Source organism: Vigna angularis, chromosome 2, assembly GCF_016808095.1.
Source record: "Vigna angularis cultivar LongXiaoDou No.4 chromosome 2, ASM1680809v1, whole genome shotgun sequence".
NCBI classification, from domain to species: domain Eukaryota; kingdom Viridiplantae; phylum Streptophyta; class Magnoliopsida; order Fabales; family Fabaceae; genus Vigna; species Vigna angularis.
This window is the reverse complement of record NC_068971.1, coordinates 46,121,915-46,194,003: the sequence shown is the minus strand read 5'-3', so window position 1 is coordinate 46,194,003 and position 72,089 is coordinate 46,121,915. Positions and strand designations below refer to the sequence as shown.

Genomic DNA, 72,089 nt, shown 5'->3' with positions numbered 1-72,089 from the left:
CAAACTTTTTTTAATTTACAAACCAGTTTCTGCTTTTGCATTTTCTTTTTTGTGGCGAATAAAATCTCCTATTGTGTTCCTCTAAAAAATATACCAGAGTATCATAGTCAATGAAAATTACACTAACTTTTTTTCAGATTTCATTTAATTTTATTGACATGTGTCACTCGTAAAATTAACTCAAATTAATAAAAACAAAACAACTTTACATAAATCTATAGTCTATTTATTTATAACATATACAAATTTATATTTATATTTATAATTTATAATTTATACAGATAAGGGAATACAAAAGATAATATTTATCAAGTGTCATTAACATAATTAACCCAAAAAAAAAACTTTGCAAAAAGAGGGAAAAAGAAATCAACCCCCATGAATGTATCAATGCTCGGGCAAGTGTTATGTATTTATGTGAGTTCCATTATCATTTTAATTTTAATTTCTTTGTCAAAATCGAACTTTACCTATCTAAATTTTGCAATATTTTTTTACACTGCATAACTTGTTTTACATTAATATTTATTTGTTTCTTTACCATGTTAGTTTTCGGCAATTATCGTCCATTCACCGTGTTAATGTTTTGACTTTTGATGATTGCAGTCTCAAATTTTCTTTATCTTTGTTTATGTTTCATATTACAAATGTTTTTGCTAAAAATAAAACTTTTATCGGTCTACAATTTATAATATTTGTTTATATTGCTTAAGCTATATTGTTGTTGGGTAAAAGTTAATTTTTTATGTGTTTTTATGGTGTTTATATTAAAGTTTGTTCGTATTTATTTTTGTTAACTAATTCCTTTTATTGGGATAAAATTTTCGTTTTTATGTTTAGGATTTGAAATCTTCTTCAACTTTATTTATGTTCCATATTACGGTTTTCTTTACAGAATAAACTTTTACTTTTTGCGGTTTGTAATATTTCTTTATACACTAACAGTATATATCAATGCCAAAATCTATTCCTATTCATCAATAATACATTTCATATTTTACTTTAAATTTATATTTTTACTACCATAATTTTGTTGTTATACTCATTCAGAAATATATATTTTTTTTCTCAGAACTTGTCTCCATGAGAAAAAACAAACAGCATCTCTTTATCTATTTATCTACTATCTATTTATTTATCTATCTAAATAAATCACATGTAATTATAAAATTGAATGTTTACACAAAAATGTGATAAATGAATAATATTATAGGTTTACTATAATAAAAATAAATATTATAGCGAATATTTGTCAGTATTCACAATATGAATATAAAATATTTTTAGACAGCCAATTAATAAATATATTATTGTTAGAATAACAACTATAAAAGATAAATAAAATTACAATCGAGAATAAGCCTTTATCTATCAACAATTTCAATGTACGTATTGTTTGGTCTATTATAACTATTTAATAAAATTATATAATAACTTACGTCTTTAATTTGCAGCTAAATGTGAATTGATGAAATCATTACCTAGCTATATGTATGGAATAATTGGGTTTGGAGCTTCTTCAACTCCACGTTGAAAAGAGACAACGACAGGAAATTTAAAAACAAAACGAAAAGTTTTGGCGGCAAATGAAAAAAACCGTCCATAACGCTGCCACAAAGTAAGAAAGAACCACAAATGCAGTCCAAGATCACCGCTTTCTTCAGATCCACCCCAGCTTCCTCTTCTTCCAACAATGAAAATGATTTGTCAGTCTGGGAGAATCAGCGACACCACATCATCAACACCTACACCCGAAGGCGCCCAAACCCTAGCGCCGGTACTTCGGATCCCAAACCCGTAACACTCGTCAAAAACAAGAAGAGAAGCTACGCTCAGTTTCACCTTGATTTTGGCCAATCCGATTTCCTCTTACGCGCATGTCCTACGTGCGGTGTGAAGTTCACTCCCGGCGATCCACAAGACGAGAAATCCCACAACGAATTTCACAAATCATACACGCAGGGAGTCCCGTTCAGAGTTAGCTCTCCGCCTACACTCTCTTCTTTTGCTGATTCTTATCCCCAATTTTATCTTATTTTCTTATTCTGCAGGGTTGGACCAAAGAAAATGTTATTTCTCTACCCAGTTTGGATTCGGGTCGGGTCATTTTGTTATCGGAGACCGACCCGTTTTATCACAGGAAGAAAATTGAAGAGGTGGTGAGGATGATGGAAATTGAGATTGGAAGTGGGTGGATACTTCATGAGCGCTGTAAGGTGTATCTGTTTGTTTCTCTTAATAGGGTTGCTGGGTGTCTCGTTGCTGAACCAATTGAAAAGGCATTCAAAGTTGTGTCTAGCTCTGGTGCTGGACCCGTTCATAGCGCGAAGAAAAGGGGAGTGACGGCGCGTTCTACAACTCTTCAGTTTGGGAATGCTATTTTTCAAAGGGAGCTCCAAAGAAAAGTTGTTAATGTGAGTGATATCGAAAAGATGGAAGGGGCAATCTTCTGTGACAGCGAACCGACTGCTGCTGCTTGTGGCGTTAGGGCCATTTGGATTACTCCCTCCAACAGAAGAAAAGGCATTGCGACCCAGTTGCTAGAGGCAGTGAGGTAACTTCAATTAAATTTGGCTTTAATTGACCCTCTGGCAAGTGCATCCCAATTCACCATTAGTTACATTATGGAATCTTCAAATAAATTCATAGGTAATGGAAGACCTCTAAAGAATATTATTTGTTTTTACGTCCTAATACTAACTACATGGAATTAGTGCTAAGTGGTTGGGAAAATGTGTTTGATTTTACAAAAAGGAAGTATCATAACTGATTTTATATAATACATGGCTTGCTATTTTCTAATTTGATAAGAAGTGATAAATAGTTCTGCTTTGTATTGAAAAGGATATATGGAAAGTCTTGTATCAAATTTACTTTTAGAATAAAGACATTAAAACAAATAATTTTATCTCGAAATTATTTTTCTAAACACTCATCTAAACGTACATTTAATTATTCTTCAACCATTTGCTTGCCTAGTGATTTGAACTTCCCATGTTAAATTGGTTGCAGGAAGAGTTTCTGCCCCGGTCTTGAGCTTGGACGTTCTCAGTTAGCATTCTCCCAGCCTACCTCTGCTGGAAAGGCATTAGCAACTAGTTATACTGGCACTGGGTCATTCTTGGCCTATTAAAGCCAACAAAACAGTTTATTAGTGATTCACTATCTTGACTGTTAATAGGTACAAAAGTAAGCTATTATTCTTGTAAAGTGTAACCTTTTTTAGCTCATATAAGCTATGAATCTGTGATTTCATTGTTTTTCTGTTGGTGCAAGGCTTTGTCATTTTGAGTTGATTTTACCATTTAGTTGTTGAGAGCCCTTGGCTGCAGGAAGTCTCTAATATTGGAACTCATTGGTGGCTGGAGTTTATTAGGGCCAGCAAAATGCTTTTAGGCAGCCCCAACAGGCCTGGAAGAACGACAATCAAGGATAACAGCAGCAGTATAGTTCTGGGGGGAGAGATATACCTAATATGAGATATGTGCCACCACCACATCTGCAAACACAGTTGTTTGTCCAGCAGCCCCATAATCAAATGCAACAGATCAATCAACAGGCTCAACAGTTCAAGCAGAATGTAGGATCCAATCCTGGACAGTTCCAGCAGTTTGGACAATCAGGTTTTGCACCACAACAGCAAGCCAAAGTTCAACAGTAGAAGCTACATTTGAAGATTTAAAAACTCAAATTGGACAACTTGCTACTGCTGTGAATGAACTTGTTCAACAGAAGTGAAGTGCAATTCCTTCTCAAACAGTGGTCAACCCAAAAGCAAGTCTAGAGTAGTGATAGATCTGTGTGGATGTTTCAGTTTCATTCTTCTTTGTAATTCTCATTTAGTTGGAACATTTTCATTTGATTTTTTGCTTTTTCCAAGAACCATTTTTAATTCTCTATTAACAAGTTGTGAATAATTCTCCCCCGCACCGTATAAATGTAAATTCAAAGTTTGCAGGCGCTTTCTCTGCTGTTTTAGTTTGCTTTTACTGGTATGCTGTTACTTTTGCATTTCTTCTCTTTTTTAGTTAGCTAGGATTAGATACTAGGCCTGTTCTTAGTTTTGATTTCATATTTCGTTATCTTTTAGTTAGATTCACTGTTTAGTAATTGTTTTCTTATTTTCGTAGATGTTCAAGCATTTTGCTGTTTTGGGGAACAGTACTTTCTTTCTGATGTTATTTTAAATTCTAATTAAGTCTTCATTTGTTGTGTCTAGTTTTCTTTATATTTTAGATGGTCATAAGTAGTTTTAAATCTGTTTTACTGAAGTAGTTTAAATAGTTTTTAACCTTTGTAATTGGTAGGTTTAGATTTTAGTAATTTCTATTAAATGGTTTTATTTAGATGTTTCTTGTAGTAGTTTGATCTGTGTGATTACTTTTTGCTATAAGTAGGAGTTAGTTTAGTTTATTTTAGTTTTGAATTTTATTTTACAAATTAGTGTTATTAACCAAGCTTTTCTCTGGCAATACTAACAGTTTCAGTTGTACTAATTTTCTGTGACTAACATTTTTTTTTTCTGCCTTAGTTATCTAACTTTACTAACCTTTTTTGCTGAGCTATCTCAGTTCACTAACATCTCTTTTGTTGTTTCTAACGTTCTTTTTACTGGTGTTACTTTTGTAGGTTCTACTACTCAGTTTTTGTACCAGTTCACACAGTTTCACTTTGTTTTTGCTGCAGCTGTCCAACAGTTGTAGTTTCTATCTTTTATTAATTTGTTATTTAAAATTGTACTTTAATTTAAATTTAAATGTTACTTGATTGTAGACTTTCTTTGTTTCAGGACATTGTAGCAAAGTTATTTTCATTTTCACAGCAGAGGCCAAGGGCTTTGTGCAGCTTAACTGGAACTGGGACTGTTTCTTCTGTTACACTGCGCCAGCCAGCTTCTACTAGCATCAGTGTTTCTTATGAGGTTAAAGAACTGATCACTGCATTCCTGGACTACTAGAAATTTTAAATCATAAATATCATACATCTCTAAGTGTGATAGGTTTCTTGGAAGAGAAACCCAACTCCACGCACACTCACCCACACTAATCACCAGAAACGAATAGGAAAAGAATAGTTCTGTATTGAATTATCTCCAAGAATCCAGTACAACAGTCACTATAGAGCCTAATCTCCCTCCCAGGACAATGTGTCCTGCAAATAACAAAAGAATATACTCAACAACCCTCTACAACACCACAACTCTACCTTATATACACAGTTACACTTCCCGCCCTACCTAACTGCTAAAGAGTTAGGTAATTAATGTTTTCTTTCTCCTTTCATACACTTTCCACTCTCTAACATTACCCGCTGCTGGTTGAGCAACCTTGTCCCCAAGGTTGAAATCCGGATATTGATCTTGGATCATTGAAACATCTTCCCATGTTGCACCATCTCTTCCCTCTTCTTGCCACTCCACCAATATCTGTTGCACCACCTCCTCCCCTGCTGTGTTTGCCTTTTGTCTAAAATCTGAAGGGGCCAAAAGGTTGGACCGTCTGCTTGCAGATCTGGTGGTAGCTCCTTTTCAACATTCTGGGTACCCACTGCTTTTTTTAACTGTGACACATGAAATACCGGATGAATCTGGGCTGTTTCAGGTAATTGAAGTTTGAACGCAACCTCCCCCACCTGTTGTAACACTTTAAAGGGTCCAAAATACCTTAGCAGGCATAGAATTCTGCCTGTGTGGTCTTATTTTTAAGTAAACTCAATCATCAATCTTAATATCTCCAAGTCTTCTTTTTCTGTTGGCGTACTTTGCCATCATATGTTGAGCTCGGTTTAAATGGAACTTAAGCTGGTTCAATGCTTCATCACGCGTTTGCAACTCCTGTGCTACTGCTTCTACCGTTGTTTCCCCCGGTATAAACCTATTCAAGGAAGGGGGAGCTCTCCCATACACCGTTTCAAAAGGAGTACACTTCGCTGCACTTTGATAGCTAGTATTGTACCAATACTCAGCCCAAGGAATTACTATACTCCAGTTTTTTGGTTGCTTAGAACAGAAACATCTCAAGTAGCCTTCTAGTATCCTATTCAATACTTCCGTCTGCCTATCCGATTCAGGATGATAGGTAGTGCTCATCTTCAACTGCGTGCCTTGCATTCTAGAGGTCTCCCTCCAAAACACACTCAAGAACATAGCGTCACAGTCATTGACAATGGATATTGGCACCCCATGTAGCCTTATCACCTCCTTAACAAAAACTTCCGCAACAGTACGCGCCGAGTAAGGATGTTTCAGTGGCAGAAAATGCCCATACTTACTAAGGCGGTCCACCACAACCAACACTGCATCATATCCTGTGATTTCAACAATTTTACAATGAAATTCATACTCACCTCCTCCTAGACAGCGTGAGGTATGGGTAAGGACTGCAACAATCCTTGGGGAGAGGATGCCAAATATTTGTGTTGTTGGCATGTCAAACACCTTGCTACAAAATCAGTCACCGTCTGCTTCATCCCTATCCAAAAGAGCAACTGGGCAACTCGACGAATGTCCCCCTGTGCTAGTCGAATGAAACTCAGCTAGGATCTTAGGTATCCAAGCTGACTCTGCAGACAGAACTAGCCTTCCCTTATGATGCAGTCGATCATGTTCAAGCGTATAGGCGGGGTCGGCATCAAGTTCCTTTCTGATTTCTTCCCTGATCTTCACCAAAGCTTCATCTTCCTCTACTTCTCGCAGAACTTCTTCAAAGTCTTGCCAATAAGGCTGCGTCACCACCCTTAATTATTTTTCCCCCTCCTCCTTGTCTTCCCTTCTCCTGGATAAAGCATCAACAACTCGTTTGTGGCCCGGATTTATACTAGATCTCGAAATCGTAACCCAACAACTTCGCAATCCAGTTTTGTTGATTTTGGGTGGTTATCCTTTGTTCAAGTAAGTATTTGAGATTTCCCTTATCAGTGTGAATGAAGAATTTCTACCCCAACAGGTAGGGTCTCCAATATTGTATTGTCATGACCAAAGCCATGAGTTTCTCCTCATATATGGACTTATTTAGTGATCCCTCTGACAGAGCTCTACTGAAAAACGCAATGGGTTTTTTTCCTTGCATTAATACTCCTACTCCTCCTCCAGATGCATCGCACTCTATATGGAAGGGTTGTTCAAAATCTGGAAGAGTAAGCACTGGTGTAGTGGTGATCAACTCCTTCCATCTGTCCATCGCCTCCTTGGCCCCATCCGACCACTTAAATTGTCTTTTCTTTAACAGTTCTGTCAAGGGTTTTGCTACTTTCCTATAGTCTCTCACAAAACGTCGGTAATAACCCATAAGACCTAAGAATCCTCTCAGCGTCTTGGGTTCCTCCTACTCCATCACTTCCTGATTTTCTCTGGGTCCATCTCCACACCCCTTGCAGATATCAAGTGACCCAAATATCTTATCTCCCTTTTGCCAAACTTGCATTTCTTCGTATTGGCTACCCATTCGTTCTTCCTCAACCTACTCAGAATTTGTCCCACATACTGTACACGGTCTTCCCAATTCCAGTGGTAGATGAGGATGTCATAAAAACATACCAAAACAAACCTCCTCATGAAAGACTGCAGTAAGCTGTTCATGGCACTTTGGAACGGTGCTGGGGCATTGGTGAGGCCAAAAGGCATCACCAAGAACTCATAGTGACCTTGGTGAGTTCGGAAAGTTGTCTTGTGTATATCCTCATTTCCCATCCTAATTTGATGCTACCCGCCTTTAAATCTACCTTCGAAAAATACCTTGTCCCTCTCAATTCATCTAATAATTTCTCTATGACCGGAATAGGAAATTTATCCGGAATAGTAGCCCTGTTCAACGCCCGGTAGTCTACACAGAACCTCTAGCTTCCATCCTTTTTCTTCACCAGAATCACGGGGCTTGAATAAGGACTAGTACTCGGCCTAATGATCGCTTCTTCAACATCGCGCGCAATCCTTATGGCCATCATCAAATCTTGAGGATCGTGGGGTCTAATTTGATACTGCAACTCTTCCCTTAGGCCTGCCAAAAAATACCCCAACAACTGGTCGTCAGAAAACGCCTTAGTTTGTCCTACCAGCACCTCGAAAGCTTGCACGTATTCCTCCACCATGCTTGTTTGCTTTATCGCCACCATCCTCTCAAAAATTCCGCCCCGATTTCGACATTCGAATCTGATAACCAGAGCTTCCTTTAGACCCTCCCAAGATCGGTCTCTCACTTTTTCTTTCCAGAATTTGAACCAGTAATCGGCGCTTCCCTCCATGCTAATATACGCCAGTTCAACCTGCCTCTGTCACCTTCTGAATTTCGGAAAACTTCTCTACCCTATCCAGTTCAATGGATCTTGTCCTTCGGAAACAGGTAACTCCACCCTTCTCTGCCAAGTGGGTGGCCCTTCAGGGCGTTCCCCATCCTTCTCTCCATCCTGATCATCCCGGCGGTCCTCTCGATTGCCATTGACCGACCCCTGACTCCCGTCAGAGTTCCCCTCGGTATGTTTGGTTTGCGCTCCCATAATCCTCATCAATTCTTGGATATCTTTGTGCATCGCCATAGAATCTTGACAATTCGTCGCCGATTCTGCCTTCAAACCATCCACAACGATCTCAATATGTTCCAGCCACGTTCACTCGCCCCTCCATTTGATCTCCACGCCCGATTGGAATCCAGTAGGTCGGACCAACGGATAGGTTTCTTGGAAGAGAAACCCAACTCCACGCACACTCACCTACACTAATCACCATAAACGAATAGGAAAAGAATAGTTCTGTATTGAATTATCTCCAAGAAATCCAGTACAAACAGTCACTAGAGAGCCTAATCTCCCTCCCAGGACAATGTGTCCTGCAACTAACAAAAGAATATATTCAACAACCCTCTACAACACCACAACTCTACCTTATATACATAGTTACACTTCCTGCCCTACCTAACTGCATACACTTTCCACTCTCTAACAAAGTGTCTCTTTTTAATTTATATGACGTGATTTTCATTGTCATCCGTTCATCACATTCTATTCCCCTTTAATAAAACAGAATTGGTATATTTAACATGTAGGTGAATGTCTCATCAGGAACTTCATCAACATCCATGCCTCATTTCTCAATAGAGCCCCTCCAAACCAAAGCAATACTAATGACAGTAGTGTGCCTGTGAGACCAACTGATAAGGTATGTGCAATTTGTGCTCTTAAAGTAATTTATATGAATATTTCATACATATATATATATATATATATATATATATATATATATATATATATATATATATATATATATATGTTATCGACGAGATGCTGGAAAAGCTTTGTCTAAGTGGGTTATTGAATGTGGTACCTTACAAAAGCTTTTCACTACATATTTCACATAACCCAACCGTGTTAATAATAATAATTACTAAGTACAGTCATCGCCAGCATTCACGAACCATTTGTGCTCGCATCTATCTGTTTTACCGGACCACTTTGGTTTTGAACCTCTCTATGCATATCTATCTATAAATTACTTTGGTTTTAAATTAGCACAAATTTTAAAAAACAAACAACAACGAACGGGTCTCAGACTAATTTTAATATAAAAAAAATATGAAATATAACGATTTGGGTGGTTGGTGTAGCGTCCTTAACACGGGATGCGAGAAGGTTTAAAATAGTCAAGGTGCTGTTGTAAGATGTAGAAGACGTTTTAACTATGTTCACTTTCTCTACATTTCAGTGTAAAACGTATTTTTAAACATTCATTTAATATTCATAATTTATATCGTATTGCTGTTAAAGATTTAGGAACTTATTACTCAAAAGGTTGATAATCGATTAATTTAGAATGAACAAACTAAATTAATCAGTAAATTATTAAATAATTAGATTTAAGAAGGTTTTTGTATCTGTTCTTTATTTTTTTTTTAAATATTATTTTTAGGGGTTTGCTAACGCGTGTACGCCTGTTTTTCAGTTTGTACATTTTAGCAATGTGTACCGGATTTTAGTAGACAAAATACCTTTATATATCATGGATTCTAAGTTTTAAGGTTAAGGGTATTTTAATAATTTTCATTCTCAAAACTTAAAAAAAAAAAAAAATAGTCCAAATTGAAAAAATCAGAAACACTTGCCTTTAAACAATTTGTCTTTGTAAAGAGTTGAGTCATTGACATATTCACCTTCAGCAAAGGTTCATTCAAGATCTCTTCAATTTCACCATATTCATTAACCTCTCTAATTTCATCATCTGCCATATGTTGAATCATCATCTCTAAAAAAACCCTCCAAGCCAATTACCAATTCTTTCGGATGTCATTATGCTTGTGAAAATTAGATAAAATTATATACGACAAAAATTATAAAATGAAAATTCATTATAAAGTCATTTTTTGTAAGAAATTGTTTAACAACGAGTGTTTCTGATTTTTTCCAGGCTAATTGCCAATTCCTTTGATGTCATTATGCTTGTGAAAATTAGATAAGACAAAAATTATAAAATAAAAAATCATTATAAAATCATTTTTTGTAAGAAATTGTTTAATTGTGAGTATTTCTGATTTTTTCCAGATCAATTACCAATTCCTTTATGCTTGTGAAAATTGGATAAAATTAGATAAGACAAAAATTATAAGATGAAAACTCATTATAAAATCATTTTTTTGTAAGATTGTTTAACGGCAATTGTGTCTGATTTTTTGAGTAAGGGTTTGGGGGGTTTCTTTTTTTTTTTTTTAGTTTTGAGAATGAAAGTTATTAAAATACCCTTAACTTTAAAACTTAGAATTCATGATATATAAGGATATTTTTATCTACTAAAACACGGTACATATTGCTAAAATGTACCAACTGAAAAACAGACGTACGCGCGTTAGCAAACCCCTTGTTTTTATATCAACAAATAGTAATATATTTTCATTATGTTGGAATGTTTATATTAGATAAAGTTTTAAACATATATTTTAAAAATACTCTTTTTTGTGTAACGAAATACCTAATAAATACTCCTTTCCTTTTAAGGTCCCAATGAATGGTCTTAAATTTAAAATTAATTAGTACAAATTAAATTCAATATCCAAAAGATTAGCAAAACATGTAAGCCACCGAACAATTTCCAAAATCATTAGTAAAACATGGAAAATAAAAACTTGACCATTAACTGATTATGAGATTTTACAATAATGTCATATACACCTGAAACAAATCACCACAGGCAAAAACAAACACTTACCAAATTCAATCATTGCAATTAATATATCTACTAGCCCCAACAAGCTCTTGCACCAAAATTAACCCTTTTCGGAAATATTTTAGTTGTAACATATTGTTAACTTTAACTCATTAGGATTTAACATCTGTTCCTTTCAACAAACCTTAATATATATATATATATATATATATATATATATATATCTAATAGCGACATATCCAGTTTTTATCAAGTCAAATATCATCATCATCATCAACATTCCTCCCTACTTTTCACCAATCTAAATCTAAATTTCTCAAAACCTAATAATGTCCGTTTCAACATCTCCAGTTGAATCAAGGATCCAATTCTCTCCTCTGCCTCAAGACATTCAGGAACACCATCTTGAGATCAATGATCGTCACATAATGATTGAGTCATGCGAAGAAGAAAATTTCGATTGGGATGCTCTGGTGAATTTGCTACGCTTGACTCTGATTGCAATGTTGTTCGTGGGACTTACCCTTCACCAAAGGCAAAGGCAATCATACCAACCAACGTTTGATCCCATCCCACCCAAGTTCTTCCTCGACTCGTTTCACGTTCCTCATCTCGAAGTTTCCGAGGGCGAGGTGTCATCCACATGGGACGCGACCGTAACCATTTGCAACGTCATGAACTACTCCAACATCAACATCCTGAACCTGGAAGCGAAAATGAATTACCGGGAAAGTGAAACGCTGGCTGTGATCACTCCCATTATGCCCCAATACATGTTACCGGATGCAGTTTTATTTTTGGAAAATGAGGCGACAAAAAAGTTCCATTTGAAGTTGAGTACGACTGGGTGGGAAGAGAACCAACCAATTGTGGATGACACAGTGGTTCAGGCCATTGCTGAAGATATTCAACGAGGAAGCACGAGGTTTAGTTTACATATGATTATCATAGCAGAGGTTTGGTTGGGCGATGGGTGGGTCCAAACTTTTATGATGTATCCTAAATGCACTAATTTGGTGGTAAAGGTTGTAGCGGGTGAGCTTCTGGCTAACACCACAACAATCGTTGTCCACAAGCCTAAAGAATGTGTAGGAGTCGTTCAATGGGGGTCTGTAAAAAGCACATACTGATGTATTATTCTTTGACTAATTCGACATGATTCTCTTCGCACCATCACACAATTTCAATAGTTGATGAAAATTCATTTAAAATTAGTAAATAAGCATATTTAAGAATAATTTATGGTCATTAATCGATAAAAATACATAAAGAAAGGGTTTCCAAATATATAGATAAATTAAAATAAGGTTACATTAATTTGGTTAAGTCCTCACGGATTTATTTTTGGTATCATTATAAAATATCTTTTATCAATTAAAGTATCTTATGTGTATATAAATTCATATTCATATCTTATTTTACTTGACGTGAAATTTTTGTTTGTATTCTAACAAATTTGACTATGTTGGCCACGATTGAAATTTGGTAAAATTTGATTGAGTCAACTAGATTGAAATTCATCTAAATTTGACTCAATTGTCCCTAAAGGAAAATTCACCGAATTTGGTCTATTCGACTGAATTTAACCATTTGATGTTATTTTTTTTATTTTTTTAAAATTCAACACAATTCAAAATTATTGTTGATAATTTTAAAATTGATGTAATTCGATTATAAAATACTCTAATTTGAAAACATGTTGTGATACATAATAATTTAGTTAAGTTCATAATGTAGTTTATTACAATTTATTGTAGTATAGTTTGATAAAAAAAATAATTTAGTTAGTATGAACTAATTTTAAATTTAATTTTGTTCAAACAAACTATTATTTGGTTTCTAACAATGGTTAATGATTTAATTCAATAGAATTCATTTTTCTCACTCTTAGTAGTTAGGAGTTTTGACTTTACTTAGTCATGTGCATAAAATATTTATCGTTATTGATAATTTTATCTATCTATAAATCTCTAGGCATAGTTCAATCCTACTTAGAATAGAGTGTGTAAGACCTTATAAAATAAAAAGTTTTTTATTTTATTAATCTATTTTATGGTATTAAATATTTATTTACATATTGGGATGATAATAAATGAGAACCCAACAAAATTGCAATTCAAAGGGTTATAATATTTAAAAACGAAAGGGGGAATGAGTAAAATAGATACAAATGGGAATTGAAAAACCGATTTTATTAAGCGAAAAAAAAATTGGGGTGAAAAAGATATAAAAGAAAAGGAAAAAGTCCATTAAATTGCAGCCCACAATATTTTAATGTCAAAAATTGAATGTGAGAATGAGTAAAATGAAAAAAAGAAAAAGAAAAGACAAGGGAAGTGTAATATTAGTCAATAAATGTGATTTTATATGAGAATTGAATTAACGATTTTATCTTCGTGTTGCGCGATAGAGGACAAAAAGAGAAAGACACGCAAAATATATATTTAATTGATTTTTAATTTTAATCCAACAATTCTATTCATCTTCTTTTAAATTAAAGAGTTGTTATCTTTTAATTCATTTCTACCGTTTCATTTATGATATTATTACTATTATTTTATTTCCAATATTTTCTTTCTTCTCCCATTTAACTACTTGATATTAAACATACTATAAATAAATAAATGATTGACTCCTTTTACCCACTGTACTTTTCTAACAATAGATTTCATAAATATAGTAAAAATGGAAGTATTTCTTTTTCTCACCTTAATTTCTTCCTGTAAACAACTCTAGAAACAAATATCTACATTTGATATAAGAAGAAAATTGAAGACATTAATTAGGTGAAGGAAATCGAACACCCTCTTTCCCATGGAAAGATGGCCAACGAATTTTGGGTTCGTTTGAGCGTTTTCCACAATCTGCAACAACATATAATCCTCTGACCCTTTCTTTTCTCTCCGTCCATTTCGTTCTCTCCACACCTCGCCCATCTTCATTTGTAGATCCCAAGCTACACCCATGATGGCCTCCTCGACAACTAACGTACAACCTCAAAACGAGCGAGGCCACGTTTATAGATTCTCCCCTGTGCCCCGATCGGAAACTGATAGTGAAAACCATGAACACCAACCCGTATCAGTTTCCGTCCAATCCACGGCCACAATGTCAGGTTCAGCCATGTCCGACAATTATTACACGGAAGAAATATTCAGCATCAGCTCACGCGCCTGCGAAATGATTCAAGACATCCTTGGCCTCACGCTGTTGATGATGCTGATATTGCTGCCATTATACAAGCGGTTGTGGACGCCAAATGAAAACCCCGTTCCCCCGATTTTCGTTCTGAATTCGATGTACCTTTCGAACTTCACCACAGGCAGTGGAGGAGTCTCTGCGACGTGGGATGCGAAGTTAACGGTGACAAACCCGAACGTGTCGTGCATCTACTTCCGCGTGATTCACTTCACGATATTCTATAAACGGAATCCAGAAGATGCGGTTTCTGTGGCGTCTTCGTACCCTTTTTACCTGGACAAAGGGGAGTATTTGAAGCTGCATTTGAAGTTCGTAACTGGGGAGATTGGGTCAGAGAATAGTGAACCCTTTGTGGAGAAAGGGTTAGTGGAGGAGATGGGAAAAGATAAGGAGAAAGATGGGTCGTTGAGCTTCGGAATGCAAGTGAAGGTGGAGGCGATTTACTATGGAGAAACATGGGTGGCAGATGTGCTTATGAATCCTCATTGTGAAGACTTAAAGGTTCAGTTTCTGCAATTTAAGAATTCAGGAAGGTTGGTTAACCCTAATAGGAGATTCATCATCCCCATACATTGGAAGCCATTCTCTTTCTTTTGATTATATTTTATTAACATTAATTAATTAATTTCTGCGATTGATCTACTAGCTAATTAAGTACGTAGGTTGGCTCTGAAGCTTGAGAGTTTTGTATTCCTTCAGCTCGTGTACCAATTTTTTTTAGCTGATTCATTTGGCTAAATGCTAGTAAATCACTTATGCAGGTTCCATTTTTACAATCTTTGTTTACTGTGTCTTTTTTTTTTTTTTGTTTGCAAAGAAGATTTGCTATAGAAAGAAAGAACAAATAATAAATATTGTAATTGGTTTGATCAAATAAATAAATATCTCCACATGCAAAAGTTTTAAATGGAAATATAAAGAATTATAACTAATAGGATTAACTATATTATCAATTTAGTTTCTAATTAATTTTTTGTTGAATTTTATTTTACTTTATGTTTACTTCATTCCAATGTAGGTCTGTGATAGAAAATATATGGATTATTGTTATGAAAATTTAGAGATAAAAAATTTTAAAAATATTTTAGTTTTACTTAAAAGAATTATCGTGAAATTAAATATAAGTATATGTAAGATTTTTTTGTTCCGCGAAGATATATAATAATGGAACATAATAAAATGGCTGTACTAATAAAATACTTATAACAGATTGGGCTAGTTAAAAAAAATAAAATTGTACTTTATTTTAGATCGAGCTAATTTTGTAAAATGGACTAAATTGGACGCGCAATCCAAAAAGTAAATGCTATATTACAATAAATTTAAGGAAAAATAAAAAGATCTTAAAAGTATTTTAGTTAATATAGTACACAAGATTTGAATTAATTTATCCTTACAATTGAAGCTAAAAAGCTATAACTCTATCATATTTTCAACTAAAAAAACTCATTTTTTTTTTTGTTTTATTTCTATCATATTTACAATACATGCAACAACTTTTTTTTACTGAGAGTTAAGTATTTTTTTTTTAATTGGCCTATATGTAGACATGTTTGATCAGTCCAAATAATATAATTTTTTTAAGTTTCTGTCTTAAAAATATGTCACGTTTGATAGTTACTCTTAATAAAATAATTTATTTTTTATTTCTCATTTATGAAATTAAAATTACAAAATGGAAAAAAAATTTCTACTATCTAAACATAAACATGATACAGAACATTAAAATGGTATATAACTTAAAACAGTATAATTTTAGATACTCGTCTCTTTTAGATGGAGACATTAACATACCACAGCTTTCATTTTTTTTATCGTAACTGAGAAACTGAAAAAAAAATATGGAAGGGAAAATTATGTTTTAACATTTCTCAATTGTAATGACAACAATAATAAAAATTAAAACATATCTTACTTATACATAAAGTATACAGTTGTTAAATAATTAATATTCAAAATAAAGGTCGTAAAAATGTTATTCCTAGTTCCAAATCAAATCAAAGCATTACTATCGTTATTCCCCGATCACCATACTTTCTTCGGACAAAAAAGTGATTTTTATGAAATTAGAACGTAAAGCATTAATCTTGTCAATTACACCCTAAATTAAATTCAATATATCTGCATAATAACTCACGTAACCAATTAAGAGAAACAAACACCTCACACCATCATCAAGCTTTCTATTTTATTTTTTCAATCTAAATATATATTCTTTGTTTTTCTTATGTATTAAAAAAAAACAGCACCACATTGGTGGTTCTCTCGATTCTCCCTCTCGAAATCAGAATTGAGAGAGGGGGAGAATCGGAGAAAGTATCACGATGGATCCATCCCATGGTTACAGAGAACATCATCCAAAAGGATCTTTCTCCTATGAGCCCTCTTCCCACATGCACGGTGATGGTCCACAATCACCAACCATGGCGGCACCACCAAACAGGATGTATTATTCACCAGGAATGGGATACGAGCCACCACCCATGCCTCTCCAAGGTTATCCTCCAAGATATGACCCATACCCTAATGACTTCCATCCACAACCTCAAGTATACCATTACCCCGCAGGCCCATACTTCAGCGATCCACCCACCCATCACGACACTGGTAAAAACAAAGCCTTCGTTCGTGGTTTCCTAATATGTTGCTGTGTAATATTAACCGGCCTCTTCGTTGCCACCCTTGTCATGGCGCTAATGATGCACCCCAAACTACCCGCTTACACCGTTAATTCCCTCTCCGTCGCCAACTTCAACGCCTCTACTACGCTAACCGCGGATTGGAACACCACCTTCTCCATTCAAAACGTCAACGACAAGCTTAACGGATTCTTATCCGGCTTCAAGGTGGATCTGTTGCACAAAAACGACGTTTTAGCGATGAGTTACGTACCCGATTTCGAGTTGGACAAGAAGGAGGTTAAGCGAATCAATGCCAAGATGTCGTCGATTGGGTTTTCGTTTTTGACGCCGGACATGCATGAGATGGCGAAGGAACAAGCCAGTGGCTCCGTTTCGCTCATTTTGAGGATTGCTTCCATGGTGGAGTTCAAGTCTAGCACATTTAACACGAGAATGTCGTTGGTACTAGCGATTTGTGACGGCTTGAAGGTTGTCTTTCAGAACAACACCGGCAACGGCGCGTTGGACAATGGAGGAAAGCCCATTAGTTGCCAACTTTATATGTGAAAAATGCAGTGCCTCATGCTTGGGTGTTATACTCATAATCGTGGTATTTTTTTTTTAGGGTAATAGGAAGAAAATTAAGTTTCCTTTCATCGCTATATATTTTTCTGCTAATTTTGTCAGAATAACCTTTTTGCGTAGTTTATCTCGTAAGCAACAAATTCGATTGAAATTTATCAATCGTAATTCGTTTATTTATTCTATATGAGAAGTTAGCATTTAACACTGGTCAAAGATCGTGCATGCTACAACTTTTCAATCCCTCTCTCTATATATTTATTGGCGAATATCCAAAAGTTACGTACAGTAATTATAGCCATGTGTGACAACCAATAAATTAAGAACATCTTCTTAAACCCTTGCGCTATTGAGTACGTCAAGTAGAGTTTTATCATTGGTTGGCCTTGCAACCTCTGTATTATCAAAATTTGTTGTACATATGATTTCAGCGTTTCAATTCCTTAGCCTTCATCTTAAAGATGAGGTCCAAAATGATGATATTACTCCAGAAAATTCAATTCCTTAACTACGTTCTATAGCAATGGAGGGATCGATGTGGCCACCTTTAATGTTTTGACCAAATAGGAACCAACGTGCTTTGTGTTTGCGTTACACATAATAAGAATTTCCCATAATACAATGCTAATGGAGAACACATCAACCTTTTCTGAGACCTTATTGCTGCGGCCATTCAGAAGCTGGTGCCATTCAAGGTAGTGTGTCCCACGCACACCAGTAACCAAAGTATTTCTCTTAATTTTTGATAAGCCAAAATCACCAACCTTGCGTATTGGACGTAAAGGATCTTTCAAGTTTACAAGCAAATTGTCACATTTTAAGTCAAAATGCACAATGTTTTTCGAGTGCAAATATTCCATTCCAAAAGCAGCATCCATTGCAATTATCAGCCTCTTCCGACGATCAAGATATACATGCCTATGAGAACCATCCACCATATATTCTGCCACAGTGGCCATTGAACCACCTGGTCCATGCTGTACCACACCATAAAATGCAACCACATTTGGATGATGAAGCTTGGAAAGAATGTCAGCTTCCCGCCAAAACTCCACAGTCAATCTCTCTTGTTCAGATGACCGACCCGTGAAGCAGCTCTTCTTTATTCTTTTAATAAAAACATTTATTCCTCTCCATTTTCCATTTCATCTTCAATCTTTGCCTTAACCCGACATTTTCCATCTTCTTCCTCATCAGGCCATTCCGTTCGCCTCTTCATTGGACCTTATATCTTGTCCAATCATTATGTTCATCCTCTCAAGCACACAATTTCATCACACAATATTTCCATCTTCACCAACACCTCTTCTTCATCCACTCCAATGTTCAACATCACAAACCTAATTCTCAATCCAACATCTTCAATCATCTCTCACACATACCAAACACAAGCAACATAAAAAACAGCAAACCCCATTTTCATCCGGTACCCACAACCAGAAAACACATTTAATCATCACATTTTCATCTAGTACCCACAACGTAAAAGAGTAGGAAGAAGGTTAAAAAGCAATCGAGGAGGAAGATTGGTGGTAACATCGGTGGTGCTTTTGGCTAACAACACAGCATGGCAGAGGTGTAGTAACGTTGGCGATAACGTTCGACTCTGACACGAAGGAAAAGGTGAGGTTGCAGCGCCATGGCTTCACGACTTGGGAAGGGAGATCCATGGTGGCTTGTGAAACCCTAGGGATTGGGGAAGAGGATGCGTTGAGGAGGAAAAGGGAAGCAGCACCAACGACTTTAACAACGACCCTGACATTGGCAGCGAATTGCAGTATTTTCTTGAAGAATCCTTCTCCCTCGTGTTGGAGCTTCCTTAGTTCCTTTTGATCTGCGAGTAGCACCACCAGCCATGCCGTCATCTGCGTCCGAGGACATTATCTAATCTAGAAGTTATTTAAACCGGAATTTGCAATCTAGTTAATATTTTCCAAGGTGTAGTTACCGAACTGCACAATCCGATATAAATTCTAGATTCGAGAAAAGTTAAACATATTTATCAATCTGGTGAGCATTTCCCCGGAGATATTCAGATAGTCCAATCTGATAAGTTTCGGATTAGGTAATCTGATTCTCACTCTCCGATCTGGAACTTCATATCATAGTGCACAATTCCTTTACCCGAATTATGTAATTCGATTCTTCTAACCAGATCCGAAGATGAAAGGGGCAAAATGGGAAGTAAGAAAAAAAAATTAGAGGTGCAGAAAAAAAAAACAACGGGGTAAAAGAAGAAGGCCCATATCCTCTATTTAAAATATAAAAATTAATGTATTGTGAAGACATAAAAAAAATGGTAACAAAAATCTAGCAAAAGAAAATCTAAATTGTTCTATGCAACGTGCATGTTTTGTTTGTGAAGAAATGGTTTGCCACTTTGCTTAGGGAAAAATTTTGCACATGCGTGACCATTTTTTTAGCCGAAGGTTTGAGTATCTCGAGTTCGTGATTGCCAAATAAATCTTGCATCACTTTTTTGGCATTTAATCAAACTCAATATTTCTAGCAACACATCAGATGCCTGCATCCAAATTTATCTATTTTTATTATATAACATAAATATAATAAATATGTGTGTTGAATTATATTATATAAATTTCAATAATATTTCCTATATAATCAATGTACTCGTACATTAATCGATTATATATTAATTTGTGTGTAAATCTTTTAAGATTTTGCGTGGAAAGTTTAATCTACACGTTTCTATTTTAATATTTTTGTTCTCGTTTTTATTCTTCATGTATTTCCTATGTCTATATTTTACTTAGTTGGAAGCAAACATATTCCAATGTTGTGAAACTGTAACAGAAGATATAGTTTAGAAGAGATTAACACAATCCTCAAAAGCAATACACTTGCTATCATGATTGATGACGCAATATTAAAAAAAAACATAGCTGACGAAAATAATATAAAGTATTAATGAATTTAATATAAAAAAGTTGTATATAGCGTTGTCCTGATGTAAAATTAGTTGATAGTTTTGCTTCGTTTTTCAATTGGTCTTCGTGTTAAGACAGTGAGTGGAGAGAGACAAAGAGACCGAAAACAATAAAAAATGGACCAATCACAAGTTATCACATTTAAAAGAATAATTTTCAAGAAAAAATTATTAAAAAAATATTTTTCAAAATAAAATTCTATATAATAACAGCTTATTTTGGGTAAATGTGTTTTAATTTATCTTACAAAAATTTAGATTAATGAATGCATTTATCTGATCGAGTTCTTTTTGTCTGCCTTTAGTAGGTAAAGATGCTGTCACTGGATTGCTTACTCGTCATAATTTGTCTAAATATAAATAATTCAACTTAGAAGAGTTATTTTTTAATGAAGATTCTTCAACGTCTCTACTTCAAGGCTCTGGGATAAAGGGAAAGACACGAAAATTTGGTTTTAGTTTTTGTATTTGATTTCTATATATTTTTATTATTTTACAAAATTAATCATCACTTTTTTAAATTTTTATAAATTGCATTGTAGTTCTATTTTCAGTAAAATATATCTTTTTAATTCTGCTTTAAATATTTCAAATCACCATTGTATTTTTGAGTATTTATTGTAAGACAAAAATAATGAGATTAAGACGTTTTTTTAAGGTAACATGCGTAAAATTATATCACAATACGTGTCAATGATCATTTAGCGCATATATCTTACAAAAATCTAAACCAAAATTCACTTATTATACATTATTATAATATGATAGTATCTATAAAGAATTCGTGAATTTTTTTCATATATATTACTTAAACTGTTATTAATACGATACTCAAGTTTATATTTAAATTTTTTAAACTTTGTTCACATATGCCGACCAAACTAACAAGTTTAAAGAAAAGAAATAAAAAGATGTCTACAATGATTTTGGGTAAAAATCATTGTTTATTTGGATAAATAATTTTTTTATTATTTATTTGAGTGGATTTGGAGATAAGTGAGAGTGAATTTGAAATCTGTCCTATCAATCAAATTCTACACTAATTTTTACAAATTTTACTTCTAAATGAACAAAGAGAAAAACCTTCTTTCGTGTATATGGCTATTGTCGTTTTTGCATTTTATCTTGTTACATGGGATATTAATAGTACATAATTAGTTTTGACACAAAATATTTCGCATGTTGGGATATATGAATATTTTATTCTCGATTTTATTGGTTTTGTGTACCAAACGTTGTCGTTAATAAATCCACAGAGTAAAAGTAAAGGTTCTTCTGGCTAAGTTCACGAATGTTAGAACTCCGAAGAAGATCTCGTGGGACGTTTCATAAGCTTAAAGCTCGTAATACAATACAATAATACATCCTCAATGTCGTGTGCAACTTAACGCACACCTTTTGATATCTATTTCGCTTAAGTTGAAAGAATAATTCTAATCTTTTGTAAAATATTTTTATTTATCTTATACCAACTCTACTTTGTATTTTAAATTATTAAATATATTTATTTTCTTTTATCTTTTTTATAAAACACTAAATTTATTATACAAAAATATATCACTATACCTCTACTGGGTCGGGATAGTGGCGTATTATATCAATTGGATTTGTTTTCGGGTGCTGCTCCCTCCACCACCACTTCTTGTTTTTTCCACCATCTCATTTCTGTTTTACCTCTCTCTTTATTTTTCTATTCCTATTTTACTCTTAGTAAAATTTCAGGATTAATATTTTTTAACCTCTACCCACTTCAATCTTCTACATGTATGCAGCGACAACTCTTATTCCTTTTTATCGTTCCATTGTGCTCTTGTTCTTCTTTTTCACGTTCTACTTCTTCCTCTCATTCTTTAATTGTGATAGAATTGTGGTCTCAGAATGTGGTGGACTTTTATTAGCTGATGTGCTTAGTGAGAGATTGCAAGTGGTAGTGGAAGTGGTGGTGCTTGAAGGATTCGTCGTGAAGGTGCGTAATAAACCCTAAAAAAATAAACGTATAATCTTTAAACGGATGTGAGCATCTCAACGGATGTCAACATCCGTTTAAGGGAAAACGGATGTCGATATCCGTTTTGCCTTAAATGGATGTTGACATCCGGATGCTTACATCCGTTTAAAGTTACATGTTTGTTTTCCAGTTTATTTTTATTAGTTTATTTTTTTATATTAATTTTGGAGTTATTTTAATAATGTAATTTATATGTTTTGATGTATTATTTTTGAATATATTTTTTATGTATTTTAATAATGTATTTTTGAAAATCTTTATTAGTTTATATTTATATTTTTTTGTATTTTGCAGTTATATATAATTAGTTTTTTGTTTTAATGTTTTTGTATAATATATATTTTTTATATAGGGTTTTTGTACTCTTTAACAATTTTATAATTATATAAAAAATTATTTATTAGTTTAATTATATGAAATATATAATTTTATTATATTAATATTTTTGTAATTAAAACAAACGAATGTGGTGAAGTTGGGATGTGAGAATCTAAAAAGAGAGAGAAAGAGAGTTAGGAGATGAAGTTGAGTGAAAAGTAGAAATGGATAAAAAGATAGAGTTTGAGTTTAAAGTAAATAAATAAGATTAAAAGTAAAAAAAAGTTACTTTTTTCAGAAGATTGAGAAGGTGGAGGGAGAAGAAGACTGAGAAGGCAGAGGGAGAAGCGATGGTGGTAGAGGGATTAACACCCTTTGTTTTTTAGTATCCCTAAGGATAGTTTCTTAAGTTGTCTTTTACTGTCTCCATAGACATTTTTTTATCCTAAAGCGTTATGTCATTGTTAAGAAAATTTTAAATGTTTTAGTTTCAATAATGGAAATTTTAAAGAACTTTTTGCCGCCTGGTTGTTGTATAAGAAACAAATTTCTGGTTGAAAGATCTGATTGTACAACTTTTATCTTTTTGGGTAGAAGATTTCTTCCGTCTAAGGAATTATAAAAGAAAACATTATTGAAGGCTGTACCAATAAAATAGAGTGAAAGATATTGACAAAAAAGATAATAATAATGATGAATTATAATATAGGGAGTGGCAATTAAATTAGAACAGAGTTGAATTGGAATTTCCCTAGACATGTACTGTATTTCTTTTGAACAGAAGAACTTTCTCTTGTCAGTATGTGTACCTACCCCACCGATTGAATAATTATTCATAAAGAAAGAATAGAAAGAGTAGCACTGTTAATTAATGAAAGACAAAACAAAACGTGGTTAGAGTTTGAGAGAACAATATATAATGACAACAATATTATATTGGCTAATTCTCTCTCTATTTTCTTTTATACGTGCAAAATTCTTATCTTTAAACTAAACCAAATGGATATGAAATAATGCATAATCATTGTGAAATCCTCAAAAAGATAATTTTCTTTGCCTCCTTTGTACTATGGGAATGAGTTGTGACCTATTTGGTTGCTGCTTCTGTGGTAAAAGCTAAGCCAGAAGGAAAGATTAAACTAAATCGGTGGAATTGGACAATGCATATTAATTTTGCAATATAATAATTTATTTATTCCATACTTTAAAAGTGATATATTTAATATTCGAATCTCATCCACATGAATGTACATATGAACACAGCTAATTACCACCAACATTAGTAATTTTGGAAATATCAATAGCTATCAGGTTTAATAGCATTTTTATTTATATATTATAATAATAATTGAGGAGAATAACTGAATGTCAATGTTTATTATTTTTTTTAGTTTTTTCGGGTTTTATCCTTAAAAAGCATTTAAAAAAATAAAATATTAAAATTATGTTTGAACTCAATTCTTAATCTATGTGAAACTATTATGGTAAGAATAAATTTAATATATTATTTATATCTTTACTATATTTTAATTTATTATTAATCTCCCTATTTACTAAAAGCTTGTTCAAAAAGAATAGCTTGGTTGACCAAATTGAATAGTATATATAATTTTAAATATTTAATAATGATTGAGTCTAATTAGTGTATTGATTTGTTTTTGATTGAAACATGGAATTAACTTATTAGGTAATAAGTGTTCACCAAAGTCACATTTAATAATTTTAATATTTATAAGAATCATACCTTAACCCACGGTGGATGTCAAAATGTTTCTATTAGAATGGGACGAGGATGACTCTTACTCAATTCTCTTGCCTGAATAAATGTATGTTCCTCTCTCCCTTCTGGGTGACCAATTGGTTTGAGGGGAATGACCTGCAGAAGATACTCCGATGCTCAAGTCATAATTTTTCTCTAGAAGTCTAAAGTAATTCAATTATGAAAAAGTCCTCTTTACCTCATAATTAAACATCTATTTATTGGACTTACCAAAATCGAACATATTTATTTACCCTTTAATGATCATTAATGTCGACATAAACCACTCATCAATAACAATTACCTTTTTGATTAGGCCTTAACTCTACTTAACTGTTGTTGTGTCCGATCGACTGCGAAGTTCATTTCTACACTTCGACCACTCGGTTCATTCGACTCAGTATGCAGTCGTACCCAATCAGCCGACTCGCAACCTATAGTAACACTAACCTTTCTATACTCCATAATTTCATAACTTATGTTTCATATATACATTTAAATAATTTTATTTTTTATAATTAATTATTATTTGATATTCATATTAATTATAATTTTTTTCTTAATATTTGAAATTATAGAAAATAAAATATGTATCATTTTAAATAGTATATTTTTTTATTATGACTTTTTTTATACAAAATATATTTAATTAATATTTGAAATAATAAATAATAAATACGAATATATATGTTTTCAGGAATAAAAATGAGAAAAGAATTTCATGTCCATTGAATATAAATATTAAAATAAAAACAATTTTTTACTTAAAAAATGAGAATATGATATATTAAATCTGAATCCGTTATAATCCTTATATATATAATTCGGTCAGAAAGTAATATGAAGTTGACTAACATGCATGGTGCTTTCAATGTTTGCTTCTATACTTTGAATATTCAACCAAGCCATATGTTGAAAGTGTTTCATTAGTTCAATCAACATACGGGTAAGTGTACAAATTTTAAAGATGATAATCAATGGGAAAAAAAACAAAAATGAAAACTACAACAATAACTTAACTAGAGTTTCTTACCCATAATATTAATCAAAAGGAATAGAGGATTAGTGAAGATCTTATTAAGAGAACTTTTAAAAATTGTCCGTAATACAATATTAATTGTACATAAATGAAATAAAAGATAAGAAAAACTTTCTCAATAAAATATTACTTCCGTTCTTAGTTCATTCTTATGCTTGATCACTAATTCACAAAAACAGCACTAGTAAGAATTGGTGTGTGTCAAACCAAACCAATTAGGTTTATATTAAGTGACTTATCATAAAATTGAATGAGTGAATTTAATCCAATTTACTTAATAAATTTAAAAAATTTATAATTCGATTTAATTGATTTTGGATAACAAATTGTTTCGCTTAATGATATATTATTGTTTTAATTTATTTTATATATTATGCAAACTCGTTAAGAAGAACCAAACAATGGTCGATGTGGCTGAGCTGGGATCATTTCTGTCATCAGAAGTGGGTCCTCCTATAACGTGTTGCAGGAAAGATCCACATACAGGACACCACCGCTATCACACCATCATCAACTCTCCTCATATTCTTTTTAAACATGATCATACGTCAAAAGGAAGATCAAAGTAATATCCAGAATAATTGTTGCTTAATTTTAATTCTTGTTTATAAAATAATTAAATATTCTTTACTAATTGTACTAAAGGATAGATTGTAAATATAATAGTAATGATATAATTGTCAATCTATTGCTGGGAAGGTTGATTTAATTTGCTTTTTTGGTGGTTGGATCTAGTAAGCTTTTTAATACGGTGAATAAATACATTAGACTATAAATATTCCAGAGAACACGGTTAATGACTTCTTTGACTCTAACTTTAATTATTTTACCAAATGTTAAAGCATCCTTTGTTGACTTACTAAATATAAACACTGAACTATTCGGTATTTCAGCAGTGATAATTTTGGTAAATAAGGTTATCTCCAGCACTGGAGTCGGGAAATAACAAAATGATAGACGAAGAAGCAAGTGAGAAACAGAGGGAGCCACATGCATTTATTAAGTGGCAATTCTAAAACATCGTGTGAATATAACTTGTTAACAAGTCAGCAATATTCTGATTCCTGTCTTGTAGGCCATCAATCATCATAATTTCCCAATTATTTTCGCATACCATTTCTATGGACCGAACAATGTCATGGTAAGCCTGGGATAAAAACCACCCCATATGGGCTAACAGGACAAAGGAGGCCACCACTCCCTTTCGATGCAAAACTTGTTAATTCTCCCTTTCCAAACTATCTTAAAAACACTCTCTTTAACGTCACATTAGTTTATTACTAGGCAACTACTTTTAATCAAAAAGATGAAGAAAGAAAAGTAAAAAAAATAATCAATCACGCGCTGACTTCGTATAAGTACATGATGTATGGGTGGCAAATTAATTAGCTTCGACCATTAACAGTGACCCAATATAATAATCCTCTATCATGTAACACGACCTACCATATCATTTCAAACTCAGCATTAATATTTCTTTATAAATAAATTAACACCTTAAAGTAAGAAACTTCCAACCCCTCTCACTTCTATCTTCCCATCGTTTCCTCACGCAACCTACTCTCACTTATCCCACAGCAACCATGTCGGTGAAGGAGTGCCACCACCACAAGGGAAAGAAGCACAAGCTCTTCAAACGCATATTCTGGTGTATAGTGATCTTCGCGTTCATCGTGCTGCTCACGGTTCTCATAATCTGGGCGATTCTGAAGCCCACAAAGCCAACCTTCATCCTCCAAGACGTCACCGTCTTCGGCTTCAACGCCACCGTCCCCAACCTCCTCACCTCAAGCTTTCAGGTGACGCTTTCCTCGCGCAACCCCAACGACAAAATCGGCATCTACTACGACCGTCTCAGCACCTACGTCAGCTATAGGAACCAGCAAGTCACGTACCGAACCTCAATCCCTCCCTCCTACCAAGGTCACAAGGAAGAAGACGTGTGGTCCCCTTTCGTCTATGGAAACAACGTCCCCGTCGCGCCCTACAATTTCCTTGGCCTCAGTCAGGATCAGTCTGACGGCAACGTCCTCGTCATCGTTAAAGTCGACGGTAAAGTCCGATGGAAGGTCGGCTCCTTTACCTCTGGCCACTACAATCTCTACGTAAGGTGCCCTGCTTTCATAACCTTTGGCCCTCGAAGCACCGGGATTGCTCTCGGCAATAACGCCGTTAAGTATCAACTGGTTCAGCGCTGCACCGTCGGGGTTTGACGTCGACGTCGTTTCTAGCTTTATATATTCTCTCTTCCTCTGCTCTGATCATTCGTATCTTTAGTGTCTATTATCTATATACGGTCTTTCTCTTTTCTTTATACACGTATTCTTCTCATCTTCTACCCACGTATTTCTTCTGTATTGGTGTTAGGTATACGCGCGTGTCTTTGTTACAGTAATTGAAATTGTACATTTTGCTACGGAATAAAACTGCACTTGGACGGAGATGAAGCGAAATTACAATTTGTAACAAAAGGCGATTGAGATAAATGAAAATGTGGTTTCAATTTGGATAAAAGAAAAAGTTGTGTCTCCTTCACATTCTTTGAGGGATATTCACGTATGATTCTCGTTTAATTTTGCTGGAATTGGCATCATCTCTTTTCTCGGCTATGCATGTGAATTTATTTTTGTGTATTATTGGGTCAATAATGAAGTGTGATAATTTGGAAATGAAGGGACCACTTTTTGTTTCTGATCTTGAATTTAGTGATTTATTTATGTGGGGAAATACCTAAACCCAGAATCAACGTTAAGATAAGACCTCCCCTCCTGGGCTAAATTAAAAATAAAAAGAAAGGGTACATTTAATTTATGTAATTAATTAAGGTGTATGAGTGGAAGGTATTTCCACATGGAATGGTGGTGGTGGTGGTTGTCGTTTTTGAGTCCCTTTTACCTAACTGGCCTGCTACTAAATGGGTTTTTCTTGTGTGACGCAATGAACTATGTTGTTGAATTGTGGTTATTGTAATGGAAAAATAAGAGAGAGTTGGAGTTGGACAGCTCAACAGAACACATGCAGGCTTAGCATGAAGTAGTGTTTGAACAGATTTGGTATTGAGCACCGTCATGGTAGCGCAAATTAAAGGAACCTTCTCTGATACGTCAACATTCAAAGGGAGTCAGCATGTGCATGTGACAGGGTGCAATTTTTTTATTTTTTTCTTGAGATTAATTTTGATAACGATTCAGGCACTGTGAATTTGGCAGCCCCATACAGAGGGAAGGTTTTACGTCGTATATTATGGTATTTTGCTTGCTTCTTACAGGACACAGTAATCAATCACATGGTCTCTCTGTCACACTCCTATATTTCTGAATTGACTAAACTCTCCATTGCTTCTTTCTTCATCTTATATTAGTATTTCACTCTTCCCTTCAACAACATATATTTTTCCGCTTTATGGGGGCTAAAAACAACTGCCAAATATTTTCGAAAATGACATTCAATTACACCATCCTCTTATCCTCTAATTATTTAATTACAATAATTAAATTTGGTTGTACATTTTGTATAATACCATTCAAAAATTATAACTTTTGTATATTACACCATACCTTATTCGAGCAAATTGTTTATCATATTATTGGTTTGAATTATAAATTATTATCAATAATAAGTTTATTAATTTTTATATCGATTATTTTAAAAGTTGTACTGATAATATATCAGATCAATAAATTTATAGCATCTTACTATGTGGTTAAATTATAATATAGATTTATTAAAAAGTGTTTGTAATTCTAATTAAATTAATTAGTCAATACCATTTAAAAGCTTATTTTATTGTGTTTCATTTCATCTCATGCTCGTATAAATATACTAAACACGTCCACATACGTTTGTATGGTGTGCTCCTAGAAGGGAATGAGATAATATGAGACAATGATTTACGATAAATAATATGCATATGTAGTTGAAAGCGTTCACAATTGATAATTATAGGTTATTTATGTGATTTGTATTGGGGATAAAATATAACCATTTAGTAAATTAAATAACTCATTTACTCCGTCAGAAGTTTGATGCTAATTGTATCTATTTTAATAATAAAATATTTTTAGCTGAGAACAACAATAGCACGTTTGGAAATCCTTTTAAGGAGTACGTACTATATGTTTTTAAAAACATTTCGGTAAGAAAACAGCCCAGAAATGAAATGAATTGAAAGAATAGCTTAGGAGGATTACTCCCTACACCACCCCACTTTGTTATCTGCACCACCACAATTTTTTAAAATTCTTAAACTATTCTTTATATTTTAAAATATCCTACACTCTCACCTCTTTTCTTCAACGGATGTCAACATCCGTTGAAGAAAACTTCCACGAACGTGCCACATCCGTTGCCTTTTTTTGTTTTTTAGTATTTAGTTTTTTTATTTTTCTTGTTTTAAATTAATATATAAATATTATTTAATTATTTTAAAATTATTATTTAATTATTTATAAATTAATTTTATTTTATTTAATAAAATAATTATTATTAATTTTAATTTATGTATTATTATTTAAATAATAATTAAAAAATTTATTATAAATATATTAAAACGGAACGGATGTGGCGACATCCGTTGCTTTTTTTGTTTTTTAGTTTAGTTTTTTTATTTTTTTTTGTTTTAAATTAATATATAAATATAATTTAATTATTTAAAAATTATTACTTAATTATTTATAAATTAATTTTATTTTATTTAATAAAATAATTATTATTAATTTTAATTTATATATTATTATTTAAATAATAATTAAAAAATTTGTTATAAATATATTAAAACGGATGTGTCACGTAACATCCGTTTCCTTTTTTGTTTTTTAGTTTTTAGTTTTTTAATTTTTTATATTTTAAATTAATATATAAATATTATTTAATTTTTTAAAAATTATTATTTAATTATTTATAAATTAATTTTATTTTATTTAATATATTATTATTTAAATAATAAATAAAAAAAATTTTAAAATTCTATTAAACGGATGTGGCACATCTGTTAACGGATGTGGTCAAGTTTTTTTTTTTTAAATAAAAATAATAAACTAAAATATAAAATATGTAAATGGATGTTACGGATGTCAACATCCGTTGAAGGTGAAACGGATGTTGACATCCGTTTTATAAAAGGACAAATAAGGTATGAAGAGGTGCAGGGAGCGGTTGGTAGTGGTGGAGGGAGCAACTCTCATAACTTAGTTCAAAATGGGCCACTTGATGACCCAATTTAAAAATGGTCAGGTCCAATTTTGGGCATTTTCAACCTGCCCTCCCATTGTTTCATCCGGCACACTCTCTAAAATATGAATCTGCCCTATATGATATGATATCTAATACATAGAGGGGTGCCATTGAATGAAGTAGTACGCAACAATAGGAAATTCCTAGTCAACAACAGGCACAGTGAGCAGGAAATTTTATATTTGGATACGGTCTTTTTTTCTCTTAACATTTTCTCATTTAAATTTATGATTTTTTTTTCATATTCGAATTGTTAAAGAAAAAAATCTCAAACTTGAAGACAGCAGGAAACTTATTGAGACAAACAACATCTTACTTGTTTCATTTGAATTTTACATAGGTTGATATCAATTTTTCTTTTTTGTTTATGTTTTGTTTCAAATGAGCAGTTGGAATGTTGGTAAAATTATCAAGATCAATTATTTTTTAATTATCACTAATAATAATTATTAAATTTGTAAAGTAATTTTTTTAAATACATTGTTAACTAATTATTATTTTAATTTGTAAATATCTGATAAAGAAACCACTAGTGGAAAAAAAATTTTATGATGACCTATCGGTGATAAAAATGTAATAAACGTAAAATAATAAAAAAGAAAAAAATTAATGATTATTATTGAATATGTTTTTTATTTAATTTTTACTATTGAACAATATTATTAACAATTAATTGTATAAAAAAAATTTATAGTTTATTTTATATAATAATATTTAATTTAGTTTCAAATTATTTAACAGTATATTTTATTATTAAAGTATTTTTGTGATAATCAAATAATTTTAATAAATAAAAGGCGGTTTTGTAAATGCAAGTACGTAATAATGGTTTTAGAAACCTTAATAACTAGTGACGGTTTTGTAAACTCCAATAATTAATATGATTTTTAAAATCTTAATAACCAACGACGATCTTGAAAACTCCAATAAATAGTAATAGTTTAAAATTTTTTTGACAAATTACAATAATTCTATAAACTCTAACAAATAACAGCGGTTAAACTAAAATCGGAAATAATATAAAAATATTTCATAATAAAATAACCCATAATAAATTTTGATATTTTTTATAATGTATTCATGTTATATATACTGAAAGGAAATATGGAAAACTCGTACCATGCTACCAGATTATAATTAGTGGTGACTTCCAGAAAATGATGAATTAAAAAATATGGTAATATGAATATAAATTTGTAACGTGTTAGTTCATTCACTCCATGCAAATCTTTCTCCTACAGACAGAATGTTCCTCCCTCTTTCCTGTTAGGCTGAATCAATCATCACTATCAAACTTTGCCCCAGTCAATAAAATTCGCTGTTGATTGATTCCTTTCAGAACAAAATACGAATACTTCTTCACAACCGCGTTATACCCATACAAACTTCAAATCTCTTCCCTATCTTATCTATATATAACTACACCCACCATTTCCTTCTCACAATTCACCCTTTTCTCTCCATCCTCACAACAAATTCTCTTCACCCTTTATACTTTTATTTACATCAACCAAGCATGGCCGATAAACAACCCCACTTGAATGGTGCTTATTACGGTCCCGCCATTCCCACAGCCGAACCACCACGCTACCGCCCTCAACGCGGAAGAAGCTGCTGTTGCTGCCTCTTCGGAATCTTGTGGAAGATTCTGGTTGTACTCATCGTCCTCGTTGGCCTCGCAATCCTCATATTCTGGCTGGTTGTTCAACCCCGCTCCTTCAAGTTCCATGTCACGGAAGCCGACCTAACCCAATTCGACTATAACGCCGACAACAGCACCCTCCACTACAACATGGTCCTGAACTTCACCGCACGCAACCCCAACAAAAAACTGAACATCTACTACGACAAAGTGGAAGCATTGGCATTCTACGAGGATGCCAGATTCTCCAATGACGATGTGATAACGCACATGAACTCGTTCAGGCAGTACACGAAGAGCAGCAGCCCCATGAGCGCTGTTTTCTCAGGGCTGAAGGTGGTGACACTAAACAATGAACAAGTGTCTGAGTTGAACGAAGACAAGAGCGATGGCGTTTACGAATTCTATGTGAGGCTGAACTTCAGGATTCGATACAGACTCGGGGATGTCATCTCTGGTGACTTCAAACCCAAGGTCAAATGTCATATCAAGGTTCCCTTCCCTAACAATGCCTCTCAAACTTTTCAGACCACCAAGTGCGACGTCGATTACTAGATTACATCTCCCATTTTCTTCCATTCATTTTCGTTTTTTCTTTCTTTACCATTTTTTATATTTTATGTATACGTTTTCTTGAAATCATATTCATGTAGATACTTCTATAGAATTGTCTTTCACTTTTATGTCTTGGTCTACGTACATATATACACTACAAAAAAAAGGAATTTTACCAGGGGTTTTTCTCAATATTACCGGCGGTTTTAATCCCTGGTAAATACATTTCCTGCGGTTGACAAAACCACTGGGAAAATCACTGTCACAAAAATTTCAGATAGTTTTTGCGGGGGTTTTCAGAAACCGCCGCTATTAGCGGGGGTTTTTACAGAAACCGCCGGTACTTGTGGGGTTCAGAAAAACCGCCGGAACTTGCGTGAGCTAGTAAAAAACCGCAAGTATTTTCTGATTTATGTAGTTGGGGTTTTAAAACCGCCGGTAATGAAAATAATTTAATTTTTTATTATTCAAATTATTTGATTAATGTGATTAATATAAAAACCAAAAGTAATTATTATAATATAAAATAAACTCTAAAATTTTAAAAACAATTAATTTTTCAACTTAAGAAATAATATATGTTCAATCCTAAAAATTAAAAATAAACATCTTTTACATAACAAATCAAAAAATATTATGAATAATAATTATCATGCTTGTTCTTCATTTTCATCATCATTCTTGTTCTTCATTTTCATCATTATTCTTGTTCATCATTTTCATCATTATTCTTGTTCATCATTTTCATCGTCATTTGATATGGTTCATCTATCATATACCTACAATATAAAATAATAATTAATCAATAATTTTTAAAAATGAACTTGCTTCCTTAATCATCAAATATATTCAACATCATTTCATCCTTGCATTTTATAGCAACTTAAACCACCACCTACCATTTTACCAAGTGGCATTCATTAGCAATAAATCATAGACTTGCCATTTTGGGAAGTGAAACTCTTGGTAGCCCATTACCACACGTTAATACTACCAAATATGTTGTCCCTGCAATCAATGAAATTTGAACAGAGTTTCTGCTATAGTATTACTAATTGTCATGCTTTTATTCATCCAATCAAAATGAAACCTATCAACTCTAAATTACCTAATCAAATAATGAAAAAGGATAATTCATCATGAATAAATCAATGATTTTTTCAACCTACTACGTTAAAGCTAAATCACTTGAAAAGGTAGAACTATGCTAAATAATACAAATTATTGAATGTGTACCATATTTGAGAAACCTAAGTTAGAAAATATAATTCTGTTTTCATGGAACAAAAAATCTGCAAATGATTAATGTTAGTATTTAACATAATTTATTATATAAATATTTTATATTTTATGATTTTTCTTTCAATAGGCTATGTATAACTATTTTTGCACATCTTTCCAATATTATAGGAAAATTTTCACGCATAAAATTCATCTTTCTTTTATGTTTTTAACTTTAACAAGGAAACAACAGAATTTAACAGTAAACCTTAATAGGACAGGGGAGACTAAGATGCAACATGAACAAAGCACCTTCAAAACCAAAACATATATTAATATAACAAGAAGAAAAAACCAATAATAAACATTTTTCAAACTTGGGGTTGAAGTGCTTCCTGCTCTCAGAATGATACCAAACCAGCACTAAAAAGCAACAGGAGAATGAAGGAAAACAAGGTTGATGGAAACTGCAAGAAAAAAATTGAAATTGAAATCAAAGAAAAAAAGCATTTCCCATGAGCTATTACCGTGAAAGCATTTTAGAATCCTAACAATCAATGCATAAACTGAGTTGAATGCAAATGAAATAACTTACAGATACGTAAGGCGTGGTATCGTGCTCAACCAATTAATTTGGATCTTTATATAAATTTGGGTATTCAACCAGTTAATCAAATTTCTAACTATCATGGTTTTGGTGGGATCTGCAAATGATATTCAGAGTACACTTCATCAAATTTTTCAACTAGCAAACGAAGACAAAAAAGGTTGATCCACAAAATTATGTACCACAAGATAATCGGTGGTGTAAGGGTATGGATTAGCCTTGGGAATCCTTGCTATTTCCTCCTCCAACTCTTTGTGCAGAAGTTCCATGATCAATTTCTTCTCTTTCTCAGCACCTATTTCCTGTAATGATTAAGAATGTTGGTATAAGAATAACTAGATCAAAAACATTACAGTTTCAAACTATGGGGAAGTAATGAACCTCTGTGTGGAGATGAAATGCATTTGAAGTTGTCTTTCTTTTAGTTGGGTTATGGTTACGTTCAGGTTCAGACTTCAAAGAAAGCTACAACCATAAAAAATAAAATGATTACTCTTAATAGATAAAAATGGTTTCAGAATTGAAAAGAAAAATATTATTTTTATATTCTAGATTACTGAATATCTGAGAGCAGACACTTCATCAGTTTTATATGCTGCGATAGCTTTAGTTTACTACAGTTCACCTGTAGTTAGGAGCCTAGCCTAATACAATATAACATCAATCAGTTTTCAAAGTACATTATCACAGTTCAACCATAACTAAGATGATTATAAGTTATAACACATGACTTAATCATATTCTCAAACAAGGAAAGAAATGACACCTGCCTACAATGATCTTTTGCGTCCTGAAAGCAAATTGTTACCTGAAAAACAAAGCAGAAAAGTGTTTATCATAACCACATCTTTGTTTATCATAACCCCTTTAAGAACTTGATATAAGTATGAAATTAATGAATTCAATAAAATTTTCAAGTTTCAGTAATATATTCCCAATATAAAAGTAGAAAAATGTTTTCAAGAACTCCCACTCCAAAATGTTTAGCCAGAAAAATAATTGCGAAGAAAATAAAGAATGCCAACATAATAGAACCTAAAGTTTCCCTGGATATCCAACCACTGCTTCCCAAACCTTCCTACCACCCACCGTTTGCACACTTTGCACCAACTTCATTTTAGTTTCCCTGTAAAGCCCTTGCATACAAAAATAATATAATTATTCTGGGTAGAAGATGAAGGAGCTAATCAATAAGAGATTAAAAAAATGAATTAAAAATATTTAAGTAAAAGAGAAGGGAAGATAGCTTTATGGATGCAACTTTTGACACCAAGATCATAAGTAGGGGTAAGTTTGAAACTTTACATTAATACAAATCTGTCTAGAACTGTTGACTTTAATATTATTCAAGGTGCTACCAAAGAAACGAAGTACGTACGAATCCTATATATTGTAATTGAAATATGTTCTAAAAGTAAATCCATTCATTCCTCTGAAGCCTTTCATGTGAAGATAACAGAGCAAAGTTTCATGTTGAGATAAAAATCTTTATTGTCTTAATTAAGCTCGATCATCATAATGTTCCAGTGATCAATTGTTGCTCTTGCATACAAACACCATGGTCGAAACATGTATCTCCCTACAACCAACAAGAGAGACTAAAGTCAAAAATCTTTATTGTCTTAATTAAGCTCGATCATCATAATGTTCCAGTGATCAATTGTTGCTCTTGCATACAAACACCATGGTCGAAACATGTATCTCCCTACAACCAACAAGAGAGACTAAAGTCAATCCAACTTGAACAGACAACAAAATTAATATATGAGAATTTAATAAAACATAAAGCATTTTAGTAAGTAAAATAATCTACAGCTATACTGCATCGATCCAATATCCATCCTCTTAACTGCAACACGAGTAGAAGTAGAAGAACATTCATCAAAATCATCAGCCAACTCTCCAAAAAGCCTGCCACTCATAGAGTGCCTACTTTCAAGATCTACCACTCCACAAGTTTAGGTTTGAAGAATGATAAGTTCACCAGTTTTCATAAATTATAGAAAACACGAATTTTCAAAATCCCCTTCGAAACCCTAACCCCCAAATCACAAGAATCAGAAAAAAAAAGAACATGATTCGAACCCTATTTAGCGAAGCCCATCCCTGCGCCGTGAAGACGTCACCGCCGTGGTACCCACCACGCACGGTAAGGATGGAGGTCGCGCCTGGCCGCCGAAACTTGCGTTTCCTCTCTACCAAAACCGAACCTAAATCTCCTCCTTTGCCATGCTCCTTGCGCGAGAACTCCACGTCTTGTTTGAAATGCAGAAAACGTGAAGAACAACGTTCGAGACGCGAAGGCTTCAAGACGCGAACTGAAATCCAAGAAACGTAGATAAATGGCGCGGGAAAGAAGTAGGGTTGGCGAAAATGAGTTTGGAAACTGAGAGATGTAAAGGAAGGTTCAAGAAAAGGGAGAAAGAGGACTGAGAAAATACTAATAAAAAATAAGTTTTAAAAAATAAAAAAATAAAAAACATAGCTGCGGTTTTATTAAATACCGCCGAAAATTACTTGGGGGTTTGAAAACCGCCGAAAGATAACCTCCCCTAAAATGTATTATTTTTGTAGTGATAGCAAATCGAGTACGTTTTTCATGTAATAAATTTCAGAATCATATTATTTTCACACACAACAAACTTTTACACTCATTTCATATTCACTTTTTTACCTTTCGATAATCTCTTTTCCTTTGTAAACATAAAATTTTAATTTTTAATAACTATTTTACTCTACATTTATAAGCATGAAAAATTATGTTGTAATAATTATTTTACCCTAAAATAAATTGTCAATTGAGCAATCTCTAGCATAAGAGGTGGTACAGAATAGATAAAAATAATAATAAAGTAATATATATTTACAATTTATTTGACACAGATAAAATGATTATACAAAAATATTTTTTTTACTTTTAATAAAAAAGGAGATAAAAAGTAAAGAAAAATAATATCAAATAAATTTAAAAGAATTTGTATGTACAATAACAAAGTATCATTTCTCAATAGAGGATAGTATCTATTTGTGGACTACTTCAGCGCTTCAATTATTTTGGCATACCGGTACAGTTTATAATATTATTTATGATTTGTGGTATACTTTTAATATATAAAAAGGTTAACTGTGATTTATTTTTTATTTTCTAAACTGATGTGTTGATTATATTTTTAGCGAGTTAGTTAAATTGTGCATAGCTCAAAAATATATTGGGTAAAATTGAAGTTATGTGGTAGTCCAAAACAAAAGATAATAACTTATACACCATAACAATTTTGATATAATAAAGATACTAAAAAAAGTATTTAGATAAGTTTGTTAGGTTTAAATATACTCACAATTGTCTGAGCAGTCTTTTTAATTTCATTTGGCCTATCCATGTCAAGTTACTGATTCAAATCAAGTTATTGCTTCTTAAGCAAATTGTAAGTATAAAAAAATATAGATAACTTACCTGCAAATAGTCACTAAACTGACAATTTTCAATCATATTCACAAAGCAAGTTTTACCTCCAAAAGTTTTTTTTGTCATACCCTTATAGCTATAATTAATAAAAAGAATTATCTCAATTATGGATGTGATGAATTCACCTACATGACTAATAGTTTTATTTAGTCATGACTAAACAATAATTATATGACTAAACAATAATGTTTAAGAATAAAAATCACTTTTAACTTTTGGGAATGAAAATTAATTTAAAATTAAGAGACTAAAATATTATGTCTATATTTAGAAAACCATTCAAATTTAATGGATTAAAAAATGTTTTAACAATAAATTTAAAATGACTTATAATGCCATTTTTAATTATTCATATTATTATTGTTTTGAATATTATTAGCCACAAGTATAATACACGAATGGCGAAAAACAATATTTTCTAAAGATTGAAAAAACTAAATAAAAACAAGTTTTAAATAAGAGGAATAAAAGAAAACATGGTCCAATTTAAATAATTAGAAATATATATTTAAATTATTAAAAATATACTACATTATATTAGTCCATTTTAAAAATGATCGAACTAAGACTAAATTATAAATAATGACAATAACTTATTGAAAACACATTAGGAGAAGCATCAAACAAAAGTTTAACAAGATAAAAAAAAAAAAAAAAAGACTGCACATACTAACAAATAGTAATATGATCAAAAAACCAAGAGAATAAGAAACACAGGTGTAAGATACACTGCCATAATCTTTTAATTGTGTAATGCTAATTTTTTTTAAATTTCTCACTACTTTATAAAAAAATTAATATGCTGAATACGTTTGAAAATATAAATCACATTTTAATATTTTCCATAAACAAATAAGAAAGATTTAACAGAAAAATGTTTTTTTTAGAAACAGCTAATTAAATGGTAACACCGAGCTGCAATTTCGTTAGATGTTTAAGGTCTTACACAAATAAAAAACACGCATAAGTTTATTTTATCTCCAATCTTTTTAACAAACTTTTATGAAACATGCTTGTGGATTCTGCTGCAACGATGTTGAACGGTAGGAATTTGGTATCAATGGCACATTGCCGTATGTGTCTAGAAGTTCACCCAAAAGTAATACCAATGACTATTTAAGTGAAAGTAGGTTTTATATTATATTATAGAATCAGCAACTATACAGAACTGCAACAGCAATTATATATCCAATATATGTAAAGCGAGGAAAAAGAAATGTTAATTATCTCAAAATGAAAAGATTAAATGTCTTGGGTTAAAATAAAATGCATTTCATCGCGGTTGTTGTCGTAAATCTACATCAAACATTCCTCAGGTCAAAACAATAAGCTGTGGACGGATTCCTTTAACGAGTAGAAAATCAAATAACAGGGACAAGTGCTTGTCACCGCGTTTCTTCGACGCGTTTTTCTCTCTAAATATTTTTTTCTTTCTCTCCTTATATTTTTTGGGCAAGAAATTATCAATGGAAAATAGAAAATGAAAAGAGAAGCCGTGAATGGAAAGAAAGTGATTATATATTTAATAGGTGAAGAGAGAAAAAAAAGTTCATAATTGAATTACTTTATATTTATTAGTACTTAATTGGTCCAATAGAAATAATTTGGCGCTCAACGTATATTTTATTCACTTTAACTTTAAATCAATCGTGCAATATTTATAAATTAAAATTTTCAATCTGTTTTATTCATTCTATACATATAGGATGGTATGGGTAGGTAGGGTAGAAATAGAGTACAAGCGCGTTGTTCCATTGAAACTGAAATTAGAATCTTCAATTCTTGAAAGCCTTAACTTTCTATCTGTGTCATATATTCCCATCTAATTCTCTCCATCAATTCCCATCTCTGATTATATTCATCTTCTGCAACCATGGCCGATGCACAACGCCGCTGGAACCACGCCCATGACGATGACGCCATTCCTCCGCCAGACAAACCGCGCTACCGTTACTGCAGCAGGAGCTATTGTCGCTACATATTCGGAATCTTTCCCAGAATTTTTCTTGCACTCATCTATAATTAATTATTTTGGTTTTTCGACTTTTGGTATCTAGCTCCAACATTTGCAGTTTTACGAACATCACATATTTAGGAAGTCCTTCTATCATTTCCAAGTTTCAACAATAAAATTGTATGTACTACAAATACTAAAATACCCTGTGTTGATTTTAACCATAGAATTTGTATCGTGAAAAGTCCTTGACTCCTCATAGAGAGATATTGCTGTGTACTGGTGTGCGGAACTCCAATGCTTAATGCTTTTTCTTAAATCTCCGTCACAAAATGCGGACATAATTCGGAGACAACTCCATGAAAGATGTTTTAATGCATGATATAAACTGATCCAGCATGTAATTACTTTAATCAATGAACTATAGATTACGAAATGTTTGAGCCAGTTGAAAACTTACTGTTAAGAGCGCTATAGGATCATTATTTAACCATCCAATTTCTATTATTATGTACGAGATGTTTATACGAAGGGATGTGATGGAAGTCACACATCAACTAAAAATAAGAATAAATTATAATATATAAGTGAAGTAAAAATCTTACCTTACAAGTCTATTTATAGGGATGAGTTAGACTAAAAAGTTCACTTCTTAATAAAATTTATGATGATAAATTTTTCAAAAGCTTTGATTTTATTTTAAAGTAATTCCTCTCTTAAATTAAAAAAATAAAAAAACAGAAACGATTTTATAGAAACAAACTACATATATTCAGTTTGGAGTAATGGTTATGAATTTTGAGAATTTCTCTGTATATTGGCTCAACTAGTTGAGATGCATGTTAAGAGAGAAACTTTATTTAAAGTATGGGTGTTGTGAAAGTGTTTTCTTTGTAAGGATATTGTTCTATGCGCTTCAAGCCTGACATCTCAAACTTTTTCCTCTTTCACATTGAATTGATTATTAATCTTGACTATTATAACCATTATTTGTTTCTAATGAAAAAACTAGTATTTATTTGTTTGATATAGTGATTGCCATACAATCCGCCAAGGGAAATAATTTCTTTCTCCAATAAAAAGAAATATTACGTGAAAAAAAAAGAAAGGTTTTGTATGTCAGTAAAGAAAATTTAACATTATCTTCGATCTATAAACCAAACCTAAAAGAAAATAAAATTATAATATTTTTATTTGTATTTTTTTTAATTTTTAATTTTTATATAAATATAGAATTTTAACTCATTTGATTTTTAATTATCTTTCTCGAGTAAATGTTCCCCACACATGTTGGGTAGAAATATTTCTTGAATACGAAAACTAGTGGTAAGCCTCACTATAGAAAGTGAAAATTCACCAAAGGTAACTCAAATTTTATGTGACAAATGTTTTAATTTGTATAGGATTAAAGAATTAGTTATATAGAAAAAGTAAATTCTACAACATTTGTGACACTATTATTAATAAAACAGAGCTGAATATCTCATTATAAGGTTGGTATATTCTTCAAGAAATATATGCTTTCCCAAAAATCTTAATTGCTTGAAGTTATGTATTCGGAAGTTTGTCATCTGAATTGTAACGAGAAATCTTTTATATGGTGGAATACACATTTTTATATTTTTAACGAATCTGTTTACCCTCAAATCAGATTGCCTTTTTGCATAGGTTCATAAGTTATTTGTTTTCAATTGTTAACTCGTGTTGAAATGTTTTGAGGGAATAAAATATTTATTCATATACGAGCGATTTTAACTTCTTGTTTTTAATTTTCTTTTCCATTTATGAGCTTTCATATATATATATATATATATATATATATATATATATATATATATATATATATATATATATATGGGTTTGCTAACTAGTTCTTTTTTAGTTTTTCAGTTTGTACATTTTATCAATGTGTACCGGATTTTAGTAGGCAAAATCAAGGATATTTGAATAATTTTCATTTTTAAAACTAAAAAAATAAAAAACACCTAAACCTTTACTCAATTCCCTCATTCCTCTCAACCCTTTCTCTTCATCTCTCTCACTCCAACATTTTCTCTGTCATCCCCACAGTAGCTCTAACTGAAAAAATGAGAAACACTCGTTGTTAAACAATTTGCCTTTGTAAGTTGAGAATTTGCCTTTGTAAGTTGAGTCATTGGTATGAGGATATTTTTGTATATTAAAATCCGGTACACATTGCTAAAATATATCAACTGAAAAAAAGCGTACGCTAGTTAACAAACCCTTTTCTCTCTCTCTCTCTCTCTCTCTCTCTCTCTCTCTATATATATATATATATATATATATATATATATATATATATATATATATATATATATATATATATATATATATATATATGTTTGTGCACTTGAAGGAATTTCATACCCATTTTATTGATTATAGTGGATATAGATAATTCTTTAGGTAACAAAATTCTTTCCCCTTAAAATTTTCCATATATATATTATGTGGTAGTTCATGATTGATCTGTTTTAAACATAGGAATTAATAAAATAATAACACATAATCTATTGTCAAAAAAATGTTAAAAAAATTGTTAATATATCATTATCCATATTGTTTCGGCAAGATTTAGATCCCAAATCCAAAACATTCAAAGTTGTCCGCCCCATCATCCAGTCTTCTCTCTTCTCCTTGTCCAAGCCGCGGAGAGGTCCATACAAAAGACATTCTGGCGCTAAAGTCAGTGACTTTGGGTAATAATCTTGTAATCAGTTAAAAGTTTTTTTTGTCCTCTTTGTGAGACAAATATTTATAAATTATGATGAGCTTACCGTTAGATCTGATTCATTAATCACCAATAAATGACATTATTCCTATTAATTGTTAATAAATGACAATTATTTTCATTAATTCCTCATCAACGACAGTTATTATTATTGAATACCTTAACAGCTGTTTTTACCGATCGGTTAACTGTTTGTCCGCTCAATTTATTGGCGTGAGAGTTATCATCAGTCGGTCATCAGACCGAAGTAACTTAAAGACTACCGCCTAATTGGAATGAGCTCAAAGTAACTTAGAAACTCTTACACCTTTACCGGTTAGTCGGTTATGAATCCATATTAATATATATATATATATATATATATATATATATATATATATATATATATATTTATATATATATATATATATATATTTATATATATATATATATTTATATATATATTTATAGATGTTGGTCACACATTATATATTGAAAGTGAAGGAACTTTTATCCCAGTACTTATCCCTTCTTAAATTATTATTAGCTATGTTACATCACATCATTGACTGGTACAAATTGATTACGCACTCATGATGAAAATATCAAGCCTGATGGTTTGGGATAACTACAATAATCCTTACACCATTAACTAAGAGGGGCAACAATTAAAATTTTGTTTCTTGCTGAGAATGTTCTTTCGTGGTTGTCGCGGTCAATCTTAATCAAACTACCGGTCAATATACAATACGCTGTTTTTCGACTCTTACGTTAAAAGAAATTGAAAAGCCAAATGCAGAAATAACCAACACGGACAAATACTCACAAACGCGTTCTTCCTGTAGAATCTTCAATGCCTTTCCTTTCTATATAAAACACCTCTCCTTCTCTCTATCTCACAATTCACCACCTTCTCCATACCAAACCCCTGCTACATATTTCCGTTCATTCATTTATCAATCTACATTCACCAAGCATGGCCGATAAGCAACCCCACTTGAATGGTGCTTATTATGGTCCCGCCATTCCCACAGCGGAACCACCACGCTACCGCCCTCAACGCGAAAGAGGCTGCTGTTGCTGCCTCTTCGGAATCTTGTGGAAGATTCTGGTTGTACTCATAGTTCTCGTTGGCCTGGCAATCCTCATATTCTGGCTGGTTGTTCAACCCCGCTCCTTCAAGTTCCATGTCACGGAAGCCGACCTAACCCAATTCGAGTACAACGCCAACAACAGCACCCTCGACTACAACATGGTCCTGAACTTCACCGCACGCAACCCCAACAAAAAACTGAACATCTACTACGACAAGGTGGAAGCATTGGCATTCTACGAGGATGCCAGATTCTCCAATGACGATGTGATAACGCACATGAACTCGTTCAGGCAGTACACGAAGAGCAGCAGCCCCATGAGCGCTGTTTTCTCAGGCCAGCAGGTGGTGACACTAAACAATGAACAAGTGTCTGAGTTGAACGAAGACAAGAGTGGTGGCGTTTACGAATTCTATGTGAGGCTCAACTTCAGGATTCGATACAGACTTGGGGATGTCATCTCTGGTGACTTCAAACCCAAGGCCAAATGTCATATCAAGGTTCCCTTAGCTAACAATGCCTCTCAACCTTTTCAGACCACCAAGTGCGACATCGATTACTAGATTACATCTTCCATTTCTTCCATTCATTTTCGTTTTCTCTTTCTTTACCATTATTTTATATTTTAATAACGTTATATGTGGCTTGTGTCATTATTTTGTGCATTCTTTGACTGTATCCTGTAATTCCTACGTTTTCTTGAAATAATATTTATTTATATATTTTTTGTCTTGTAGGATGGTCTTGTGTATTTAAAGTCTATGCACGTTTGTTGCAAACCTGATTTTTGACATTTTTATAGCATTCTAGAACTACTTAACAAGCTTAAGAAATATCTTGGAGTCGGTCAAGAAAATCCTAATGAAAGTGAAAATTTCTTTCTGCTTAGGTTATGTGTTGTGATATGTGCTGACAGAAAAACAAGAAAGGAAAAGTTTAAAATTTGAGTTGAAGAAGCAAGGAAAATTTTCAATTTTTTTTTATAGGAATTCATTCATTTGGTCTGTTTTCAACTTTCTTTTAATAAAAAAATTGAATAAATTTTTAATTACATAACTTTTTCTCTCACGTAAACATACCATTAGCTTATATATTTATATTAATATCGTGTTAGTAATGTACTTTAGAAAATCCACATGGGACATAAAGAAATTAGGTTGAGGCTAGAAGTTATTGCAATTTGGACAAATATGACGAGATTATAATTTTGGTGACCACTTTAATATTGGATTTAACTTTTTCAAAGAGATAAAAAGTCCAGTAATTTTAATTGTTAATTAATTAAGCAGTGATGTTAATTATTTGTTATATATGTGCACCATATGAAGTGTTAATAACGATACCTCACCCTATCATCAATTTCAACGGAATACCCCGCAACAACAAAACAAAATAAAATAGAAAGAAATTATTTCTCAGCAATAAATGATACAAATGAAAGTTTTATATATATAATCAAAGAGAGTTATTTTCCATTTTTTCATTTTCTCCTGAGAAAAAGTTACATACCTAACCCAACATGTTATAAAGAAAATATATTTCCATGTAGCGTGATACTTTGATTATTGAGTTTCAGTAGGAGATTAATAGACTTTTTGTGAGAGAAAGTGATTACTCAAACAACTTAAAGACCTTTAAGTCACTATTTTATATAACTTTATTCGATAGCTTTAAGAGCCACAAACATTTATAGACTAAAAAAAATAGAAACTACAAATATTTAAAAAAAAAAAAAACTCTTCCAAAATAGCTCTCCAAAAACAAAAAGCACTCTTCTAATTAAGAGGGGAAACAATAGTTAGAATCCGCAATTCAAAGAATTACTATTTTAAATAATAATAAATTCACGATTCAGATGCTACTTGAAAATCGCACCAATATACAAGAACATATATAATTTGTTAACAAATCATATTCAAATGGTTTGGTTTTATCAATATAAATAATTTAATTATTTAACACAAAGATAGATTATCCATCGCTCACAAATTTAAAAGCTAAATGCTTACATAAAATATTGAAAAATATATTTTAGTAACTTTTTTTATAACTATTTTATAACATTTACATGTGACTTGTGATTAATTTGTTTTAAATATTTTTTTTAAAATAAATTCAAATAGATTAATAAAATAGTGATACGTGGTTAAAAAAGTTGTTATAATCCTAAAATATTGGTATTGTTGTTTGATAAAAGAAATTAAGAAGGTGAGGGAGACTATTCCTTCTCAGTACAAAAGTTATGCGCGGATCAATAATAAGCTGCCATATGAATAGTTGTAAAAAAATTATTAAAAAAAAAGTTGGTTTTTCATATATTTACTACAAAATGATTGCTGCAACTGAAAATTAAATCTCCCTATATACACGCGATGACAAAGACTGACATGAAATATATACTAGTATATTGCAAAGTACATAAAAACTATTGATACAAAATTAATTTTATTAGTTGGTATGTTAACATCATTTTTGGCAAAAAAAAAAATGTCAAGTTGAAAATCAATTTAGACTATGTTGAACTAATCTGTAAAATTTTTTATACGTTATAATTATAACTAATTTAACATTTACGAAAGAAAGAAAATTGTAAGAAAAAGGTGGATTGTTTTCGTTAAGGGAAGGATATAGGAGAGTTGATTGAGAGAAGGTTTGGTAATTCAGACTAATACGGGTGTCAATAGAACTTTTATATTATTGCCTTGATCATAATTTATCTAAATTTTGGCATCATATGTAGTGACATTTGAGTTACACGAGAAATATTACTATTCATTGAGGATTATAGTAGAAAAACATGGAAAATATTTTATAGTAGAAGTTACTGTTTTAACTTCTTTTAGATATTTTAAGAAAATGCTTCAGAAAGAATATGAAATGTATATTAAGTGTCCAGGAAATGTATATTAGTAGTTAGTATAAATATTTAACTAAATTATTATTAATAAAAATAATGCAGTAGAGTTTGGAGAACATGAAAAGGAATCCCAGAAAGTCGATGACTTTGGAAGCAGGAACTCGGAAGTTTCCACGAATGACACAGTGAAAACGCGAATTTCAATTTAAGACGCACAAGTTCATACGTACGAAAAGCAACCGCGTTGAAACTAACCAGCGCTGCCACGCATCACCCCGAGTTCTCACCTCCACGAGCATTTATTTAAATATTTTTGTAAAAAAGACTGCAATATTATAATTTCCTTATAGGGACAAAAATTCAAAGAAAGGAAAGATAAAATAAATAATATGAGAAAACTAACATTAAAAAAAGTAATACAATAAATTAACAATTAACTCCGGTTGCACATAGTTTGGGGGCCGGTTAAGCTTTGTTGAGGATCACGCGCTTTTCAAATTCCCCAACCCCACACCCACTCCCAGTTAGTTATAAATCCACACACAAGGAGCTATTAGTCTTCCATTCCATCTCTTCATCATCCTTTTCCACTCTTGCCTTTGCTTATTCATATCACTCATCATATTCCACCATGTCGCAGTTGAACGGAGCCTACTACGGCCCCGCTATTCCGCCGCAGAAGTCCTACAACCGCCCAGGGCGCGGCAGCGGCGTTGGTTGCTGCTGTGGCTGCCTCTTCAGCTGCCTCTTCAGCCTCATCTTCAAGGTCATCCTCACGCTGATCATCATCGTGGCCATCGCCGTATTCATCTTCTGGCTCATAGTCCGTCCAAACATGGTGAAATTCCACGTCACTGACGCCACCCTCACGGAGTTTAACTATACTAACAACACCCTCCACTACGATCTTGCCCTGAACATCACAGTGCGCAACCCTAACAAGAGGCTGGGCATCTACTACGACTTCATCGAGGCGAACGCATTGTTCCACGACGCCAGGTTCAACACCCAGTACCCCGATCCCTTCTACCAGGGGCACAAGACCACGCACGTGCTCAACCCCGTCTTCAAGGGGGACAAAGTATTGGTTTTGGACGCTGACCAGAGCTCCGAATTGAAGAAGGAGAACTCCACCGGGTTGTATGAGATCGATGTGAAGATGTACCTGAGGGTGAGGTTCAAGCTGGGCGCTTTCAAGACCAAGACACTCAAGCCCAAAGTCAGCTGCGACTTGCGCGTGCCTTTCAAGGGAAGCGCCACGGCCTTTGAAACCATCAAGTGCGACTGGGATCGCTGATGGATTCGGATCCTTCCACCCACCCGACCCGATCTGTTCTTATGACACATTCGTGGCTTTTTCATATTTTTTTATTGGTTAGTTTTGGTCCTTGAATTCAGAGATTTTACTATTATACTCTTGCATGTATACTCTTCATTGTATGTATCTACGCTTGACTACTGTATCCTCTCCTTCTGTTCGGCCGAGGGGATTTTTGGTTTATTCTTTTACATTACACTTGTTTGTTAATAAATAAATTTCTTATTTCGTCCTCTTCCAATGCTTTTTTTGGTAAAAAAATATTCTAAATTAATAATTTAAAACAAATTTATTTCTAAATATAAAAGTGACAAATTTTGCTTCTGCTAACAAAAATCTCTTTTTTAAACCATTATCAGAAGGTAGACTTCTGTCATTTGCATTAAAAACATACCATAGTTACGCCGTTTTTAAAGTTGCCTGCTTGCGACGTAATATAAATCTACCTCCGGGTTACGCGTGCCCAATCCAAAAACGTAATACCTTTGAAAAACTAGGGAAAAATATCCGTGGAATTAGAGAAAGATGGTGAAGTGTTTACGTAGGTTTTCGCCATAATTCTTTATGAACAATGAAGTGGACCGTAGGATATTGGGCCGAATTTTTAAGGCCCAGTTAATTGATAATTATTTGTCCAGACCATTACCTGATTAATAATGAGGAGACTAATCAATTGAATTATATAAAAAGATTAAAGATTATATATCTTGATTTAGGACAATTCCAAATTCACATAAAAACAACTTTTAATGTAATGTTCTCATTTAAGAAATCTCTTTAAATTCTTAATTGAAATATTTTATTACACAATACAAAAGTAGTAAAAACATATCTTGCGTCACTGGGATAATAAAGAATATGAGAAATACAATTATATTGGAATCGAAAGGGAGGTTCCAACTTTAGAACACTTCACGCAAAGACAGAATGAGAAGACCAGACAAAAAAAACAACACATGGCAGCTAAAAAAGTGTGATTAGGTTATACCAAAAGTCAACATTTTCAACTGAAATTAAGATATTAGAGTCCATATAAAAATGTTTAGTGCTCAAATGTTAGTTGGTAGAAAGTTATATAGGGATATATGTAGGAACATTGTTAGAAACGACATAAGACTGGTTCAAGAGTCTTCCTAATGGTTTGATTAGTTCTTTCAAGATACTTTCATTCGACAGCTGAATAAATAGTAAATATAATGCACTGTGAACTTTGTTTGAGTCGATTTTCAACCCCAAATCATCAGCAAAACTAACACTTGAGAAAAATAGAATCAAATTATTTATCATCTCAAAATAAATGACTTTTGTACTGGCATGTGAAGTCTATATCTGTTCCCTAGTTTTTCTTGCATGACAGTGTAATAACGACGACATGTGTGTGGAAATTAAGCAGGGGAAAGAAAATATACTCTCATAACAGAGTTTTGTGTTTAGTGGTAGGAAATTATCATCATTGATGGAGATGGCGGCTGACCTTCTCCACAAATACAAAGTTTGGTTAATTATTCAATACAAGTAGAACTATATATTGTGTAATGTAAAATGATTTTTAAATAAGAATGGTTTAAAGTCGTTTTTATACATAAATTAACAAAAAAATGTTTAAAATTAAATACTTTTGCAATTCCTTATTTTAGTTGACACGAGTCTTTAAAAATAAATAAATTTATATTAATCAAGTCCAAATGTGTTCTTCAATTTATTACTTCGTTAAATATACCAAAGAATCAAACTCATTTTCAATAAGAGTTTCTTTGGTATGAGTTTATAAGAAATAATTTACCAAAAAAAAATAAACAAATGGATCAGTTCATTATCCAGGGCATTTCTTCCTGCACTCCCGTTTTTTTTTCTGCACTCCAGATAAAAGGTCAGCTTGGCTTTTATGAGCATAAGATCAAAAGATCAAGCTAAACAAGAGCTATTTTTCTTTAAATTATTGTTTCTAAATCTGACCTAATCTGAGTTTTGGACCACATGATCCAACCTTTCAAACCGAACCCATTTTGTCAATCTAAATTTAATTAATTACAATTAAATGACCATTTATCACGTAAGGAAAAAAAAACAATATAAATAAGATACAGAAGTTAAAGGGTTAAAACTTTAAAATTGGTTTAAAATTAGTTAGATTTGATTTGATAAAGAATTGAATTAGTGATTAACACTTTACATTTTACAAATTTCCAAAAGATAATATATATATATATAAAAATTTTAATTTCTTATAATAATAACAGGATTATTTAAATCATTTCACATCAATTATATGAATTAAACATTCAATATCGAATGTTTAATCGTACATGATATTTATAGACTTCATCAAATTTCAATTAGCATAGCTAGTATATATGTATATGATTTATGAAAGACAATAATAAATTATGAATTTAGATACTAACATCTTTCATATAATATTTGGTCTTTGAATTCACCATAGGGAAATGTCCTATTGTTTTTTTGTCTTAAGTTATTTTAATTCTCTATTTGTTTAACCCCTTTAACTTAAAAACAAAACTTTATTTTTCATCAATTTTAAACCTTATCTTTTAATATTTATAAAAAAAAGGTTGTTACAAAAATAATATGTCGTGATTTATTTTGTCTGCTCTTGATACACATTTTAGTTATATATTTTATTTTGAAGATTGATTTTATTTGCATTTTAAAATTATAAATGTGATGAAATAAGTTTGGATATTAGGTTAAAATACATAGGAACCTGAATTTTTATGTATTATCAACTAAAACAGTATTTAAGTCTATTAACATTTGGAATACTATCACATTAGTACTTAAAATAAAAATATAAAAAAAAAAATCTTGAGAGTTTAATATGTCAATTATTTATTCAAAATTTAAAAACTTCTTTGTCTCAAACAATAATATTAATTAATATGTATTTGCCGATTAAGATCATAATAACTAGGGGTGGATAAATAGACCTGAAGTGCATTTTACTACTAAAATCTGTACTGAACTAAAAATTAATTTGGCTAAACTCAACTGAGTTGAACTGAACTGTTTTTTGTTTTATCAAACTGGACTGAACTGAAATATACTAAATTGTACTAAACTACAATATAAACTGAACTACTAACTATATTAATTTTAAACTGAATTATACTAGTTTTTAAACTGAATAGTATAACAATACATGTTCTTTTTAATTGAAATTTATTTTAATATTTATTTTATTTTGATATTATTATTTGATATTATTATTTGATATTTTATTTATATTTCTTTTATTATTATATGTGTATGGAAATTATTTTATTATTCATTTTAATATTTTTTTAATTTATATTTATTTTGTCATGAATATTATTTTACTTTTATTTTTTTATTTTTTTATTTTTTAATTATATTTTTTTGTTTTATATGTGCATATAATTTATTTTATCTTTTTATTTACTTATTTTATTTTAAATAATTTTTTATTTATATTTATTTTGTTGCCTCATAAATTTTTTTTATTAATCAATTATTTACTATTTATATTTTATTATGTAAAAATTAAACTAATATTTATTAATTATTATAATATAATAAAAGATGATATTAGAAAAGTTACTCTTAATAAACGTTTGTTAATAACGTTAAAAAATATATTTTAGTTTTAGTATGTAAAATGCTATCATTTAGAAATAATAATATTGATATTTATTTTAAAGGAAGTTGATTTTTAAAATAAATAGTTATTTTAGTGTGTGCGCTTACACATATTTTAATATCATTAAAAGTTTTTTTAACATATTTTTACATATTTAATAATATGTTAAAGAATATAATATATTTAAAGTATTATTTTTTTATATAGTCTTTTTTTCTTTTATCATTTTTATTGCTTAATCATTTAATAAAATTAAATTTAAAAAAATATATTTTACTTTTATTACTTAAAATAATATTATTTAAAAAGTAATATATGTTTATTGATAAAAATATATAAAAATTTATGATAAAAAATTTTGTCTTACAAAATTCATTATTAATTTTTTAATGTAAACGATTTCTTTTATTAATATTTTATTATTAAATAATGTTTTTTGGCAAGACGAAGGAGTTGAACGAGAACTAGAAGAGAAAAGAGTAGATAAAGTTCTCATAGTTAACTGAACCAAAACTATTATAAGTTTAATTTTTAAAAACTAAACCATAAAATAGTATACTGAACTTTTAGTAAAACTGGATGAGTTTTTTTTAAGTATAATATAATATAGTTAACTATAATACACTACATATCAGTTATTTTTACCCAACCTTAATAATAACTAATATTTTTTAATATGTTTTTATTTTCGATTTCTTTAGTTAGATAGTAATATATTAACGTTTAGCATTTTCAAGGAGAGAAATTGTTTATCTTATAAATACTGTTTTAGTTTATTCGAATAAATCACATTTAGGAAAAGGGAAAAAAAAGAGTAAATTTCTACACAAACTGAAATTAAATTAATGCATAGAATTAATACAAATCACATTTTTTTATTAATTAAATTATACATAAATAAGTTTGACTTTATTCTTTCTTAATTTTTTTCTACATTTAAAATTAGTTATCCATGAAAAAGAAAATCCAAAAAAATAGTAAATTAGGTTAGAAGAAACCAAAAATCAATTATAGCGTTGTAGGGTGGGACAAAGATAAGACACGGAGATCCTCAGATCACATGCACATGGTGATGATGATAAAGTAAAACCAACCATCCTTTCTCTTTCCTATGACATTTCTTTTATCCTTCCGTTGACTTGTACTGCTTCTGCGGATCAGGTCCATTTCTAATAGGAAAACATATAAATACTTTTTTTTTATAAAGTTTAGAGTACATAATTACAATAATAAATTAGTAAAAAAATGACATATTTATTATATCAAAATAATTTTTAAAAAAAAGTTTCGAAATATCTTTTTCCTTTCTAATATTCTCTTTCTTTTCTTTACCACGTACACCTTCCTCCTCAGTTCCTCACTCGCTTTTACCATTATTGCCTCCCCATCTTTCAATCTACACCTTTTACGAAATTAAGCAGGAAGAGTCAACAACTAACTACTATCGTATGTACTGGTAGTTGTAAATAACAACAACTAGGATCGCGGTACTTCCGTTACGTAGCATTCTCATTGTCACATTTCGCGTTTCGTTAATTTCAATGAAAACACGACATCTTATGTTCTGTACCTTACGTCTGTCTGAATGCGTGCACCGTTTCCATTTGAGCTAAGTAACTTGTGACGAACGCGGCTCACCTTGTTACTATAACTGCATCAAACTCTTTTTTGTATAATTGAAGGATTATAAAAATAGATGTATTTGGTTGAAGGAAAAAGCATAAGCCACTTTTGATCTTTATTTTCGCATTTGATACCTGGACTGAACAACGCAGTTCATGAACCTAATCAATACTCAGACAAATTAAGACAATCCCATTCATAGATGCATCATGTGCCTCTCACTTTTGCTAATGGCTGACCTATAACGCAATAAGCATCAACGTCTTTGGTCAATCCCATGAACTTTCCAACCTTTCACTCATTTTCATTTTATTTAGTTTCTTTATCAAGTCATCATCATCCCTTCTGTGAAAGCTATGTGCTGTTCAGATCTTTTATCTACCGTATATTTTGGGTAATTCATTTCTTCGAAGCAAATTGCAACCAGATTTCCACCCTCGCCCTTCTACCAAAGGCCACAAGAACATCAGATTCAAAGCCTCACTTTCTTACTTCCAATTCTAATTTTAATGTTTTTGTTGCGTAAATAGTAATCATGTAACATGCGTTTTTTTCCAATTTATTATCAACGACATACTATATTCCTTAAAAAATTATATACTATTTTTTTTAATTGTATCGTTATTACTCCGTACATTTTCAAAATCATACTGTTATATTTTTTAAAAATATATTTTTTTTTTGTTTTTACATTTTATTTATTTTAAATTTATTCAATAGGCATGATAAGATCCATAGAGATGTTAATATTTGAGATGGGTAGTTAAGTATAAACAATCTGTGTTAAAATAAAATAGTACTTAAACCTATTATGTTTGTAGTCTTTATTAAATCTAAAACTTTATATCAAAATAAAAAATAAATGCAAATTGATACATATATTCGAATTTTGTTTTGATTGTTAATCCTCAGCATTATGGACAAAGAAATACCTTCTCCTTTCATGTGGTCCTCATTTTTATTGTCTCATATTCATCTTCATCATTACTTGCAAACCAGTGAAATTACAATGCCATGCTTTTCTTAACGAAAAAGGGATAAGATATTGTCCGTTTCGCTACTTCCCTCTATCCTCATCACTCCGTTCAAATTTTAACCGAATGCCGTATGTATTATTTATATAACGGTTTGATATTTTAATCATAAAAAAAAATTAACTCATACGTGGACTTATGTGTTGGCATGCAGTTAGGATAAATTAAAATAAAACAATAATGTTTGGTCATTGTGATTTTATGAACGAAAATAACTAAGACCACTTACGGCGTGGGATTTAACTGTTACTCTGTCGGTGATCATCAACAAAACAGCAAACAAGGCTCTTCTCGTATCGGTGTGCTCGCTGGAAGACAAACAAGAACCGAAAATAATGCAAGAATAAAGTACCCAACACTTTACGAAAGACTATGGAAAGGAATCCATCACAGTCTCAAAACGCTCCTTTACCTAAAACTCACGAATAAATATTAAACCAAAAATATTGCACATGAAACCAACCAAACATGTGTTACCAGCTACACTCTTCTTATGCACTTCATCAACTAATCATCACATGTATCGATTTATTTAAAATCATTGTAAGCATTCATACTGCAATCACGCAGTAAAAAAATGATTAGTTTTTTTTGCTGCATATTAACCCAACCACAAATAAATTATAATAACACCTTAATTTACAATTACAATACTAAGTTTTCCTTTTGCAACTCTGAGGGCCGAACCCGAACCTCTCATTCTCCAAATCATATTCAATGTGGAAATTTTGCTGCTGATAGTTCCCCAAAATGATGGCGGGACCGGACATCTTCGCCGGACCGGCTCCACCGTCGGAGACGACGGTCAGACACACCACCTCCGAGTCGTCGATCAAGGAGAAATAATTTTCAACCGGCAGCGTCATTTTCGCGCCGCCTTTGAATTGAAAAGTAAACTCCGGGAAATCCACGGTCTTGGCGCCGGAAGTATTAAAGCAGGGACCCAACCCAGATTGAGCCTCAACGTCCTCCGCCCTGGAAAAATTCCCCAACTGCTTCACAAACTCTTGGGCCACCAAATCATAAACGGGGCGTTCCATGAAAGTGAAGGTGGATCCAGAGTCCACGATGGTGCCGCCGTGACCGTCAGAGCCGGGGTCCAAAAAGCTAAACGGAATCTTAACGTTCTTGCCACCGACAATGACCTTACGGAGGCTGAGATAGTAATATTCCACGAAGGCGGGGTTGCTGGCAGAAGGGTTGGGGTGAAACGGCGTGTAGCTGAGGCCGTTGGTTTTGGTGTCGCCGGTGGAGCTAATTTGTAAAACGAGGTCGCTGCTTTCCGTGGAGTCGTCGAAGCTGTGTGAGAGTAAGCAGTAAGAGAATCTCTTGAGGGCCATTTGCGAAGGGAGAGACTCTTGGCCGCGACCGAAGCCGGCGATGCCGGAGGGTTGGCGGACGGAGAGGATGGAGCAACCGACGAGAAATTGGGGAACAATTTTTGAAGGGAAATTGAGATTGTCGAGGAGTAAAAGGCCCGCAGTGGAGCCCAACCCGTATTCGATAATATAAGGGGGACAAGCGACGGAACAGTTTTGAGAATTGGGTTGGCATTGGGGGCAGCGAGATTGAAGGTCGGAGCCGAAGAGGTAACCGCATTTGGGGTTCCTGCAACCGAGGAGTTTGGCGGTGGAGGAATTTTTGGGAATGAAAGTGTGGATTTTGGTGGGGTCAATGTTTGGGAAGAGACAGTGGGAGCAGATGTAGCGGGGAGTGCAGGGGAACCAGACGAGGCTACTTCCTGTGTCGAGAACGAAGGCGGAGGTTTGGGGTGGGGTTCCGAAGTTGAGATCTATGGAGTAGCCACCGTAGCTTTTAGGGTAGACTTGGGTCGTGGCGACTGAGGGAGCATTTTGGCGGTGTTTGAGGTGGTGGGCCCGAGTTAGAGAAGCTGAAGCGGCGAGTTTGAGAGAGTGGAAGAGACCGGAGGATTGGGGTTTGGTGAGTATAGGGGAGAGAGGGAGAGTGATGGTGTTGGTTTCGGTGGAGGAAGTGAGTGCAGTATGAGAGATGAGAGTTAGAGATAAGAGAATGATGTAAGGAAGAGCCATTAGGTAGTGAAGCCAAGATACAACGATAGAATCGAATGAATGAAGTTGTTTTTAAATGCAGTGGCTGTGAGACCTTGAGTGGCAGTGAGATTTGACTGTCACGGCCATGGAATTTAACAATTAAATTAAAACTTGGCACAACGGCTACGGTGGAATTTTGTTTCCATGCTGCACTACGTGGAATCACCTCTTCAGTCTCCCACCGTTTCTATGCTTTCTCCTTTTTCATTTTTTTTCCACGTGTACGAGGTCCTTTTAACCTATATGAATTTTTTGCTTAAGGAATGAAAGATCTATAATATTTTTCCAACAACTAGTTCACAGTTTTGTTGTGACAGTTTAGGCACAAACTTAGAAAATCAACGACAAGGATTTGCAGTAATTACAGTGTATGTACATATATAGAGACCAAACGTTTTCACCAAAGCCAAATTTAGAGAGACGAGATATTTATGTAGGTTACTAATGGTTAGTCATTGTACTATGATTTCCAATTATCTAAACCCTGTCCTTGTAAGAGGGTTCTCATTGATCACATTATATTTGGCGTGGGCAGGGGAGTGAAGACTTTAAACGTAGTTGACGAATATGGCGTTTATCAATAAGCAAATGAGTTAGGAACTTTCTTCAAATATAGCTCTGGAATTATAATTTTGTGTATCTTTTACGTTTTGTATTTTTTTTTCTATAACAAAACTACTTCAAAAATTTAAGACCAATAAATGTGGTGACTGTGACACCCGGACACTGACGAGGGCGGGGAGTGATCGTCGGTGTAAGAGACACGAAGTGCAAGAGACACAAACAAGGCTCTTGGCAGACTTTCAATGGAAGGGACACATGGATGAATCGAACATATACCGGAATGAGAGGGATCTAGAGACTCTATAGGTATGAGACTATATAGTTGAAGGATAACTTATTAATTTGGCTACTCATATCACCAAAATGCATTTGCTTTTTGGTAGTCTAACCTATAAAAACTTCTTGGTTAAACGTGCTTAGCCTGGAGTAATTTAGGGATGGGTTGTACGTTTTGGGGCGTTACACTGACTATTTATCTACACGGTCATGAAGTGGCCAAAAGTTCTACAGTATAGATTAGAGAGTTTGAAAGTTACAAAATAAACTATATTATAAATAAAATTAATTGATAAAATGGTTAATGCATGAAAAAAGTATTTTTATTGTTTAAGCTTGGTTAAAAGTATTCAGAGTTGGTGTGTTAACTTTTCAACATGGATTTTAAGGAGACCGGAGGAATTTGAAAATAAAATATATGTTTTTTTAAAAATGATTCAAAAGTGATATGATGTAGATTTGAAATTAAAATTTATAAAATTTTCTTAACCATTTAACTTATGTGATAAATTAAAAAATATTTTAATAGATAGAAAAAATATATTTTAATAAATAGAAATTAAAGATTATAAATTGCCCTTAAACGTGATACTAATATGAATCTAGGCATTAAGCACACATGTTTGAATGATGAAATCATGGTTGGAATCAACAAAACAAAAAAAAAGTTATATTTGAAATGGATGAACAAGTTTTAAAGTAAAACACAAGAAGGTAATTATGCATATGCTTGCAATTTTGGGTCTGAATGTTTAGTAATGCATAAATGCATGATCTTAAAGCTAAAAATGTTTAGTATTATCCTGATCAAAGTCTAAAACAAAAAATATATCAAAAAACTTAATGTAGAATGAAATTTCTAATTCTAACTAATCTAAGTAGCCTAAAATGTGCTTAATGAGTCAAAACTTGTAATGACACACATAATACATTAGTTTGAGCAAGAGACTTCTCACGTAAGGTACTCTTGAACCATTTCAAGGAATGAAGGTGATGTTGAGAATCAAATGTGAATCTAAGTCTCACATTGGATAGAAATGAGATAATAGAACACTATATAAAAGTGAAAGACTCATTCATCCATTGCCTTAAAGTTTTGAGTAGAGAGATGTCAATCTCTAATTAAATTCATATCTCATTGGTATTTTATTTCTCAAAAAAAAAAAGTAATTTAGCAAAATAAAATAAATAATTTCATGTTAATTATGTAAGAATATTTTGTCTTTTTCTATTTTCCAGTGTTATTTGACGAAAACAAATTCCCTGAGCACATTACCAAGTCAAATTTCAAGTTCCAAAGGAATTAAGAGGATAAAGCACATGAAGGCATACCCTACTACAGATAATTTATAGCTCATGGCACATGGGAGGAGTGAGTAGCCCCAGAATCACAATTCAACCAAAACTTACATTTGGCATAGCTACTATTTGGCATCATTTCATGTAAACCACTTTATTATATTGGCGTTTTAAAAAAGAAATACTTAAACAAAATTAACTAAAAGAAAGTAACAGATGGATTTAATATCATGAAAGTCAGGATCATTCACATAAAAAATACACACATACTTATTATTTGAGCACATTGATTGTGAACATTTATTTAGTATCCCTTATCCACAAATATCTTTAGTACAGTTTTTTTTTTTCAGACGTCAATTTCTTCAAAGTGTTTTGCATAAAATAGTAATCGTTGAAATAAGATGTTTTCTTTTCTTAGAATGGTTAACAATTTTATTAATAAAATATTTTTTTATAGGTTAATTGATATCACAAGTAAACAATGATTTAGGATTTCCAATAATTTCTCGATAAATTTTAATGTAATGTTATTTACCATGGATATGGAGTTGCAATAAATTTAATTATCAACAATAAGGTCGAAGTCTCGGGGCAGGTTTTGCTTGCCAGCAGAGTTAATTGCTTTTCAAACTGTGAAACCAAAGTTTTTCTAGTGAAAATTATATTATTTTAATGATTGATTACTTTTGTTATGGATTATTATTATTATCATAACTTTTTTTTTAAATTGCATAAAGCAATTGTATTATGAAACTAAAAAAACTTTAAAATATATTGTTAAGTTATAATTTTTCAAATGTCAAGAAAAATTTTATTTCTAAATTTCAATTATTATTCCACGAACATATTTACAAACAGCTTTTTTTTTTCTTTCTAAAAGGAGAAAATCTTTGTATTCCAACTGTCACAAAGTTGCTTTAAATACCTTTAAATACGTTTGTGAATTCAAGGAGAAAATAATAAGGTTAGAACTTACTTGATTACTACTACTTTTAAAACTAGTTTTCACTTTTTCCAATTACAAAAAAACAATATCTAACTTTAATTTTAAAAGACTTAAATTCTCATTTAATCCTATAATTTTGTACAAGTTTTAATTCTTATAAAATTTTAATTATAGAGTTAGTTTTTCAGTTTTTTTTTTCTTAAATTAGAGTTCATTATTAATATATTATTTACTTACTGATAGGAAATGTTATATGTTTATGAATAAGATATTATTAATTAAGTATTCATACATATTAATCTATAAAATTTAACAAAAAAATACTTTAATATTTTAGTAAATATCTTAATATTTTTCATTAACGAAGGCCATGTGCGCTGGGGAAGCTACTGTATGTGGACTAGGGATTGGTATAGCTGTATGAAAGAAAATCATGTTTTTACTCTTATTGCTTTTCTATCGACCAATAAGAAACTTACATTAATTAAGAATAACGTTGTTATTACTTTCTTAAATTTAATTTATATTTTTAATTTTCCTCGTTAAAAAATACTTGTTTTAGTCGCCGAATATTCAACCGAATGTTTGCTATTTATCCAAAATATTAAAGATTGAAGGGAAGAACTAAAATAAGTTTTTGTCAAATTTTCGAAATTAAAAATGTAAATTTTAAATTGAAAAACATATGTAATCTTTTTAAAATAATAGAATATATTTAGTTTTAGGTTAAATTGAGTCTCTTATAAATTTATTTATGTATTTTCAGTCAAGTTATTATTATTCTTTTATTAAATATTTAAATTTTTATGTTTTTCAATTAAATATGTATCATTTAATTTTTTTTATTATTCTGGTGATATAATTCTTATCTTATTTTTCATCTTATTTCTTTATTTGACATATTAATAGATAAGTATTTTTGTGTTAAAAAAATATTGTAATCATTATTTTATATTAACACAAAATCTTTTATCCGGTAAGACCAGCAAACAAAATGACATTTATGTCACCTAACAAAAATAATTAAAAATAAAATTAATTAAAAAAATATAAAAAATTAAATATTAATAAAATTTTAATTAATAATACTTAAATTTGTAGAAAATTTAAAATTTAATCAAACATTAATTTTATTATTCATCTTAATATATGACATTGGATGATAGTTTTGAACATAATTTAAAAAAAAATAAAAATAAAAACTTACTCGAAAATAAATAGGTTGGGAGGAAAGTAGGCCCATAAATTTTAGCAATTATTTGGGCCTGGCGCATAGCGGCCTGTTGTTATCTTTTACTTATCTCTTAATTATTTTTGTTTTTTATTTTTAAATAATTTTCGAAACAAGTGCTTTTTTTCGGAAACTTTTTTGATATTATTCGGATCAACTACATATTATTTAAAACAGTTAACTAAACCTGAATATTTTTAGCTGTGGTTAAATTAAATTGGGTTATGATTAAATAGAATGAAAAACAAAATTTAACTTAGTTTCAACATTTAAACCCGAAATTCAACATTTTATTTACATATATTTAGATCAGGTCATGTTCAACCAATTTTTCACCTTTAACTGCAATATTGAATTGAAAAAGCCTAATTATTGTTGGAGAAAGATGAGATGAGAATTAAGAAGAATAGAGTCTGTATTATTAAACTGAAAAGTAATGTTGCTTATATACAGTGTGCATAGAATATAACCGTAAAGCAACAGACAAAATGATGAAAGTGCAAGCTATTAAAGTTGTTTGATTTGACTTTCTCAATACTCCCCTTCAAGACAAACTCACAGCACTGGTCCTAACTCCAATTTCCTTTCTTAGCCACTCAAACCTGTTAATCTTCACTGCCTTCGTAAAAATATCAGCTAGCTGGGCTTCAGTGTTGCAGTAGGTCAAGGCTATTCTTCCTTTGTTTACCATATCTCTGAGAAAGTGATATCTCACCTCAATGTGCTTGCTTCTACCATGGCTCACAGGGTTTTTTGAGAGATTGATTGCAGAAACGTTGTCTATCTTCAACAGCAGAGGTGTTGTTACTGGAATCATCAACTCCTTCAATATTTCTTCCAACCAAACCCCCTGACAAGCTGCATAGCTACCCGCTATGTACTCTGCTTCACAGCTGGACAGAGCCACCACGGGTTGTTTCTTCGAACACCACGAAATGGGAGAACCATTCAGCATAAACAAATAGCCTGATGTGCTCTTCCTTTCAACACAGTCTCCACCATGATCTGAATCAGTAAACCCAATGAGTTTTAGACTTCCTCCATCAGTGTTGTGCTTCCCGAATGGAAATAATATGCCAAAATCTGCAGTGCCCTTGACATATCTCAACAGTCTTTTCGCTGCAAGCATATGCGTCTTCTTTGGCCTTCTCATGAATCTGCTTATCAACCCTACGCTGTATGAGAGATCTGGTCTACTATTACACAAAAAACGTAGTGAACCTACAATCTGCTTAAACAATGTCTCTTCTGAATCAGCTTCGTTCTCATCATCAACCAGTTTCAGGTTCACCTCCATTGGACTTCGTGTTGGGTTGCACACAGACATGTTGAATCGTTCCAGCAACTCCTTGACATACTTCCTCTGATGCAAGATCATACCCGCCTCAGTATAAGTGAACTCCATGCCCAAAAAGTAGCTCAGTTTTCCCAGATCTGTCATCTCAAATTCTAGCTGCATAACCTTCTTCAACTCATTTATGTGTGTAAGGTTTGATCCAGTGATGAGCAGATCATCTACATACAGGCAGATGATAATCAATTCTTCTCCTTTGCCTCTTCTTACGTACACACCATGCTCAACAATACATCTAGTGAAGTCGAGCTTCACCAGAAACGAGTCTATGCACTTGTTCCAAGCCCTAGGGGCTTGCCTCAGTCCATATAACGCTTTCCTCAGCCTGTATACACGATGTTCCTTTCCTTTGCTAATGAATCCTGGTGGTTGCTGGATATACACCACTTCCTCCAACGGACCATGCAGGAAGGCAGACTTCACGTCTAGTTGAAACAGTGACCAACACATTGCACATGCCACTGCTATCACTAGTCGAATGGTTTCCATTCGTGCCACCGGAGCAAATACCTCAGTGAAATCCAGTCCCTGCCTCTGGAGAAAACCCTTAGCCACAAGTCTGGCCTTATATTTTGAAACCGATCCATCAGGCTTCAGTTTTCGTTTGAACACCCATTTTACTCCAATACTCTTCTTCCCAACAGGGAGATCAACAAGCTGCCAGGTTTGATTCTTCTCTATGGATTCGATTTCTTCCATCATAGCGTTCCGCCACACAGCTTCCTTCAACGCCTCAGATTCGTTTATGGGTTCTGCCCCAGCCAGCAAAGCCATGTGCACCAAATCCCCTTCATCGCCTATCTGTGCGTCTGAATAGATCTCACAATCGTCAAACCTCTGCGGTTGCACTCGCTGCCTTCTTGGTCTATCAGATTCATCACATTGAACATGATGCCTGTCCTCCGACATTGTTGTTGACTCCACTGCGATAGGGTTGTCCTCACCTTCCGCCATTCTGGCTTTCACCAAGCTGATACGCTTGTGATTCCAGTCCTAGCATCTGTCTTCCATGATCACCACATCTCTACTCAGGGTGACTCTCTCTTCAATTGGATCAAAGAGTTTATACGCGCCAGTGGGATGATATCCGATGAGCACCATAACTCTGCTCTTATCCTCCAACTTAGATCTCTTCTGATCTGGGACATGCATATACGCAAGTGATCCGAACACCTTCAAATACCCAACTGTCGGTCTCTCACCGCTCCACACTTCAAGTGGCACTTTACCCTCTAGTTTCTTCGTGGGACACCTGTTGAGAAGGTGAACAGCTGTAGAGACTGCCTCTCCCCATAGCTTCCGTGGCAGTGATTTCTCCTTCAACATGCTTCTTGCCATGTTAAAGATTGTTCGATTCCTCCTCTCAGCAAGCCCATTATGCTGAGGAGTGTATGGGGCAGTGACCTCATGTGTAATTCCATTCAACTGACAGTGACTTTCAAAAGTCGTAGACGTGTATTCTCCTCCACCATCTGTTCTCAGTATCTTCAATAGCTGTCCGCTTTCCCTTTCAGCATGTGTCTTGAAGCGTATGAATGTTTCAAGTGCATCACTCTTCGCCTTGAGTAAGTAAACCCAAATCATTCTGCTAAATTCGTCGACAAACGTGATGAAATACCTGTTCCCAGTAACTGTAGGCACTTCAATTGGACCACAAATGTCAGAATATACAACTCCCAAGCAGGCCTTTGCTCTCATCTTCAATTCCGCTTTGAAGGGCTTTCGTGTCTGTTTCCCAGCAATGCATGTTTCACACTCTCTTCTTGGTAATGCAATCTTGGGCAAACCATGAACCATTTCTTTCACGTTGAGTTGTTGTAGGCTCTTAAAGTTCAGATGGCCAAATCTTAAGTGCCACAACCAGCTTTCCTCATCGACTTTCATAGAAACCATGCACTCAGAACTTTCAACTGCTTCTAGGCTGACTTGAAAGGTTCTGTTCTTGGAGATCTTGCATCTCAAGATCAGATTCTTATCATTATCAAAGAGTTCGACTTTGTCATTCTCCATCACTACCTTGAACCCCTTTTGGATCAATTGTCCAACACTTAGGAGATTGCACCTCATGTCTGGAACAAACAGCACACCTGTGATCACAGCATGCGATCCATTCTTCCTCCTAATCACAACATCTCCCATGCCTTCAACTCTCAAGGTACTGTCATCAGCGAACTTGACTTTACTTTTCTTCGAGTCATCAAAGTTGATCAGCCAGTCCAGATGACATGTCATATGGTTCGAGCACCCAGAATCAAGATACCACATGTCGTTTTGAGAGTTGGAGCCTTCACCTGACGTTGTCACCATCAGAGTTAGAGGTTCTGAATCTGAATCCTCTTGAGCGACATTTGCTTCCTTAGACTGATATTGCTTTTGTTTCCCTTCATCTGCATGGCACTCTGATGCAAAATGCCCGTACTTGTTACAGTTGAAACATTTTATGTTTCTTTTATCCTTTTTTGAATGATGGCTTTTCTCTTCCTTTCCACCTTTCTCCATTGACGTAGACCCATTCTCAGTCTTGTCTTTATCAAACTTCCAATTCCCCTTTGATCGTTTCCCTTTCCACTTCTTGGTTTTCTTCTTTTCATCATGCTTGGAGTGGTGCACTTTCAGCGCCTGTTCATCGTTCTTGGCTGGGTTTCTGTCAGCCATTCTCATTTCATGGGCTTCCAGCGAGCTTTGAAGCTCTTCAACCTTCATCTTTGAGAGATCCTTCGACTCTTCTATCGCAACCACAATATAGTCGAACTTCCGTGGCAGCGATCTCATGATCTTCTCCATAATCATCAGATCATTGATAACTTCCCCACACCCTTTCATATGGTTCGTGAGAGTGAGTACCTTATTGAAGTATTCGCCAACCCTGCCGCTGTCCTCCATCTGCAGTAACTCATACTGTCTTCTAAGGGTTTGAAGCTTCACTTTATTGAACGCAGTACTGGCATTCTGATCTTCTCCCCTCCTGTGTGACAACGTACAAGTGTACTCCAGGCTTCTCTGGCAGTACTGGCATTCTGAATCTTCTCAAAGTGGGCATCATCAACGCACTGGTGAATGATGAAGAGAGCCTTGTTATCCTTCTTTTTGAACGCAACTTTCTGTCCTTCAGTTGCACCCTCGCTGGGCTCACGGTCATCACCTTCAATAACGTCGCTCACGTCTTGAAACTTGAACAACACCCTCATCTGTGTGCTCCATCTCGTCCAGTTCTTATCCGTGAGTATTGGAAGGTTTGCAGTGGAAAGATCACTCCCCGCCATTCTTCTTGCTTCAAGATCCAACAAACCCTACACACGCTGTGTTCTTGGTTTTCTTGAGACGCAACCCTAGGCTCCCACGTAACCTCGCTCTGATACCAATTCTGTTGGAGAAAGATGAGATGAGAATTAAGAAGAATAGAGTCTGTATTATTAAACTGAAAAGTAATGTTGCTTATATACAGTGTGCATAGAATATAACCGTAAAGCAACAGACAAAATGATGAAAGTGCAAGCTATTAAAGTTGTTTGACTTGACTTTCTCAATAATTATTACTTCAAAACCGGTATTTAACACAAATTTTTAATATTGTCTTTTATATTAATGCACACTTTATATATATATATATATATATATATATATATATATATATATATATATATATATATATATATATATAAGTCTATTTATAACATTTTCTTCAATATATTTTTTTTTTGTTAATTGACATTATTCGTAACATGATTTTTAAATAATTATGTCCATTTCTATTGTATTTGAGAGAGTGTTAAAAGACTATATTACTGAGAGGTTAAATTTTATAATTAAAATTTTATTTGAGATAAGAATTTTAATTTAAATAAAGTTTGTAATTATTTTTATATCCGTTATGGATGATGTATGATTTACAATATATACTTGATGAAATCATTTATATGAGTGTCAATTGATGTAGGAATAAAATGCAATTACATTCATACGATAGCTTAGGCCATTTGCATATATAATTGCATTAATTGAATGATTCCATCCTGCATTATCTTTGTTTCGAATCATACATTTGGATTTTGTGTTTTTCTTGTAGACATGTGTTTTTCTTGAAACTAGAGTAAAGCACAAGCAAATTGTTGATTTTTACATTGGAATTGTTCAAAGCAATTACTAACATCTTATTATGTGGATTTAAAGAGATTGAAAAAATACAGAAATTAAGGATAGCTACTAGAAGGGAGTAACCACTCCCCTAAAAAGGGGAATTAGAGGAAAAAGGGAAAACATAACAATTGGAACGGAACAATTGGAAGAAGCGCATATCAGATAGCACATAATGGATTGTACACTTCTTCTCCTTCCTTTAGTTTCTTGTGAATTTTACGTTATGCAGAACTAATTTTCCTTTTTATTAAAGGATTGATGTAATACTTTTGATTATAATTTCTGAACCTTTTCAATTGATGTTTAGTTAATTTTAATTATCACAATGTTCTATTTATGTTCTAATATCTATTATATGAGCAGTTTCACAATTGGAAAACCAATGATTGTTTCAGATTATAAATATAACAAATTAGATGTGTCACAATTGAGAAATTAGGCATAACTAAATAGTTTGCATTTGAGATAATAATTGTTCTTCATGATTTTATTCAATTTTGTAACTGACCTAAGGGGTTGAGGGTTAGAATTTAATGGATAATTATAATTTGTACATCAATGGGAAATGATATGAATTTATATATGAAAAAGCCTATAAAATCAATTCTCTAATTTATATTAATTGAATTCTCATCAATTGTTTATGTTCATTATTTCATTTGATTTTTTATTGCTCAAATTACCTGAATTAATATACTCAACTCATTCAATCCTAAAGGATGAAATCTTGACATGGCCTCTAGAACACTCATGAATATCGAGTAGTCTAATAAGTTACAATTATGACAACCAGAATTATGGGGTGTGTTGTGACTGGTAAACCACTAACACACACTAAGTGTTTTTAGTTCATATAACTTGTCATACCAATTATAGTGTGTCTTAAGTTTCTTAATCTATTACTGGTGATATAACTTGCTATACCAACTTTAATGATTCACATGTGAGTCCTAGGATTTTTTCTCTTCTTTTATTATATTCTTTCCTTTTGTAACATCTGAAGGATTGTTGAGAAATAAAAGGTATCACAAAAGGAAAAGAAGAATTTCAGCGAGAGGATTGCGACTTTCAAATCTTCTTCCCTGTGAGAGTGCGACTTTCTCCTTACTTTGCGGCAAGGGTTATGAACAATATATTCTTTTGGTGCAAGTATGTTACAACATGAACAATATGTTTTTGTGGGGCAAGTATATTTTACAACAGACCATGATTTTCATCTCTAAAATGGTCTAGAGACATTTGAGGTTGAGCCGCAAGTTGTGAGATTCTCTGTAACTCATGGTGCATTGGCGTGGGAGGTTGGATTTTTTTGGGTCCATCTAAACAGGTGCCCCATATTCCTCCGAGTACGTACAATCCCACTTTTGATCTCCTTCCTCTCACAATTTCTCTTATTCTCTTTTCTTACCCTTTTATTCTTTTATTAAATCCCAGGTTATTTATTTTTTAAAAATTTCCTTACTAGTTTCTGAGTTATTCTCACAAAAATTTGAAAATTTTCTATTATATTTTAAAAAACTTAAAAAATACACTATAAATAAATTCTTAAGAACAATAAATTTACACTTCTTTAGAATAAAGTTTTATTGGTGTTTTTATCCATATTTAATAGTGCCAAAACTTATAAATACATTCATTATTTATATTTAGTTTAACTTTATTAGTCAAATCATCACATTCTGATTAAATTTTGTGTTGGATTAAGTTCCGACAGAACTATAATTTATGCATATAGTTGACAACATGGCATTTCTTTATCTTTCTAAAAGCTAGCAATTGGTTTGAAGGTTGCTGAATACTAAATATATATACAAAAGAAGGTGGGTTTACACGTGACATGCATGCTGGATAAACTACATCATCTGCTGTTTCATGAGAAGTTTAGGTCACCTAATTAATTTTATATATTTGATGTATAATAAACAGGATGATGTCCTATAATTTGTATTCAATGTTACTATATTTTTAACAAAGAAAATTTATATCTTTTTAAATTTGTTATAGATGATACTCACATATTTTACATTTCAATAAAGCTACACTCAATTTTCTTATTCAATTTAAAGATACTATATTAACTATAATTTAAATAAAATTATAAAAATGAAATATCTTTAATAAATAAAGAACTATATTTTATTTAATAAAAAAAGAGGTGAACGTCAACATATTAAAATATATAAAGGAGATGAATATTTATTTATTATTTTATTTCATCTCTTTAAAGACCTAGTACCATCTTAGTAGTAAAAAAGGTAACATGATTTGGAAAGTTATTCGTATGACGATGAACAATCATAACCGCTAACACTGAGCGGCGATAACGATGAATTTTCCGGATTTCCGGTAATAATGTTACCGTATAAAAATGCACTCTCATCACTAAGGACTCTAGTGATTTCGCGGGTCATTTCGGCCAACGACGTTTCTGGCGTTTCAACGTTGCTACTTTGCCTCTTTTCTTCCCTCGACTTTGATGTGCAATCTAAAATAGGGTAAGGGTCCATGGTTACTTGATAAGTGCGAAAGAGAAGGAGAGATAAAACTGACACAGAAATGATAAGTGACGGTTGAAGTGCCTCACGCTTTTCTCAAATATCTTTTCGCATTAATGAGGGGAAAACTGACTCAAAAGCGCTACAAGTCGCATGATCAACATAATCCAAGGGCTCTTGTTTTGAGCCGTTACAACTGCCTTCAAAGCGAGAAAACCTAAAGCGTCCAAATGAAACGGTGCGCAACAGCTACTCCTTACGATGAACATAACTCCGAAGTCCTATAGTTAACCTACCCATTCAGGCCGTGCTGGTCAACTCGGACTTGGGGAACATTATGTATAGTATGATATCTAAACCGAGTAGTTGTTAACCACAATCAATCGACCAATCGCTCTATCCACTATAGAGACGACTCGCAATCTACCAACTATACCAAACGCTCGTCAACTATCCTATAGTTGAAAGCGCTCGTCAAACCTCCATAAGCAGGTCAAAGCGCTCGTCAAAAGTCAAGCAACATTACGACACTCAGTCAACTAAATCAAGCCAGGATCAGCGAACGCTCAATTACGTTAAACGAGGTTGGGCCAATTAGCCTAACACTTAAATAATTGGACCAATAGTTCAGATAGTCCAGTTAAAGAAGAAATAGTAAAAAATATCTAACCGTAATAACACAGATTACGGGGCCAACTAACCGAATCTCAAGACTAACGTAGATTATGGGCAAGTAACCAGATCTACCAACTAATAGGATTTTAAGGTAATCAATTTATTTTACTTTTTAGGTTAAATACAGAAGAACCTAAGAAAAAAAGGTACGTTTTGCTCTAAGATTGAAGAGATAATATTGTGAGAAAATCTCTTATTAGAAAACTAAAGTTTCACTACTCATATATGACTTAAGCATCGAAGTATCTTCGCAGGTACCCTCCATTTCCACGGAAGAGGATACATTACACGGGTGGAAAGAGTGTGAACGAGTTGCAGGAAGGTGAGCAACTAATGTCATTGGAGAAAAGACAATGGTCCGACATACAGGAGTAATAAAGCATCATCAACAAGATTCGTTTTTCGATTCCAAACAATCATACTAAAACAAAAAATATATAGAAATATAGGAACAACGTTATATTTAGGAATGGTCAAAGAGATGGGGCGAAAAAATTTGGGTTAGCAGATTAAATTTTTGGACAGGGATCAAAACAAAATCCAAAAAAACAACCTTATCGTACTTCAAATGGTGTATATATGTCGAAGATCTAGTATACAATCTATTCTTAATATATATAGGGGAATATATGATAATTTTGTGAACATATTTTACAGGATAAATGTGTAAAACATTTGAAATCATGTAAAAGGTTGTATATACCATACATTGGGACATAAAAGCCTTTGGTACTACAATTTTTTTTTCTTATATATGTATTTTTACTTTGTATACCGGTTATGAGATCTCAATTGTTTAATTTATTTTATTTATTATTACTGATAAAAAATAATCATACTAGTCAAGTATTACTGACATCATTATTTATTTGTTTCTAATTATCATCTCTATTTTTTGTTTTATATATAAGGTTTAATTACTTAAATTATTTAAAAATTTAAAAATTTATATATTTTCTAAAATTTGTCTTATTTTTTCTGTCTCATTAGTAGTTATTGAAGTTAACTTAAGAATGGTAATGAGTTGAGTTAAACAGTGTTTACCCACTATCTCACTCACAATAAAAAAAATTTGATTCGTTATTCACATTAATTTTGTTGTGTTTAAAATATATTTATAAATTTTTAAGACTCTCACAAGTATCCATATATACCTAAAAAATAATAATTTATATATTTTTAAAATGAAATCTAAATAAAATTATAAAAAAAGTATAAAATATAATGTAAATTAAATTAAATTTTAGTTTTAATAAAATTTAACCTGATAAAATATAAATCAAACTTTAATTTTAATTAAATTTAATATAATATAATATAATATAAATTTTAATTTTAATATTTTATGAATAATAAATACTAAATTATTTGTTATTCATTATTTATATATATCCATTTGAAGTATTCACTTATTACCAATATAAGATTTTATTCATAGAAAAGTATTTTTATCATTACTCATTCAATTTTCACCTATAAAAGCAATAAACAATTTTTTATTTTATATGATTGTAAATACAATATACATAATTAATCAAATTCATGGTGATACTCTTCTCTTTAGTCTCATTATTTATCAATGAATATTTTTTTTTATTATGAATATTTTAGCATACAAAAATGAGATGAATGAAAGAGATATTATAGATTATAGGTTTTATAAACAAATAACATCACTTTTAATTACAAATGTCAAATAGTTTTCATTCTATTTTATCATATGTATGAATTAGATTGGATTAAGAAAAATTAACAATTTTTATTTGAGTCAAATTCAAATTAACTTATTTAACATATGAATGAATCGGATTTATGTTTCGCTTAAAGGTGAAAAGTGGATTAACAAGTAACCACTGATAACAACTATTATTTTCTTAAAAAATTTTCATAATTTTCTATTACAATTATTTATCATTTTCAATTATATTAATTGACAATTTGATATTTTTAAATATTAAAATGTTATTTAATAATGTTTAAATAATCTAAATATTTAATTAATTTGTTTGTTAAATTATATAAATTAAAATTTTAATTTTTAATTATTATGTTTATAATAATATTTAGTAAAATAAATAAATATTTTAATTATATTAATTTAAATAAATGAATCAAGTCCATCAACTTTAATTATAATATAATAAATCTATAAAATAAATTATGAAAATCAAATATTCTTAAATGAGTTAATTTATTTAACTCATTAAACTCAACTTAAGTTAAAACAGATTATAAAATTTATAAATAAAAAAAGGTCTGAAGTGAGTCTATGCTTGTAACTAGATGAATGACGTGACACCCCTACTTCTAATTTAAGTATTATTGTTAACTTTTGTCATGGGTAATGTTTTTTATTGTTATCATTACTTCACCATTTGCAAGGGAAGCAAAATTTAAGAAACTTTAACTTATTATAATCAGACTTTAACTTATTCTAATCAGAATAAACAAAAACTTAAAACTAAC

At 32.2% G+C, this 72,089-nt stretch overlaps 9 protein-coding genes and 1 long non-coding RNA gene across 24 annotated transcripts; 7 read left to right on the top strand and 3 right to left on the bottom strand.

The window, feature by feature from the left end:
* The first annotated feature begins 1,462 nt into the window (after nt 1-1,462).
* On the top strand, nt 1,463-3,962 carry LOC108328227 (protein CHROMOSOME TRANSMISSION FIDELITY 7). 5 transcript variants are annotated; one of them, XM_017562059.2, is made up of 4 exons: nt 1,465-1,977; nt 2,052-2,554; nt 3,013-3,181; nt 3,377-3,962. In XM_017562059.2, exons 1-3 carry the CDS (start codon nt 1,636-1,638, stop codon nt 3,131-3,133), a joined length of 966 nt encoding a protein of 321 aa, XP_017417548.1. In that variant the 5' UTR covers nt 1,465-1,635; the 3' UTR covers nt 3,134-3,181; nt 3,377-3,962. The 5 variants fall into 5 exon arrangements, 4 of the variants coding, with proteins under 4 accessions (XP_017417548.1, XP_052728091.1, XP_052728090.1 ...); XM_052872131.1 differs by having other exon boundaries at nt 3,369-3,962; XM_052872130.1 differs by having other exon boundaries at nt 3,333-3,962.
* Nucleotides 3,963-14,110: 10,148 nt separating this feature from the next.
* LOC108327583 (uncharacterized) lies at nt 14,111-14,941 on the top strand. The gene has a single exon (XM_017561273.1). It carries the CDS (start codon nt 14,111-14,113, stop codon nt 14,939-14,941), a length of 831 nt encoding a protein of 276 aa, XP_017416762.1.
* Nucleotides 14,942-16,620: 1,679 nt separating this feature from the next.
* LOC108327582 (uncharacterized) lies at nt 16,621-17,532 on the top strand. The gene has a single exon (XM_017561272.2). It carries the CDS (start codon nt 16,669-16,671, stop codon nt 17,530-17,532), a length of 864 nt encoding a protein of 287 aa, XP_017416761.1. The 5' UTR covers nt 16,621-16,668.
* A 530-nt stretch (nt 17,533-18,062) lies between these two features.
* Nucleotides 18,063-19,412, bottom strand: LOC108327581 (serine/threonine-protein kinase STY17). Its single transcript, XM_017561271.1, has 2 exons — nt 19,107-19,412; nt 18,063-18,524 (listed from the first exon to the last, which is right to left on the bottom strand). The coding sequence occupies exons 1-2, from the start codon at nt 19,410-19,412 to the stop codon at nt 18,063-18,065; spliced, it is 768 nt and encodes a 255-aa protein (XP_017416760.1).
* Nucleotides 19,413-27,079: 7,667 nt separating this feature from the next.
* On the top strand, nt 27,080-28,138 carry LOC108328187 (NDR1/HIN1-like protein 1). Its single transcript, XM_017562008.2, has one exon. The coding sequence runs from the start codon at nt 27,202-27,204 to the stop codon at nt 27,829-27,831; it is 630 nt and encodes a 209-aa protein (XP_017417497.1). The 5' UTR covers nt 27,080-27,201; the 3' UTR covers nt 27,832-28,138.
* Nucleotides 28,139-32,271: 4,133 nt separating this feature from the next.
* Nucleotides 32,272-33,175, top strand: LOC108328580 (NDR1/HIN1-like protein 10). The gene has a single exon (XM_017562460.2). It carries the CDS (start codon nt 32,367-32,369, stop codon nt 33,045-33,047), a length of 681 nt encoding a protein of 226 aa, XP_017417949.1. The 5' UTR covers nt 32,272-32,366; the 3' UTR covers nt 33,048-33,175.
* Nucleotides 33,176-33,542: 367 nt separating this feature from the next.
* Nucleotides 33,543-37,287, bottom strand: LOC108326807 (uncharacterized). 11 transcript variants are annotated; one of them, XR_008247087.1, is made up of 9 exons: nt 36,961-37,287; nt 35,911-36,580; nt 35,642-35,683; nt 35,433-35,519; nt 35,257-35,340; nt 35,058-35,177; nt 34,864-34,972; nt 33,947-34,735; nt 33,543-33,826 (listed from the first exon to the last, which is right to left on the bottom strand). It is a non-coding gene; the product is annotated as an uncharacterized LOC108326807 (long non-coding RNA). The 11 variants fall into 11 exon arrangements; XR_008247090.1 differs by having other exon boundaries at nt 35,501-35,519; XR_008247088.1 differs by having other exon boundaries at nt 35,433-35,514.
* Nucleotides 37,288-43,800: 6,513 nt separating this feature from the next.
* LOC108328452 (NDR1/HIN1-like protein 10) lies at nt 43,801-44,842 on the top strand. The gene has a single exon (XM_017562322.2). The coding sequence runs from the start codon at nt 44,003-44,005 to the stop codon at nt 44,681-44,683; it is 681 nt and encodes a 226-aa protein (XP_017417811.1). The 5' UTR covers nt 43,801-44,002; the 3' UTR covers nt 44,684-44,842.
* A 2,645-nt stretch (nt 44,843-47,487) lies between these two features.
* Nucleotides 47,488-48,531, top strand: LOC108328180 (NDR1/HIN1-like protein 10). Its single transcript, XM_017562000.2, has one exon. It carries the CDS (start codon nt 47,609-47,611, stop codon nt 48,272-48,274), a length of 666 nt encoding a protein of 221 aa, XP_017417489.1. The 5' UTR covers nt 47,488-47,608; the 3' UTR covers nt 48,275-48,531.
* Nucleotides 48,532-55,070: 6,539 nt separating this feature from the next.
* LOC108327844 (probable aspartyl protease At4g16563) lies at nt 55,071-56,811 on the bottom strand. The gene has a single exon (XM_017561569.2). The coding sequence runs from the start codon at nt 56,620-56,622 to the stop codon at nt 55,225-55,227; it is 1,398 nt and encodes a 465-aa protein (XP_017417058.1). The 5' UTR covers nt 56,623-56,811; the 3' UTR covers nt 55,071-55,224.
* Between the last annotated feature and the right edge of the window lie 15,278 nt (nt 56,812-72,089).

What these genes read in the sequence shown, in the direction of transcription:
- LOC108327581 (XM_017561271.1), bottom strand. Translation starts at nt 19,412, where the DNA reads ATGACGGCATGGCTGGTGGTGCTACTCGCAGATCAAAAGGAACTAAGG. An exon ending in CACCTCTGCCATGCTGTGTT is followed by an intron (nt 18,525 to 19,106) that starts GTTAGCCAAAAG and finishes GGTGTGGTACAG; the next exon opens with CATGGACCAGGTGGTTCAAT.
- LOC108328187 (XM_017562008.2), top strand. Translation starts at nt 27,202, where the DNA reads ATGTCGGTGAAGGAGTGCCACCACCACAAGGGAAAGAAGCACAAGCTC.
- LOC108327583 (XM_017561273.1), top strand. Translation starts at nt 14,111, where the DNA reads ATGGCCTCCTCGACAACTAACGTACAACCTCAAAACGAGCGAGGCCAC.
- LOC108328452 (XM_017562322.2), top strand. Translation starts at nt 44,003, where the DNA reads ATGGCCGATAAGCAACCCCACTTGAATGGTGCTTATTATGGTCCCGCC.
- LOC108327582 (XM_017561272.2), top strand. Translation starts at nt 16,669, where the DNA reads ATGGATCCATCCCATGGTTACAGAGAACATCATCCAAAAGGATCTTTC.
- LOC108328580 (XM_017562460.2), top strand. Translation starts at nt 32,367, where the DNA reads ATGGCCGATAAACAACCCCACTTGAATGGTGCTTATTACGGTCCCGCC.
- LOC108328227 (XM_017562059.2), top strand. Translation starts at nt 1,636, where the DNA reads ATGCAGTCCAAGATCACCGCTTTCTTCAGATCCACCCCAGCTTCCTCT. An exon ending in CGCAGGGAGTCCCGTTCAGA is followed by an intron (nt 1,978 to 2,051) that starts GTTAGCTCTCCG and finishes CTTATTCTGCAG; the next exon opens with GGTTGGACCAAAGAAAATGT. An exon ending in CAGTTGCTAGAGGCAGTGAG is followed by an intron (nt 2,555 to 3,012) that starts GTAACTTCAATT and finishes AATTGGTTGCAG; the next exon opens with GAAGAGTTTCTGCCCCGGTC.
- LOC108327844 (XM_017561569.2), bottom strand. Translation starts at nt 56,622, where the DNA reads ATGGCTCTTCCTTACATCATTCTCTTATCTCTAACTCTCATCTCTCAT.
- LOC108328180 (XM_017562000.2), top strand. Translation starts at nt 47,609, where the DNA reads ATGTCGCAGTTGAACGGAGCCTACTACGGCCCCGCTATTCCGCCGCAG.